A 72,089-nucleotide genomic window follows, 5' to 3' on the forward strand; every position below is an offset into this window, starting at 1 on the left:
GGAGCTTATCTATCAAGTCAGATTACCCCAAAATATCCTCCAAATTTGACAAAAATCCACCTAGCTTTTTTTTTCTTACTTTATAAGGCAGTAATAGAGAAAAAGTCAATTCCATTTACATCTATATTAAGCATATAATACATATTTTGCATATATTGCCCCAAACCTTCATTTTTAGAGTAAAGAAAAAACTAAGGTCTTAAGGGGTGACTAAGATGTCTAGGGTCATAGAGTTGGACAACAGTGCAGTAGGAACCAGAAATGAGGCTTGCTGGCCTGAGTATCTTATATTGTATGGCTTGTGATTGCCAATTTATATCAAGCATGTGAATGCTTTTTCTTTCTTTCACTTTTTCTTTAAAAGTATGTATATACTGTGTTTGTTGTAGTTGGCTTCAAATAATAGGTTCATCTTCTTATTACTGTGGATCATCTATTTGAAAGTTTTGCTACTTTCATGTATGAAAGGATCTGGCTGCCAAATAAATGAAATACTGTTTCCACTTGCCTCAGCTGTGATCTTATAAAGCAGCTATAATTGGTTTATTACCTTTGTCAAGAGAATGAGTTTGTAGGACTTCTTCAGCTTTAACATTTGTATGGCTCCATGTACCATCTCTGGAGTAATGTATAAGTCACAAAAAATAAAAATAAAATGAAACAAACCTATCTTAGAACTTGTATATTATTGATTTCAGAAGTTGGTTCATTCTAGTTTTATAGATTTAAATGTAAAACATATGAAAATCTTCTTTCGAAATTGAGCCTTTAAAGTTTTCTTAGAAGAGGAGATTCTGTACGTGTCAATTGAATTAAACATGACATGGGATTCCCAGGATGGAAATCTGAGCTCTTTAGAGAGTGTTAGGTGGTTGGACTGAAGGGACAAATAACTCAGAGACTTGGAAAGCTTATAGGTCTTACCAAATCTTATTTACCCTCTTGAGGGTGGCAGCTTGTAAATCAAATTAAGATGTATCACTGTTGGTATCTAAATTCCATGATAATTTCTCAATTATTTTCTGTGGCCGTAATACTACATGTTTAGTTTGGGTTGATTCCACTTTGTTTTGGAACTGGCAGTTCTTTTGTATATCATGGACCTTTTCTGTTTCGTTTGAATGATATTTTTTGATGACAGACTGCAACTAAACAAAACAAACAAATACACATTGCCAGCTCTGTTATGTTTAAGGGTATTTCTTCAAAAACAACATAAAGTATATCAACAAATAGGAATGAGTTGGTCTGACTTTAACAATTATGTGGGCAGGAGTAGGCTTAAATTATAGCTCAACAGTTGGGGAAACCCTTCTTATTCTAAGAAGCTGAAGTCAGTGACTTGGAAATAACATCAGTGTGTTAGCGTTCAGTGTGTGACACGTGTTACTTATTTGCTGTGGACATCACTGTAGTGCATACATTTATGAGGCATTTTGAGGGTTGAAAATTGTCATAGTGACTGTTTGTCATGTTTATAACTGGTGATTTTCTTTTTCATTGATTTTTAAAAGCCTAGTCTGCATTTATAAAAAACTTAAATAGAAACACAGCCATATTAAACTTACCATGTAGAGGTAATTACTGTAAACATTTGGGTCTTCTTCTCTCCTGGATTTTAAATATATTAATAATAATAGTAATACCAATAATAACAAAACAATAGCATAATTATAATACCAGCTAACATTTATTGAGAACTATGAACTTGACACTTCTCTATGTGATTTATATACATATCTTCATTTGATTCTAACAAAAATATTATGGGGTAGGTGATATTACCATTCCAATATTACAGGGTACTAAGACACAGAGAGGTTAAATAACTTGGCCAAACTCACACAGAATAAAGCGCAGAGTGTTTGAATGTAAATTCAAGCAGTCTAAACTATTACCTTCTGTTGCCACAAATATAAGCTCATTTATATTTAATTTAAATTATACTTTACAAACAATGTAATTTTCTGCCTTTACTAAAAACTTATTTTCCTAAGTATTTCTCATGTTCCTAATTCTTCATAAATGTGAAGTCATCTAATTTTTCATTATATGACTGTACCGTATTATATGTAATTATTCCATTTAAGTCAGGCATTTAGATTGTTTACAGTTGTTTAATATAAATAATGCTATGATGAACTATTTTTATATAAATCATAGCACATCTGATAATTTTTTTAGGATAGATTTCTAGAAGTAGAATTATTTCTTGCTATGAAGACATTTTAATGTCACACTTTTCTAAATTACATGGCCATCTGGAAAAAAATACCACATCTACCCATAAACTTTAAATCTTCTTTGAAAGTTAATTAATGGGACTACTTACATTTTAGAAGCTTTTATGATGTGATGAGAGAAGGCAGCAGGCTAAGCAACGGGGAAACCATTCTCTAAGTCAAGCCTGACCTTTGCTCATTAATAGGCCACTGCCTTATCTTTGTATGAAACTCCTGGAGCTAATCCATACACAGAGTGCCCATTGGTTTTGAATATGCTGTGTTCTCAGAGCAGCATTTTAGGAGAACACAGCAAGAAGAGAAATTAGGCCAAAGACTGCAAAGCATGTGCAGATGCTTCAAAGGCACAGCACAGAATGTTGGTTTTAATCACAATTCTTATAGACTTCTTTGGAACAAAAATAAAAGAACGTAAAATAAAATTCTGTCCCACAGGAGCAGTAAGCATGAATATAGGAATTCCAAGGTACGTTATGAAATAAAGACAGAATGAGACCTCGGCAAACATCTTTATTCTTGAAGCAGAAGCCAGTCCCAGTGATGTGAGTACACCTAAAGTACTGCTGGTAGTGGTAGAACTCAGTTCCCCAAAATATTTTTGCTTCTGTTAGGAACCCACTGGCTTTTCCCTATTTTCTTACTTAGTTCTTCACTCCTGTCTTTCAGCCTGGCCTTATCAATCCCACCCCCCCAAAAAACATTTATTTGGCTTCATCTTAGTTTACATATGTATATGTATGTGCACACGCACGTGCATGTATGTGTGAATGCATATACATTTAAATATTCTTAAAATATGTATGGTCTTCATTAGCCAATAGTCCTGGCCCTTAAGTGAAAATGTAAATCATTATGTAATGTCCCCTCTTTATTCTTTGTCTTCAATGAGTGCTTTCATGCTGTCCCCTGTTCCAGGCAGATTTTTCCACCTGGGACCAAATTTGTCATGGCTATTTTCTGGAAAATGATGGCTAACTAATCGAGTGAGCAAACTGATGCTAAATGAAAGGGCATGTTCCTGGCTCTAGTGAACTGAAAAATGGAAGCAAGAGGCTTAAATACAAAGTGATTACAATGAGAATACATAAATATATAATAGCATTTAGGATTGTCTAGGAGATTAAGTTTCTGCAGTTTTACCTTTCCTTAAATAACATACAAATGCCCCCTTTTCAGTGCTCCCTCAGGGAAGGTAAAACTATGTATAATGTTACCTATTATATAGGATCTATTGGTTCTTTATTCAGAGGCTTAGGTTTAAATTCTTGACTTTCAAGGAACACTATAGAAAAAACTCTCCCTTGGTGAGTCTCTAAATACCAAACAACCACGTGGCTCCCAAATTTGGCTGCACATCTGAGTCCCCTGGAGAGATTTATAAAAATGCAATGAGGCCTAGGAATTTATATTTTTCAAAAGCTCCCCAATTGATTTTGCTGCTCAGCTAGGTTTGGGGACTGCTGTTAAAGTGGCTGCTTGGACATTAGCTAAGTCATTTTCTGTGCCTTCAGTGGATGTTCAGTAGGTGGCTAACAGTTATTGAACATGTATATTGTGCCAATCACCATGACATTTTACAGACAAGGAAATTTGTTTAGGTTTGTGAGTGGCAGAAACTGTGTTCAAGAGTCCAAACCCTCATTTTTATGCAGCTTCTCAACAAAACTTGATAATTTAGTTACCAAAAAAGGTAAGGGACAGGCTGAAGTTAAAAATTCACTCATTAACTCTCACATCTTAGTCAATCAGTTTCTTCACCATAAAATGGAGGTAATAGCTCTATAAGATACTTTTTTTTTTTTTTTGAGACAGAGCCTTACTATATCGCCCAGGCTGGAGTACAGTGACAGGATCGAACCACTGCAATTTCCACCTCCTGGGTTCAAGTGATTCTCCTGCCTCAGCCTCTCTAGTAACTGGGACTTACAGGTGCGTGCCACAATGCCTGGCTACTTTTTGTATGTTTAGTAGAGATGGGGTTTCGCCATTTTGGCCGGGCTGGTCTCGAATACTTGGTCTCATGTGATCCTCCTGCCTTGGCCTCCCAAAGTGCAGGGATTACAGGAGTGAGCCACTGTGCCCAGCCAAGATACTTTTTACTTTATTTTGAAATAATTTTATACTTCCAATTAGTATACAAATAATTGTATATTAAGAGTTACAAAGCTAGTACAGAAAGTTTCTGTATATCCTTCACCCAGCTTCCTCTAATGCTAACTTCTTATGTAATTTATATCTAATATAAACATTTTACGTAACCATAGTATATTTATCAAAATAAGAAATTAACCTCTGAGCTTCTCCAGTTTTTATACTGTCTCAGTTCATTAAGATTGCTATAAGAAATATCATATATCTGTTAATTTACAGATAACAGAATCTTATTACTCACAGTTCTGAAGTCTGGGCAGTTCAAGATCAAAACACTGGCAGCTATTTTGTAGAGCTTCCTTCATTCTGAGTTTGTCTGATATATTCTTATTCATACATTGATGTTGTGAATTTTGAGATTTCCCACAGAGGTGATATCTCCTTTGTGTTAAAAAAAATACATGTATTCTCTCATTAGAGATATTTAAATAACAGGTAGATGACAATCTGCAATGCTGAATGAATCTTTGTGTTGTGTGTGGCTGCATCTTCAAGATCCCTTTCAACTCTAAAAGTCTAAAACTAATAATTGAACATTACAAATAAAAAGTCACCCATGAAAGATGAATATGAGATTTGAATAGAGCTCAAAGGCTAGAGAGAATTAATTTCCCAAAGAGTGATCCCTACATTAAAGAGTAGTAGTGGGGCTGGGCACGGTGGCTCATGCCTGTAATCCCAGCACTTTGGGAGGCTGAGGCGGGTGGATCACGAGGTCAAGAGATCGAGACCATCCTGGTCAACATGGTGAAACCCCGTCTCTACTAAAAATACAAAAAATTAGCTGGGCATGGTGGCGTGTGCTTGTAATCCCAGCTACTCAGGAGGCTGAGGCAGGAGAATTGCCTGAACCCAGGAGGCAGAGGTTGCGGTGAGCCGAGATCGCACCATTATTGCACTCCAGCCTGGGTAACAAGAGCGAAACTCTACCTCAAAAAAAAAAAAAAAAGAGTAGTAGGTTTTCCTACCTGGGGGTGAATTTAGAATATGTTCTCTCTTTTGTACTGGGGGCTTTTTCCCAATGTAGAGCCCTTGTAGCCCCTGAAGTGGAATCTGTAAATGAATGTTTGCTATGGGTAATTGAAGCCACCAGGTTGCTCTTGTGCTTTTTCCTCCATGTTGCGAAAAATTAAATTGATATGCAGTTGAGTGGAAAGTCATCTAATTTGAAAGACAGCAATGACCTAACTCTAACTATGACTGTGGTTTGGATATGTTAAGTAACACTTTGTCTTAATTTTTCCAGCTGTGAAGCGTAATTCCTACTAAAATATACTGACTTCTACAAGTATTGGACTCAAAACATATCTCTAGAAATATAATGCTTACTCCTGGCAAAATCTGATGTAACACGGTTAACCTAGAAGAGTTAATGCTGTATGTCAACATATGTGTTGTACAGGTGCTACATTGTATAATTTTAAAAATAGAAATATTAAACAAAAGAGTTTATTTGAAATCTACTGAAGTCCCTCTGGTGAAAAGGAAAAACAACTGTAACAGTATAAATGCATGTTGGCATGTTGGCTGCATATCTTGGAGAGACCATGGTGCTATGGAAAATGGTCTCAGAAATTAGGATGTCTGATTTAGCCAAAAGTCTTCAGCCGCCTACCAGATATATGACCCCTTAACAAATCATCTAATCGCACAAATTGGCTTCTTCATCTGTTGCATTAGACAATCAGACATGATTTCTAAGATTCCACCTTCTAAAACCTGTAGTTCTTTGATTTTTCCAGACCATAGCCTTCATGTTCATTAAGTCATTGATTCTGTATCGCTAATACTGATCATAAGTACATATTTCTGATATACCTTTGACCGTTTAGAAAATGTGTGGCTATCCATTTTTTCCAGGCTGAAAAAGCAGCTTATAAAAATGGGTAATCATTTGTTTGAAAAAATCGGAACTTTTTTGTTGTATATAAAATGACTTCTTCAGTCTCAACAGAGAATATGGGATCTGGTCATATTTGAAATAGAAAATGATGTCATAAGTAAATACATATAAAATTTAATGATTGAACTATCTACCCTAGATGTTCCAAGTTATTTTATTGGCATGAAAACTGTAAGGTGTTTAAAAAACAGTTTATTTGTGACAAGTATAATCAACACATTTTCTATAGTTGCAGACCTGTTCATAAACAATGTTAAAAGAAAAATAAAGTGACATAATGTCTGGGAAAGAATTCCCTGAGAGAAACAGACCCAAGTCCATGGTTTGTGATTTCACAAGTATACAATTCTTTCTGGGAGGACTTCTTGACAGATTTGCATCTATCCTAAAAGGAGTATCTATATTTAACTGCACAAAGGTGATATCTCTTCCATGTGGTCTGGTCTCTTCTGTTATTTTTGCTAACTGAAGAGAAAGAAGCATATTACCCAATCAAACTCCAAACTACACTTTACCAACATCTACTTCCTTCTGTAACCTTTGCCAACTCTAGCTCACCCTTAAAGGTACAGGACAAGATACCTTTTGAGGATCTTTAATGACACCTTCAGTCCATCTCTCATCATGCTGAAAGGCAAATGGAGCTTTGTGAGAGGCCACATGTGTTGTGAATAAGCAAACATACCAATTCATGTTGAATTCTAGTGTGGGATCAATCCCATTTGAGAGTTATTTGTTTTTAAAAATAATAAGGAATCAAACTCTTTATTCATGATTTTTTGTAATAGTTTCAATGGTTTGCGATAGATCCCTTTCAAATAAACATATTGGCTGCTTTGGTGATCACTTTCAAAATCAGAATTTTCAAATTTACATAGCAAATGGCAAAATCAAATACACTCTTCAGCAATGCCTATAAAACTTGTCATTATGCTATAAATATGAATATCATATTCAATCTCAGTTGTGTAGTAAATGTTTAAAAGCTCTGATATTTGTAGTGTTTGCCCATGTTCATGGTGTAAATAATCCCATTATGGCCAATTTCAAGCAACCCAAGTTATTGAATATGGAATTGGGAAGAAGTGTGTACAGTCAGCTCTAGTACACCACTGATCATACCCATTAAATGAATGAAGAAAGATGAAGACCAGGTGGCAGATTCTGGGCCACAGAGTCATACACAGCAAAAGGCCTGTTCCCCAGGTTCAATCATGTAAGCCCAGCAATTTCAGACAAGCTTGCCTACTTGAAAACATTAAGAATATGTTTCTGGTCAGGTACAGTGGTTTGAGCCTGGGATCCCAGCTACTCAGGAGGCTGAGGTGGGAGGAAGGCTTGAGACCAGTAGTTCAAGACCAACCTGGGCAATGTGGTGAGACTCCTTTCTAAAAACATTAATTAATTTAAAAAATAGTAATTTTCTGTACAAAAGTAGATTAAAATCAAGGTGTAATTTCTTTTTGATAAGACTTGTGTAACTTTCATTCAAAATTACATATGTAAGAGACTCCGCATGAAATTAGAGTGCTCTTAGGCTGTTCAGCCATACGAAGCAGACAAATAAGTGAATAGTGAGTGTCCTGTTGCTCAGCCACTGAATAAAGACAGCCCTGGAGATCTTAGCCATTGCAGCTTCCTATAACTTTGAAGAAAAGAAATTTGAGAGCTAGGAGGACTCTGCTCCTCTGGGCTGTGCAATGTGGTCTGGTTGCATCCTTTTGCCATGTCACAGAAGAGTCAAATCCCCTTCCTTACTTTTGGTTCCTAATTAAGCCTTATTTTAAAAGAAAAGCTAAAACTAAAATTCTGACATTTGACAGGAAAAACTGAAGACAAACTTGGCAAATGGTTACTTAATGTTCTTAGCTAATGAAAGTATTTGTTTTATGGTGTTTGCTGTAATCAAAACACATATGTTCTCACCTCTTTTGAATGCTTATATTGCTTAAATGTCTGCTTTAAATACCTCTTCCTCAGGATAAGGACTACCCCCAGACCCCTGCCACCACCCCATTTCTGGAGGGAATGGTCATTTAAATGTTATCGCCATAGATTTTTTGAAAATAAATATTGTACATATTTAAGGTATACAACATAACCTTATCAGATACATATATAAGGTGAAGTGATTACAGTGAAACCAGTTAACATATCCATCATCCCATCTAGCTACTCAATTCCCCCAAATCCCCCCACCCCCCCACAAGAGCAGCTATAATCTCCTGAACACTTTTTCTGTTTCTCCTCTTTCTCTCTTTTCTTTCTTTCCTTCTGCCCTCTCTTCCCACTCCCCCCAGCTCTTTTCATGAGGAATGTGAAGAAATAAACCCAGAAATTGAAACACAAATACAGGAAATTCCAGGGTAAACTTCATATGGCAGAGTTAATATGGCCATCAGAATGTTGCAATTTAGACTCTTCTGATGTACTGACTATACTAGCATAGGGTAACCAGATGTCCTGTGTTAGGCAAGACAGTGTCTGAGATTTCAGCTTTTTTTCTCTTAAAAATATTTCTCCTCAAATGCTGCTACTAGAGCCACCCTGTTTCCTGGCTTATATTGATTACAGAAATGCTGAAAGCCTCCCTGACAAGCCTACTTGTCTTCTGGGGTCCTTGAAAGCAGGCATTTGGCTGCATGTTCTCACTTATATAGGTGGGAGCTAAACAATGGCTACACGTGGCTATTAAGATGGAAAGAATAGGCACTGGGGACTCCAGAAGGAGAAAGTGAGGGAAGGAGGCCAGGGTGAAAAACTATCTACTGGGTACTATGTTCATTATTTGGGTGATGGGTTCACTAGAAGCTCAAGCCCCTATATTATCCAACATACCATGTAACAAACCTGCACATGTATGCTCTGAATCAAAAAAATAAAAAAGACAGAGGACACCACATATTTCCATTAAATATTTGAACTTTTCTGTGGGCTAAAATTTTTCATTAAAAACTTTTTTAAAAAGAATAGGAAGAAAAAGAAAGTGGGCATTTGATCTGAGATGAGCTACGATAGTACTCAAAAGGCAGCAGCAGAGAACTCAGTCATTCACTAGCTGGACTACTCATTGCCATCTACCAGAGAACGAGTCCATAGCCATGGGCCTTCCTTTCTAGTGGGAGAAGTAAAGAAAGGTGCTTTGCTTGAGCATCATGAGGATTCTTTACTTGGCCAAACTTCAGTCAGGTTCCTGGACCTTCTCCTAGGCCCATCTGTGAACCTCGTTGTAAAATCCAGTTTTAGAAAGTCCCTGCTAAGTTTGGTTAGCAGGGATCCCCTATCCTCAATATCAGATCCAGATCATTCTTTTTTTTTTTTTTTTTTTTTTTTGAGATGGAGTGTTGCTCTGTCACCCAGGCTGGAGTGCAGTGGGGGGATCTCAGCTCATTGTGACCTCTGCCTTCTGGGCATCAAGTGATTCTCCTGCCTCGGCCTCCTGAATAGCTGGGATATAGGCAGGCACCACCATGCCCAGCTAATTTTTGTATATATATTTTAATAGAGATGGGGCTTCATTTTGGCCAGGCTGGTCTCGAACTGCTGACCTCAAGTGATCTGCCTGCCTCAGTCCCCCAGAGTATTGGGATTACAGGTGTGAGCCACTGCACCTTGCCAATATCAGATCATTCTTGATATCTGATCAGGTTCTTCCTCCTCCACCAGTCCCCAAGTGATGTCTAATCTCCCTAGTCTTTAAGAATCCATTTATGTTGATTTAGCAAGAAACCCCCATACCCACAATATTTTCTGCATCCACTGACCCTCATCCCGCTTCTTGGCTATAAAGTTCCACTTGCCTATGCTGTATTTGGAATTTTATCCAGTTTTGTACTGTGGTCTCTTTTCACCTATTGCAATAGTCCTGCAAAAAATTGGCTTTACTGTTTTAACTGCTGTCCAGCTATGGTTTTCCTTTTAACAAGCATTGAGGCAAGCAGCACTTGGAGGCAGGAGAAGAGAGAGGCTAATACGGAGGAAGTAATTATCTTAAGGAGGAAAGAAGTAGGAAAAGCCAGCCGAAGGCTATCTGGACACACCTGACATTTTCCTGCCCCGTTGTTCTCAGAAAACTCTGCTCCTAGCTTCATTTTCTGGTCTTACTTTCACCACCCCCCTTTTAAATATACATATATATATATTTGAGAGGGAATGTCCTCTGTGGCCCAGGCTGGAGTGCAGTGGCACACCAGTAACATCAGTAGGGATGGAACCAGGTTCAGGAGGCTGAAAAAGAGACGCAGACCCAGCAAACAGGACACAGGGGCCTTCTTGAGGGAAACTTACATACAGGGCTGGTCCAGTGGCAGTGGGCTGGACAGGAGAACCGCAACCACTTTCAAAAAGCATGCAGTTTACATGGTATTTCACTTACATGGTATTTCCTCCTCCTAACAACCTCCACCTGGCAACCTTCATCTAACCCAAAACAAAGGGCCTCGATTCCTTGAGTTTCCCATGTTCCAAAGGAACAGGCCAGAAACCCAGGTGTTCCTCATAGATGAGGGATGAATCTCAGTGTTGGCTATTCCTGGGTTCCTCAGCTTGGAACTCAGAACGTACTATCAGGTGCATCTGCCAAACAGTCATTCTCAGGATATGATTAAGGTTTTGCTGTCAGGTACATCTACCGTATGTGATCATAGCTCACTGCAGCCTCTAACTCCTGGGGTCAACAGATCTTCCTACCTCAGCCTCCCTAGTAGCTGGAACAACAGGCAAGTGCTACCACACCCAGCTGATTGATAAAAAAAAAAAAATTTGTTTTGTTTTAGAAGTGGAATCTCACTATGTTGCCCAGACAGGTCTTGAACTCATGGTAGGAAGTAATCCTCCTGCTACAGTCTTCTAAGTAGCTGGGATTATAGTCTCCAACCACTGTACCAGGCATCCAACACCTCTACAAAAATTAATTGACTTTTGCTGCTCAAGATAATACTTATTTGTGAATCCATTGGGCTTTTAATCCTCTAACTTCCACAACCAGGGGAAAACATACAAATACAGTTACGATATATCATTGAGTGAGAAGAGTACACTTGAGTGAGAATAAATAATATACTATAATATTTGCTTAAACTGAATATATATTTTCTGTGGTTTTATATTTATATGCAAATGTTTAAGGAAAAGTTTGGAAGCATCTACACCAAACTGGTTAACAGTGGCTATCCTTGGGGACGAGTCTTGGATGAGAAGTTAGGTGGTAAAGGGGGAGTTCAGCTTCATCAAAATCAGTCCTCTCTTCCTTTCCTTTTCTTCCCTCCCTCCCTTCCTTCCTTCTTCGTTTTCATGTATTACTTAATTAAAAATTACATTAGGCTGGGCCTGGTGGCTCAAACCTGCAATCCCAGCACTTTGGGAGGCTCAGTCGGGCAGATCACTTGACCAGGAGTTCAAGACCAGCTTGATCAACATGGTGAAAACCCATCTCTACTGAAAAAAAAAATACAAAAAAATTAGCTAGGCATGGTATCGGGTGCCTGTAATCCTGGGGCATGAGAATAACTTCAACCTGGGGAGGAGGAGGCTGCAGTGAGCTGAATCTCACCACTGCATTCCAGCCTGGGCAATAAAGCAAAACTCTGTCCTAAAAAAAATAATAATAATTCTTATCTATTTTGCTCTAACAAATTCTTTTTTGAGTAATAAATATTATGGAAATAATCAGAAGTATATGCATTTCTAAGCAAACATGTTCATCAAAGCACTATTGATTAAAACACAAAGTCGGAAACAATCTAAATGTATAACAATATGGATACCACCTCATGTGCATCTTCACTGAAGGTCTCATTTCCTAATACATTTCATTGTCAAGGACTAGGAATCTATGCCATAAGGGACTAGCTGAAGGCCCACGGTATGTCTAGTTTAGAAATGAAACATTGGAGTAGACTGGGTAGCTGTCTTGAAATGTATGAGGGTTGACATAGAAGGTGGATGTATTCATGTTGCTTCATATAGTCAATACTGGTATCAATGAGTAAAAATTAGAGGAGGCATTTTATAACTTTTGTAGGCAGAATTTCCCTAATAGTACTGATAATACAATGGATCCCTTGGAGAAGCAGCATTACTCCTGTCTTTTGAACTATTAGTAGATTTTGGATGAAGATTCACTAGGTATGAAGTAGACTGGATTTCTGAATTGTGTGAGTAGTGGGAGTGGACATCTCTGTAGCTGTTTTTGAATATTTGCATTATGAAAACATACAGTGAGCACTTACTATGTGCTTAGCACTGTGCTCAGTACTAAGAAAATACTTAGTATTTTGTAATTGTTTTTGAATATTTGCATTATGAAAACGTGCAGTGAGCACTTACTATGTACTTAGCACTGTGCTCAGTACTAAGAAAATACTTAGTATTTTGTAATTGTTTTTGAATATTTGCATTATGAAAACATACAGTGAGCACTTACTATGTGCTTAGCACTGTGCTCAGTACTAAGAAAATACACAGATAAAGCAAAACAAGGGGTGAGAGGAAGACACCTTTTATTGGAAGTGTCCATTAAAGAAAAGAAGAGCTGGATGGAGACTGGCTTTTTTCCCTTTTTATTTATTTTTATTTTTATTTTTTGAGACAGAGTCTCATGTTGCCCAGGCTGCATGATGACAGCTCACTCCGTTGCCCAAGCTGTGCGTGATCACGGCTCACTGTAACCTTAAACTGCTGGGCTCCAGCAATCCTCCCACTTCAGCCTTCAGAGTAGCTAGGACCACAGTCACACACAACTATGCCAAGCTAAGTTTTTTCACTTATTTTTTGTAAAGATGGGGTCTCCCTATGTTGCCCAGGCTTCCTTTTAGGACCTCGGTGGAGAAGCCAAATCACTCATTGGCTTTGATTTTATCAAGATAGTGGGCTCTGACTGTAAGGCTTAGGGTCCTCAGTGAAGGGAACTGAGCTACCCATTGACCTTGACTTCATTAAGGTGGTGGACTTTGACCATAAGGCTCTATTGAGTTTGCTTCTTGGTCATGGGCTTCAGCAGGGATTATTTCCTACTCTGTTCTCATTGTGTGTCCCTGATTCTCACGTTTCTGCAGCACTGCCTCTGGCACTAGGTTATGATGCATTTGTGATGGTTTATCTTTACATTTTTTACTTACTCTTGCTACCCATTCCAAGGGGACAAAACTGTCTCTTTTGGCGAAGCGGTGTTTTATGTTTTCCTTGATATTAGTACTTATGTGTATTGGCAAGTCAACTTGGTAGAAGCCCCAGAGAATTACAAAGTCCTTTCAGGATCCATCTGTGACTGGGACTTCTCTATAGCCCTGCCCTGGCAGGAGATGCCAGTAAAGAACCTTATACAGTTTGTCCATTAGGAAATCTTCCTGTGAGATTATGGTGGCTGCCATGCTCCATGTCCTCACAGGAAGCTTTTGATTTAAGAAAAATTAACACTAACATGAAAACTAGATATTTTGAAGAAATTTGGACGTGAGATATTGCCACATGGTTGAGGTCATGCCACATATTTTCTGTTAAGATTATTGGTACATCTCTGAGGGGAATTTATGCTTTTAAAAGTGAGTTTTTGGAAATGAAAATGTGGAAAATCAGTTTTTTCCCTTCTTTTGTCTTACAGTTCTTTATGGCCAAATTAGTGCTTTTGGAAGCATTTGGTGTAGCTCATATAAACATACACATGTAAACATGTATATGCGTGTATATATATTTATATATGTACATAAATGCATGTACATAAACATCACCCCAGAAAGGCCTGCAAAGTACAATAATTTATATATGTATATACATGAATTCTATACATTTACATATATGTATGTCTATAATTTATGTATATATACATAAATTATACATATATAAATGAATTACATAAATATATGTATATAATAGACTTATACATATATTGAATTTTTATATGCATATAATTAAATTTATATATATAAATTAAATTCATATGTATAAATTATATATGTGTTATATATACATAATTTATACATATATATGTTGTATATGTATACAATTCACTTATATATATATAAATTATTATACTTTGTAGACCTTTCTGGGGGGATAAATATTTAGAGCTTTAGTCTTAGGGAATTCAAACACCTATGGTCTTGTGGTCTTAGAAGATTATTCTCAGACTTCTTACATGTCCTCCTTTTTATCTTGTTCTTAATCAGGTGGTTGCAATTATTTGGAGAGTATACGTAGCTAGTTGTTCATTTGGAATCATTGTTGTTGACCGGGCAAGTGGCCACATAGGGATTTCTTCATTGTGAATCTATGTGAACCCTGAAGGCCTTGAGTGTCTGAGCTATGTATGTAAACGACTGGGATGGGTTTGAACTTTGTCTCTATGACATATTCTGCCCCAGGCTCTCAGTTCTTGCCATAGTTGAGCACCCTGAATTTTCCAGATAATTGCTTCAATTTCTAACATTTCTGTTAGCTGACTTGATTTTTTTTGTAAGAAGTGTTAGGTCTTCTCTCGTTTATTTGTGGGCCTTATTTAAAATATCAAAAAAGATGCTGCTTAAATTTGGAGTCGTCAGCTCACCTATGAGAGAGATGAATTACATTGTATTCACTGGAATAGTATTTTAGCATACAAAATAACATCACATGTATATCAATTATATCTAATTTATATCAGGCTCAAGTTATATATTATGCCAGAGATGCTTAATTATAGTGAAATTTCAAATGATTTAAATTATTAAGAATGGGTCAGTGATTGACAACACAATTGTGAGGGGCCAGCTTATGTTCAGTGTAAATTGGAATGCCTGAGATGAGAATAGCTTCCTTCTTGTTTCTTTCTTGGAAGTTTTACGACTGATTTGGTGAAAGTTACAACTTGGCTATGAAAAGATTTTATTGTGTTTTGGTTTATCATAAACATCCATTACTCCCTCATTTTTACATCAACTGCAGCTTGTTTCTGTTTTATTTGTCTTTTTTTCCTCCTATAATTCCATCTCACTTTGCTTGGGCTTTTATAATATATGGTATCTATTACTGGAAGTTGTGTGAAAAGAACATAGACTTTGGCATTAGGGAGATAGAACTTCAAAACCTAGCCCTGCCACTCAATAGGTGACTTGTTGTGTGACCTTTGACAAGTTTCTTAACCTCATTTAAAAATCGTACGTGTATTGCAAGGAATTTATGATAATTACAGAAAATTTAATAAATGCACTAGAGCACGCACATGTGCATGTGTAAATGTCCTTGGGCGTACAGTACAGTAGTGCTCTGTAAAAGATAAATTTATTCAGTGTAGTGTATCACATTTTTTAATGTGTTCATTTGTCTTCACCACTGAGTTGCAATCTTAAATGGGCATTAACCATGTATTATTTATTTTGCATTCTCTTCACAGTATTCAAGGTAATTGGTGCAAATTAGGTACTCTTTAAATGTTTGTTTAATTGAAATTTTGAATCCTTATTTATAAGAACAGTGTTTTTTGTTGTTATTGTTGTTTGGTTGTTTTTTTTTTAGATGTGAAGTCTGAGGTTTACACATGCTGATGCATGTGAACAAATTTTCAAAAAGAAAATACTTTGAGGTAATAATATTTTTTCCTTTTCTAAAGGAAGAAAAATCAATTTTTAACCTTAAGGTCCCTAGCTTCCTTTTGTGTCTTTTGAGCCAGATCATGGACTAGAAATCAAATGGGTGACAAGAAAATAAAATGTGCAGAGCTACTCTGGAGGAAAACTCAGCCATCTTAGTACCAGAATGTTTTCAGTTTTTTGGCCTTGCTTCATCTGTAAGTAATTTTATTTAGCGACCAGGAAGAAAGAAGTTAAAGGTCAAGGAAATTCAGCTCACTGGGGTGGTTTGTACCAATCAGAAGAACACAGAAAGCTGAGGAAAGCTGAAGGTCTTCCTGTCCTGGCTAAGTGCCCCATAAGGAAATCGATTTGTCCTACAAAAAAAGGGATTTAGGATGGGAGTGCTTGGAAGATCCCAAGGAGAAATAAATTCAGTTTGAAGTTTTAACAAGGAAAAAGAAAGCTGAAATACAAAGGTGACAATTGCCAATAATATTCCACATCTGCCCCATCGTGGTGTTTGGAACTTTTCAACCATGATAAAGGATGATCTAAGCAAGGGTGTTTTTACACCATTCTTCTAATACTCTTTATTTCTTGCTGGTGTCAAGACCTCACTGATGTAAACATTTACCCACCAAAGGTAATTTCTGGAAGTCTCAGAAGCTCCATTTGCCTAAGCTGCTGAGATTTCCTGATACCATATGAAGGTTACAGCGCTGTGCCACGTTCACGAGACCACAATGACCAGGATGGGGAAGGTCTGATTCCATAGTACGTACAAATGGCAAAATCTCAGCAATCCTGAGCTTTTCTAAGTATAATGTATGTAAATGTTGACATATAATACAATATATAATCTACGTTATATATAAATGTGAAAGAAAATAGTTTTAAAAATACTGTTTTTTAATTTTCCAGGGCAAATACTCCTCTTCCAAAATATAACTCTGTAAGACAGAAATGAACAATAGTAGCTAAGAGTAATAGATTTCCTTCATTTATTATTCATTCAACAACTATTTTTGAGTGCTGGCTATCTGATAGACACTGTACTAAGCAAGTAGCATGGAGCAAGCAGTGCCTTTATAGATCATTTAGTAGAGGAAGGTGGAAAATAATAAGCATGACAATAATACTTAATGTAACAACAGCAATAAGATTACACTGTAATCAGTAATATGATAAGGGAGTCAGGGTTATGCCCAGCATACCTAAGGCAATCTAACAAGGCAAGGTTGGAGGCTTTGACTAGGAAAATAAAGTTTTTTTTTTTTCTTTGAAATCTTCCAAACAGCAGAACATGATCAAATTTGCATTTTGTAAGATCACCCTGTAGAGAATAAATTGGTTAGGCATGAGGTCACATACAACAAAGATAGAACTGTCTCCAGGAGTTTGGTAGGGGTCTTCTAGAAATTCAAATACTTCTAAGCAGAGTGAAAACATATCAGGGCACTCTGGCAATGCATTCCAGGACTGAATCTGCATGTAGAGGTCCACATGTGGAAGTAAAGGAATCAGGATGGTTGTCAAGGCCTTGCTAAACGAAGATCCTGGAAGGACATGGGTTCATTGCTAGGCAGGTAGGATGGAGGAGGCTGATCTCACTGGGTGCAAAGTAGTCAGGTGTTAGGAGTTCCCCAATGTTCTCCTCCCTGCAGCCAGTGTGCCTCTTCTGCACTTGTCCATGTTTTGACTTGTAATCATTTTAGACCATGACTCAGCAAATATAATTCTGTTCTCTCATAGGAGACATTGCCTTCTGTTTGCTGCTTGGCCTCCTAATTTCCCATTATCTGAGCAGATGTACAAGCCATTTGCCAGTCATAGAAATTTCCCTTTCTAAAATCAATACCACTTTCAAAATGAAACTGTAGATTTATTAAGATAATTGCAAATGACAACATATCTCAGAGAAAATCTGAATAGAAAGTTATTTAAAATACAAACCAGAACAAAACAATCTGTTTATTGAGGTAGACATTAGTCTAGACATTAATACCATTAACAAAATAGTCTCACTAGTTATTTCCACTTCAACCCTATTTTCAAATTTTGGCATACCTTTTAAACTCTTCATCATGTTGTCATTGAACCTGGTTAGATGCTTTGTGTCCCCATACAAATTTCCTCTTGACTTGTAATCCCCAGATATTGAGAGATAGACCAGATGGAAGGTGATTGATAAAAGGGAAAGTTTCCCTCATGCTGTTCTTGTGATAGTGAGTGAATTCCCATGAGATCCGATGGTTTTATAAATGGCAGTTTTTCCTGTGCTGACCCATGCTCTCCCTTGCCTGCCACCATGTAAGATGTGCTTCTTCCCCTTCCGTGCCTCTTCATACTTCATGCATGACCAGACAGCTGTTGCATGATATCACACCTCATCCTCTGTATGCAAATGGTTGATAAATAATATAAAGGGAGCAGAAGGGTACTTCTTTCCAAGAATGTTCTAGTCCTTTAAATTGAAAGTGATTATTGAATTAAATGAGTTACTTCTAGTATTTAAATGGAACAAAATTTAGATATTATGAAATGCACTCTAAATATTAAGGCAGACTTTGGATTCATCATGGAGAATATTCCAAATGCTTGAAAGGTTTCTTGCTTTGCTTATAGTTTTGGATGATCTTTTGATACTCAGAATCACAAAGAATTATACTCTAAGTAATCACAGATGTACTGTGAAAGAATGGTTTCTCATGCACACTGATACGGTTAGATTTGACTTCTAATTTTTCTTTTGGCACAATATATGCCATAGTAATGTAATCTGATTCTAAACTAATTTTAGTTGCTAAGTTTCCATATTTATGTTGTTGATAACTGATGCATGATTTATAAACATGTGTGCTTTTCTGTTATGTGTTCATATTTCCCTTCCTTAGAGTTTTACTGTTATTTCCTTCAGTAAGAGAGCTACTTTAAAAAAAAAAAAAAACTAAATTAATATTTCATATATTTAAGATAAAGTTTATTCCCTTTGATAATTGTTTATAATTAATGAAGTAAGGTTTAAAGTTTTTAATGGAATAACATTTGAAATTAACAGAGTTTTGAAAACTAGAGGTATAAAAATATTTGGCAAGAGTTTTTATCTCATATAGGCTGAATGATTTCATTAAAAGCAAACTTCTACCTAAATCTAAATCTTATTTTCTTCATATATTGATTTTCTTGTTCTATGAAAACCTATCAAGTTTTCTGGAACGCTTATTGTAATTTTTTGTATTCTATAGTTTTATTTTCATACGATACATGTAATTATAGATTTTTTGGCATAATCTTCAATAGTCTTTCTAGATTACAAAATGAATAGCCATGGAAACATAAATGAATGTAATTTTTGAATATAAAACCATTTGTAGAATGTATTAGGAACACATTCAAAGCAAAGCTGCATCACAATCTTTTGCAACGTAGAGAATATTCATACCACAAATCCAGGCAATCTATTATATATCTCTGGACTCTTCTACTTTATGATTTTCTTAAACAAGACTATTTTTATCCACATGAGGATTAAAGAAAAAATGCCTCTCTCCCTGATCAAACTTCTTCAGACTGTTCTCCAGTAGCATCTTTTCCCACTTCAACATCTGGTAAAGCATCCTAAAGACAAGAAAATATCTCCTGCAGGGAATGCAATTTTTGGCCTTCTTGGTAAAGAGAACTTCAAATGAAACCAGACCTGGTTATGAGCTACCCATCCATTTTAATGTTGCCTGTACTGAATTCACTTGGGGTAATCCTTACTTTCATTTGCAAAGGAATTGTAATCTGCTGTACTTTATTTGTGGTTTTGAGAATAGCTTTTCTGTCTTCTATACTCTTCCTTAATATTATTTCCTCTGAGCCAGCCTGTCTAGCCTGGTTCGGAGTATAAATAGCTCCAAGTGTGGAGCGCTAATGCCCTGCCATTGCTGAGTTATGTGAAACCCTTTTTTGTGTTAAACACAAGAAGCCCATGATTATTCCTACCACAGATTCTCACATTCTTAATCAGTTCCACCTGGCCAATAAACAGTAAAGCCAGGACAGCTTCTCTTCTGTGTGGATTTTCTACTTTATGAGTAATAAAACTGTCCTTGGTGTTATTTAGGAATCCCTTTGATGCCTACTAGTTTACTGTATTGATATTTCAAGGGTGTTGGCAGTTGCTGGTGAGCCTTCACCACTGGCATCCCTGGACTGTGACAATGAAGTAGTTTGGGCGGGCAACACAACTGGTAAAGCTATTTTTTTTTTTTTTTTTTTTTACTTACATGTATCAAGGAAAAATTTAGAAGCGTCCTTACTGAAACAAGCAAGGCTAAAGATGGTTAGAGTTCTTTCAGCCCTAGAGGAAGGAAATAGGGAAGGAAAGAAAGAGAGAAAAAGGAGAGAGAAGATGCATTGTAATATTTTTTAACTTGTAAACGTTTCACATTGTTTATTTGCAATGGTATATTGTTAAAATCATTGCTAGATACCAAGCTCCTAGTCTGCAAATTAAAGAGATGAAGCTGGGCTAGTTCTCAGCTTCTTTGTATTCAAGTAGCTAGTAAGAATGCTCTGCAGATTTCAGGGAAGAGAGAAGTATTAAGAGCATTCTTTGTCATCACTTTCTCAGTTCCAAGTTTGAGTTCTATTTTCAGTGCATGGTTTTAGTAATGTGTAAATATTTCTTGAGAGGTGGTTCGTATTTTTATTTTTATTATTAAAAAATTTGTAAACCAACTGGTGTAGGGTATTTCAAATGGGAACAACTACATGGTAATGGGAAATGAACCCATATTAGATCAAAATAACTGATACATTGAACTCAGAGACAAATAACTGATGCATCTACAAAAAGTAAATGTTTTGTGAACTTGAAGAGCCCTTGTTGGATGGCACTATTTATTTTGAATAATTTCTTTTAACGACATTAACTGTTAAAATGGGGACTCCTTTGGACTTTAAAACAGCTTCTTATATAGTGGCCTTCTTTGTATTAGTTTTATTTAATCTTGCCTTAATTAATTATTGGGGTCACTTCTTGAATGGAATAAATATCTTCAGCCTTATCATTACTATCACCATCATATTTTAATCATAAACAATATTAATTGGCTACAGTGTAAAGAGCTGAGAGTGTATTTTATAATATACAAGAGAGACCTTGCGTGTCAGTACCTAGTACCCAAATGTTATTTATCAAATTCGTGATTACTGTTGGCATCATTATATATATCTTTAGAGATTCAAGTTTTCCTCTAAAGTACCTTTCCCCCTTCTTTTAAAAAATATTTATATAGGCAAACAGCAATCTTGGGCCAGGGGCCATTTTGGAAGCATCTGGCCAAGTTCCGCTTCCTGTCCGAATATGGAGAAGGTAAAAGGCAAGGAGTGGACCTCCACAGAGAAGGCGAGGGAAGAGGATCAGCGGGCTTCTAATCAACCAAACACGATTGCTTTGCCGGGAACATCAGCGAAGGGGGGAAACAAAGGAAAAGTATCTGTCAAAGGTGACAAAGTGCTCTGCTCTAAGCAGAAGGCAGACTATGATAACCCCAGACCTCAGAAGAAGATATCAATCCCTCCCTTACTCTCTAAACTGCCACCTGATAATCTGATTCACCAGGACATCGTGCGGGCCTGGTGTCAGCAATTAAAGCTGAGCACCAGAGGCCAGAAACTGGATGCATATAAGCGCCTGTGTGCCTTTGCTTACCCAAACCAAAAGGATTTCCCTAGCACAGCAAAAGAGGCCAAAATCCAGAAGCCATTGCAAAATAAATTAAAGGTGGAAAAAGGGAAAGCATGCCTACAGAGTTCTGGAACACAGCCTCCTCAAGTGGCCCTTCCCCCTGCTGAGGGGCTGCCTGCTCTGGAAGGGCCCACTGCTCTCCTTGAGGGAGTTAATACAGTTGTAGTGACAACTTCTTTTTTTTTTTTTTTTTTTTTTTTTTTTTTTTAGAAAGAGAGAGAGAGAATAGGAAGGAGAAAAAAGGAAGAGAAAGAGAGAGAGAGAATGGGGAGGAGGGAGAAGGAAAAGAAAGAGGGAGAGAGAATGGGAGTATTGCTTTCTTGCCCAGGCTGGAATGCAATTTAGTAATGGGTATTGAAAACCTCTTTTATACTGATAATTATACTTAATGATGTAATCAGGAAGGAGTAAGGGAAGAAGATAACAAACAAACAGCCAACCAATATTTAATTTAAACCTATGAAATGCTATGCGATTACTGAGGAGTGATTTACTTCCAATTATATAGTCACCTTTGGAATAGGTGTGAGGTGGTAATGTATGTTTTGTGTATTTGAAGTGGAGAGTACTATAAATATTTATTAAGTTTACTTGTTCCGGGTCTGAGTTCAAGTTCTGAATATCCTTGTTAATTTTCTATCTCGTTGATCTATAGAATCGTTAGCTCTTCTTGTTGCATTGATCCTTTTGCCATTATGTAATGTCATTCCTCGCCTCTTTTGATCTTTGTTGCTTTAAAGTCTACTTTATCAGAGGTGAGAATTGCATCTGCTGCTTTTTGTTTATTAGTTTATTTTTACTCTCTGTTCAATTGGTAAATCTTCCTCCTTCTCTCTGAGTCTTTGTGTATTGTTTCATGTAAGATGGGCCCGGATGCAGCATACCGATGGGTTTTGGCTTTTTATCCAATTAAAATATATGTAAGTTTAATACCAGCATTTGATGCTAGCTGGCTGTTTTGCCCATTAGTTGATGTGAATTTTTTATTGTGTTAAAGTTCTTTGCTTTTTGATATATTTTTGGAAAGGCTGATATTGGTTGTTCCTTTATATGTATAGTGCTTCTTTCAGAAGCTCTTGTAAAGCAGGCCTGGTGGTGGTGAACTCTCTAAGTACTTGTTTGTTCGCAAAAGATTTAATTTTTCCTTCGCACATAAAGCTTAGTTTGGCTGGATAGGAAATTCTGGGTTGAAAGTTCTTTTCTTTAAGGATGTTAAATATTGGTCCCCACTCTTTTCTGGCTTGTAGGGTTTCTGCTGAGAGATCTGCTGTGAGTCTGATAGGTTTCCCTTTATGGGTAACCTGAACTTTCTCTCTAGCTGCCCTTAGTATTTTCTCCTTCATTTCAACCCTAATAAATCTGGCAATTATGTGCCTTGGGGTTGGTCTTCTTGAAGAATATCTTTGTGGTGTTCTCTGTATTACCTGGAGTTGAATATTACCCTGCCTTGCCAGGTTGGGAAAATTTTCCTGAATGATATCCTGAAGAGTATTTTCCAACTTGGATTCATTCTCTTCATCACATTCAGGTACACCTATCAAACGTAAATTAGGTCTTTTCACATAGTCCCATATTTCCTGGAGACTTTGCTCATTCCTTTTCATCCTTTTTTCTGCATTCTTGTCTTCTCGTTTCATTTCACTGAGCTGGTCCTCGACTTCTGATATCCTTCCTTCCGCTTGATCAATTCGACTGTTTAAACTTGTGCATGCTTCGCGAAGTTCTCGTGTTGTGTTTTTCAGCTCCATCAATTCACTTATATTCTTCTCTAAATTGTCCATTCTCGTTAACATTTCGTTAAACCTTTTTTCAAGGTTCTTAGTTTCTTTGCATTGGGTTAGAATAAGTTCTTTTAATTCACAGAAGTTTCTTATCACCCACGTTTGGAAACCTGCTTCTGTTATTGGAATACCGGTGTAATCTATTAAGCCTTGTTCCGTTACTGATGAGGAATTGCAATCCCCTGTAGAGGGAGAGGCATTCTGATTTTGAGTATTCTCTACCTTTTTACGCTGGTTTCTTCCCTTCATTATATATTTGTCCGTCTGTCGTCTTTATAATTACCGACTTTCTAACTGGGTCTCTGACGTCCAACTTGTTGATTCCCTGCGCCGAAATCTGAGCAATCCACTGAGCCGGCCAAAAGAGCGGTGTTAAGATTGATGGTGCTTTTCTGCCCGGGAATATCCGGACTCTGCACCAAGAACTGGCGTGCTAAGGCACCAGCAAAACCGCCACGCCGGCCACAAGAGTCGCCCTGGCGACCCGTGGAGCTCCTCCACTGGGAATCTCGTGGTCCGTGAGCAACTAATATTCGTCTGAAAGTGTGGCGTCCTCTCGTTCTTTGCGCTTTCACTGGGAGGTACGTGCCCGAGCTGCTAATCATCAGCCATCTTCTGTAGTGACAACTTCTGCCCCAGAGACTGTGCTGGCCTCCTGGGCAAGAATTTCAGCCAGGGCAAGGATACCAGAGGCAGTGGAATTTCCACAAGAAGCCAGTGGTGTCAGGTGGTGTGTGGTCCATGGGAAAAGTCTCCCTGCAGACACAGATGGTTGGGTGCACCTGCAGTTTCATGCTGGTCAAGCCTGGGTTCCAGAAAAGCAAGATGGGAGAGTGAGTGCACTCTTCCTGCTTCCTGCCTCCAGTTTTCCACCCGTGCACCTTGAAGACAATATGTTGTGCCCCAAATGTGTTCACAGGAACAAGGTCTTAATAAAAAGCCTAATTCTATTCCTAATGGAAATAGAATATCAGGAAAAAGGCCATATCTATGGTAATTAATGGCAGAAAGGCTGGGAGTCGGATTCTGTGATGCTGCTGACAGGTGAACTTGGTCCTCTCCACACCTGCTTACGGGCCATGCAGCCTGCTGAGGTGGCAGATCTTAGCCTAAGACCCCTAGCAGTGCCTGTTGCTTTGTGAGTAGAGATATGATAGACTCTTAACATTTAAAAATGGAAAAACATTTCACAAATTACCATAAATTGTAGTTAATATGTAGAAAAACTTACTCATACTACTTTTATAAAATAGAAAAGACTTCAGCAGCTGTTTTGCTTTGTTCTGTTTTGTTTTATTTATTTATTTTTTGAGACAGTATCTCGCTCTGTTGTCAGGCTGGTGTGCAGTGGTGTAATCTCAGTTTGGTGCAAACTCCGCCTCCTGGGCTCAAGTGATTCTCCTGCCTCAGCCTCCCGGGTAGCTGGGGTTACAGGCGCCTGCCACCATACCCGCCTATTTTTTTATTTTTAGTAGAGATGGGGTTTCACCTTGTTGGCCAGGCTGGTTTCAAACTCCTGGCCTCTAGTGATCCACCCACCTCAGCCTGCCAAAATGCTGGGATTACGCGCATGAGCCACTGTGCCTGCTTTCAGCAGCTCTTTTAAGTGAGAACTTCTTTAGCTAAGCATTGGAAGGAGTTGAGTAAAACAGTAGTTTGCTCCTGTGCTCAATTTTTCCTCCTCTGAACACTGACGACTTTAGGAGCTGCTTCATTCCAATTGCAATTTCATAAAACATTTCATAAAAAGTATTTTAATGCAAAGAAAGGCTGCTAATTCTCTCCCTCCCCCAAAACATGGTTCTTAATATTCAAAACAATGTTTTTCAGAGTTCTCTTAATCTGAGACTTTTACGGTGTGACTACAGAATCAAAACATAAGGCACATTGTATTATTTCACTTAAAGTTTTGTATATTTCTGGTGTTTAAAATGTTTAAGATTGCTTCCCCACTCAGAAATACATAATATATTGAACTTAAAATGTGTTTATTAACCAATTCTCCATAAATAAATATGTATAGAAAATAATTCATCTGTTGTATTTAGGGAACCATATTCACTGCATGCAAATTATTATTAGTGTTCTTAACTCAAAGTAGGAGTGAAACGAAACGTGTGATTTTTCTTTTGCATTACTCATTTGTTTTTTCTTTATTAGTTGGTGGTGTGGGTTGGAACATACTTTTTTTAAAACTACTTACTTAGGTGTAATTGACATACAAAAAGCTGTACATATTTAATGTATCTTATTGAGTATAATTAATTTTTATTTTTTTGTGTGTGTACTTCCTAAATTTATAATCCTGTGAGTCTGGGAGCAGATCTGTTTTTCACTTGTCCTGATTTAAAGACAGTTTCCAACATTGTTTTGTTACTACAAGTAGGGATTTATTTTTTTTTCCACCTTTAATGAAGATAATAAAAATAATGCACTGGAAGGAGTGGCAGAGTTGGAAAATTTGTAACCATTATAATATAGATGTAATAGGTTGGGAAAGAATCCTCAAAAATGTTAAAACAAGGAAGGAGAGTTTATTGAGAAGCAAGATGTTCTTCTCTCCCGCCCCCATTCGTCTCTGGTGGTCAGAGTTGTTCAGTGTAATAAATAATAGACATTTTTTCTTAAAAAAAAATTTGTATAGTTTTTTAAAAATGCTATTCAGAAGAGATTAAGCCCTTTTGCAGATGCTGAAATAAACTACTGGAGATAGCACAGTATATTATTAATATGAGCAGAACATATATGTGGATGTGCATGTGGTGTGTGTGTTTAAGCTCATTCATTCAACAAATATGAATCCAGCATTGATTATGCATGTGCTCGGTTCTGTAATAGTTGCTGGACTACAAAAACGAATAATACACAGTTACTGCCCTTGAGAATCATTAGTATCATGGGGTGATAGATTTTCAAAACAAATAATTACAATGCAAATGATAGGACTGTAATAGAGGTTAATTGTGCCTGGAGGAACTGAGAAAGGCTCTCTGAAGAGGTAACTTTTGAATGGAGCTTTGAGTGGTGAACTTTGGCAAGAGAAGAGCAGAGAAGAATATTGCAGTTAAATGGAGAAGTTGAAAGGTTTTGAGGATCAAGAGCACATGATCTGTCTGGAAATAACTGGAATACAGACAACAAAAACAAGAGATAAGTTCTTGTATTCTATTTCACAGCAGCATGACAATGATTAACAATATTGTATTGTATATTTTAAAATAGCTAGAAGAGATGATTTTGAATGTTTTCATTGCAAAGAAATGATAAATGTCTGAGGTGATGGATATGCTACATGCCCTGATGGGATTATTACGCAACGTATGCAGGTTTCAAAACATCATACTTTGCCCCATACTTATGTGCAAATATTAGGTGACAATTAAAAAATATTTAAAAAGAAAAAAGAGGAAGTAAATTTGACAAAATGTTAAAAAAAATTTTTACAACCCTACCTCCAGCAAATTTTCTGCAGTTATGATTCTGGTACTTATTTTTGGTTGATTTTCTCCTAAGACTAGTTCAGAGAACCATAGGGTCTAACTAATTTTTAGTTCAATCTCTTTTTTGCATATGAACACCAAGTTTCATCTGTCAGCTACTTTTTGAAGCTAAACACATTGTATACAAACATAAATTTAGTGTGTTTTTCCACTTCTTGTTTCAAAATGAGAATATTATCAGTGTTCTTTAGGAAATTTCCCATACCTCTTCATCACTCTACTTCAGACCTTAAAATACGGAGTATTATCAGTCCTTCCCACCTGCAATATTTCTGTTTTAGAATTTCACTTGTCCTTTATTTATACTGGTAGTGTTCAAAGGAATTTATTTTTTATGGCATTCTTATATGAAACTCCAGTATTGAAATCAGATTAAAGTTTTTTATACAAAGGTGAATTTTTAGTTCAAATTCATATAATATGCTTATTATAAATCGGTTAATAAGAACAATGTAATTACTTTGATTAACACAAAAATTTTAAAGGTATATTAGAGAAGGTAGTTGTAACCATATATCAACTGTAGCATCAAAATGATTTCTGTATTATTTGGTTTCACAATATTGAGAAAATCCTGATTCGTACATTAAAGTGGTTACAAATGGTAGCTGTATTTTTTGTTTGCTAATTTGTTTTTATTTTATTTTTAATTTTCATCTGTACCTAGTAGGTATATATACTTATGGGATACACAAGCTGTTTTGATACAGGCATACAATGTGATATCAGGGTGAATTGGATATCAGTCACCTCAAGCATTTATCATTTGTTTGTCTTAGAAACATTCCAATTCTATTCTTTTATTAATTTAAAATGTACAATAAATTACTGCTGACTCTAGTCCACCCTGTTGTGCTATCAAATACTAGATTATATTCATTCATCTAACTATATTTTTGCACTCATTAACCATCTTCACAACACACCCCAACCCTTTTTAAAACAACCTGCCTTGAAGTTTCAAAATACTCTTCATTTAAAATGATCCAGAAGCTCAGGAAAGTTGCTGGAATTTTTTATCCAAGGTGATGCAGCAAAATCTAATATGTGAACCTATTTTCATTGTTAAATATTCAACTCAGAGGAGGTTAATGTATTCCTTTTCTTTTCTTTTGAGACAGAGTCTCACTCCATCACCTAGGCTGGAGTGCAGTGGTAGGATCTTGAGTCACCACAACCTCCACCTCCCAGCTCAAGTGATTCTCCTGCCTCAGTCTCCTGAGTAGCTGGGACTACAGGTGTGTGCCACCACACCTCGCTAATTTTTTTATTTTTAGTAAAGATGGGGTTTCACCATGTTAGTCAGGCTGGTCTCGTACACCTTACCTCAGGTGATCCGCCTGCCTCTGCCTCCCAAAGTGCTGGGATTACAGGTGTGAGCCACTGTGCCCAGCCGGGTTAATATATTTCTTAGCCAGTCTAAATGGTCATTGTTTCCTGGAGAAATATTCTTTTGAATGAATTTCTTGTAATGGGAGGTTTGACAATAAAATAATATGTATGAACTAAAAAATAAATGTAATTTCTTCTTCTCTTGGACTAATTTTTACTTACTGGTGTCTCTGATAACAGGGCTTATGTGGGAGCAAGTTGGTTGACACTTGTCATCAGTCTGCCACAGCTTGTAGATAATTGAAGGTATGTCAGAATAGAGGAGAGAAAAAATACAGCAATTCTAAACCAGAATGACAGGGTCTCCATGTAGGGCCTCATGATCACATACCTCATTCTTCCAGAATTATTACATCTGCTCATATGAATTCTCTGTGCATCCATGCATTTATTAATAATGTATACTTAGTCTTTTTAATAAGTACTTGAAATCATGAAGATTTTGACAGCTTGACATTATTTGATCACAAGAACACAGGGAATTTCTTACAACTATATAAAGTCAACATTTCTAGCTGGCTTTAAATAAGAAAATAACTTAGGCATTGATAAAATTGACTTTCAGTGAATCTTAAGTGTGGGGGGAAATATTTTATCACGGTGTTTGTCTCTATGAGTTTATATTTATAATACTTTCTCTCATGTATTTCCCAATGGAGATAAAATTTATTCAAATACTAATAAATCAGTGTCATCCTAATTGAAACGTGGCAAGTGAGAGACACTCGGCTACCTGTCCTATGTTATGCACGTCCACCTCTTTCATACTTGGGGCAGGCAAAAAGGGAAATGTCAAAATATCACTTTAAAAATGCATTTTTAAAAATTAAAGTAACAAAAAGTAAGACTTACGATTTAGGAAATGGTGTGGGATACCACTGATGAATACTTTTCTGCACTGTATTCCAGCAATACAGTCCAGCATCGAAGGTCTCTCTTTTTTTTCTGTTAATAAGTATACTTTTCTGTAGAAAATTTAAATATTTTAACCTGCAATATATTAAAGGAAAAATATTTATGAAACAACAAAAACAAAAAGTATTTATTCTACCATGAAAATTCACATTTAAAAAGTGTCCATCTATAGTTATTTCAATACTTTAATGTAGTATGGACATATTTTTGAGGCTATGTCTGGACACACAAACTTTTAGTGCAACTCAGTTAAAAGTAAATGTATTAAAGATGTAATTTGTGGGATTATGTATGCTGTGAAACCTGGTCTGCTTTAATTACCACAATTTCTTTATCCATCGATGGGCACTTGGGTTGATTCGGTATTTTGGCTATTGTGAATAGTGCGGCAATAAACATGAGACTGCAGACATCTCTTTGATATATTGATTTCCTTTCTTCTGGGTTCATACCCAGTAGTGAAATTGCCAGATCATAAGGAACTTCTTTTAGATTTTGAGGAACCTTAATACTGTTCTCTAGAATGACTATACTAATTTGCATTCCCACCAATGATGTATGAGGCTTCCCTTTTCACAGTGATTTCTAAGGACTTCACCTTTACATATGGGACCAGAGTTTGAAACCTTTGAATGCCATATGAGCTGATATGGAGAATCAAGGCTGCAGTCCCTGAGTAGCACTCAGTTGTCCCTCAGAGCTGCCAACACCGGAAAGAACTATTCAACATGTTTGTGGAAGTGACTCCCTTGGTGCTGCCAGTAGCTGCTAAATGATCTTGGGCAAGCCATTTCTCCTTTTTCACTTATGTGATTTTTAGTGTCCTTTCAAGCTAAAAGATGCCATTCTAAGGAGGTAATGTTTGCTGTCATTTTGAAAACTCAGTACTTCCAGAGGATGATCATTAATATGCAGTGATTTTCATCTTAAACAGTACAACAAAGTGTATCTTTCATAAACCCTCATTTATAGATAAATAAGATGAAATGGGTAAGTGGTGTTTATTAAACTATGATGACATTTGTTAAACTCCCCATTTCAAGTCTGAGAGAGCCTGGGAATCAACGAATAAGAATTCCAAAAAAATCACATCACATTATGCCATTTTCTCCAAGTTTTCTCTATTTCACAGAATCCTATGTATTATAACTCTGGTTTCACGCTATTCTTTCTCAGTTGTTCACCATTTTAGATTCATTGTATTAATTAGGCATGACAGACACAGAGCTTAGGTCCTAGTAGCTTTTTAAAGGTCCTTTGAAAATATTTGAACACTGAAAACAAATGATATCTTCCAAAGCCCAAAAAGCAAAACCATAAAACTAGCATTGATAAATGTTTAATGAAATGCCTACAAAATATAATATTAAGTCAACTTCATTAATTGTTAAATTAGTATTCATAAAATTTTCATGATATCTGGAAATAAACTGTAATTTAGACTTCTCTTTTTGTAAGAATTTCTGAGTATGCAAAATGATTATCATAAAATTATAACCAAATGTAATTTCAGTGAGATGATCAGCCAAAGAATTTCAGGAACAAAGTTACAGGAAATCCTTTCATAATTTTGTACTAAAAAGTTGAATTTATATGTAATTTGTGTATATTTTAACACATTGTATATTAAATATGAAAATCAAATAATAATCCCTAACATCTATTGGATGTTCATTATGTGCCAAATCTTATTCTAAGCTCTTGCTCATTATGAATGTGCTACTGATTTTTTTTTCTCCCTCTACTCCATGTCTAATCAATCTCCAGTCAGACATTTTGCTTCCAACTTTTCCTTAAATCCATCCAATCATTTTTCTCTCCATTGACACCTGCCCTTCCTCCAACTCAGAATCTCACTATCTTTTGACTAAACTACTTTAAAAGTCCTTCCTCCTGCATCCCCTCCTGTCTCCGGTGGTAGAGTAAACCTTTAAAAGGGAAATTCTGCTTTAAGCCCTTTGATGGCTCCAATTACTATTATGATAAAGTACGAAATCCTAAACATGACCTTGAATCTCAGTCTGTTTTCAGGGGACCCTCTTTATGTTCTACCCAGAGAAATTGAACATCCTCCATAGCCTCCTGCCCCAGGGACCGGACAGGAGGCACTTGGTTTGCTCAGGAGGGTCTGATACAGGGAGGAACCAGGAGTAGAGTAAGAACTATATGAATCTGAGGCTACTGTCAAAAGGAGGGCATGAGTTCCACTGGGAGAAAAAGGAAGGAAGAAGCACTTATTGAGGCATGACAGCACTTGCAGGGCCTACTAGCTGCGGGACATGCACTGTCTTATTGAATACTCCTAACAGCCTGTGAGGTTTATTATTTATTTGTTTGTTTGTTTGTTTATTTATTTATTGAGATGTAGTTTCGCTCTTGTTGCCCAGGCCAGAGTGCAATGGCATGATCTCGGCTCACTGCAACCTCTGCCCCCAGGTTCAAGCAGTTCTCTTACCTCAGCCTCCCAAGTAGCTGGAATTGCAGGCGCCCACCACCATGCCAGACTAATTTTTGTATTTTTATATAGATGTGGGTTTCATCATGTTGGTCCAGCTGGTCTTGAACTCCTGACTTCAGGCGATCCATCCACCTTATCCTCCGAAAGTGCTGGGATTATAGGCGTGAGATATCACACCCGGCCTGAGGTTGATCTCTTGATTGCGTGCACAAATGAGATGCTCAGGGCAGCACAGCTAGTGAACATTAGACTTGGGATTTGAAACTTACTCTCAAGCCAGCATTGTTTCCACTCACCAAGCTGTTCTGTCTTGTTTCATCACTGTTAAAGCCCCAGTCTACTACAGAGCCTCAAAACAAGGAGTATCTACCCAATAAATATGGGTGAAATTGGAATATCAGAGGAAGTCACCTCTAGTCTAGGGGCTTTTCCTTTGAAGAAAAACACTGCTTCACTGCTTTCATCCTGGGAGTTGAGACAGGTTTTGCAGAGGCTTTGTGGCCTTCTCCATATATATCTTTATCTCTCTCTCTTTATCTGTCTATCTATCTATCTATCGATCTATCTATGTATGGGTAACTATATTCTAGAGGTTTGAGACTGTACTAGTAAGATACTGTTATGGATACAGCTGATATATATATATATACACACACACACATGATATATATATACAATATATATCATATATCTATGATATATATATGATATACATCTAATATATGTGATGTCTCAGATATATATATATCTGATATATGATATATATATCTGATATAAAATCATATACATCATATAATACATATGATATCTGATATATATCATATATAGATGTATCCATGACAGTATCCTAGTAGTATATATATGACATATTCTACTGATATACAGACACACACACATACATATATTTTTCCAGCATATCTGTTGTGAAATGTTTACTCAGAAGTAATATTTTGCAATTTTCCAAATACAATGACATAGTATTGCAGTGGCTTTTAAAAAGTACTTGGGTACATTGTTTGGTTTAGTTTTTATTAGCATGTATATATAAATACTTTTCAATGTTCTCTCGAGCAAGGCAGGTAAGAATTTGGAGGCTTGCCTGGCAGCAGCTTACCAGCAGCCAATGGATTTCTCATGCCAAAAGCTCCTTCTCTCAGCAAAGGAGCAGATGAGTATCCAGATGATAGCCAGATGTGTGTGAGGTGGAATGTCAGCTTCCATCAAAATTCCTCAGAAGCTCACCCACAATTTTAGCTTTCTTAGTTGCTTTCTGTATATGTGGTTTAAAAAATCTTGTTAAAACATAACAAAGGCTTATGACACTTTTATATCAGTTCTTTGACTAAAATAGAAACCACTGATGGCTTCAAATGATCATCTCCAGCATTGTTTCCTGATGGTTAAAGTTAACAACTAAGAATATTTATTTGTACCAACTAGTATTTTCTCTCTATAGAAAGTCTTCAATACAAACATTTTGATTATATTTTATTCCCAATAAGTCATAACTTAGAACATAAAATATTTCAGATGAGACATGGGACTGGGGGAGGAGTGTGGCTACCCAGGGGGTGAGTACAGGCATTTACCTGGACTACAGAGAAGCCATCGCGGATCTGCACTTTGGTTCTGGTTCCTGGACCCTACCTTTCCCACCTAAATCAGGTTCTGCTAGAACCTCTGGTTCACTAGAGATGGTGGCTTAAAACTGTGCTTATCCTGAGATGTGTGAGAGTAGTCGAATGGAAACTGTGATGTTCTCTAAGTGAATGCATGTTTGTTGGAGGTAACATGGAGCAAGCAATGGGATCCCAAGAAATACAGACCTGGATGGAGGCATCTTATTCTGTTGTTTTCTAGCATGTGACCTTGACCCAGTTTTTTAACATCTTAGATCTTAGTTTTTTAATCTATCAATGGAGAGCATAATGTTAATACTTTCCTTTTGTGTTGCTGTAAGAAACAAATTAAATAAAGCATGTGTGTTAGACTCTTAGGGATGCCATAACAAATTATGATAAGTGAAGTGTCATAAAATAACAGAAGTGTATTTACTCTCAGAGTAAAGGCTACTCTGGAAGTAGTATGACCTCATTTTACCTTGATTTTATCTGTAAAGATTCTAATCTCCAAATAAGATCTGGAGGTTAGGACTTTAACATATCATTTTGGAAACAGAATCCAATACACAACAGTATGTAAAATGCTTAGTACAGTGACAACATGTATGTATATTTAATAGTCTATTGTGTTTTCATTCTGTTTATGTGAAAAATGCATCTTGAGAATGGAAAGCTTTCTTAGAAATTACTTTTGTGAGCTTCAGTTTATTCATGTTTTCCTTATATTTCATAGTTTTGTAGAGCCATAGATTCCTGCTTTTCAGACTTCAAAGGTCACTCAGTCAAGCTACCTATCCAGCTGGTTTGGAATATTCTATACCACATCTCTAACAAGTTGTTCTCTAGCCACTGCTTCCCTCTCCAGCTCCAGAATAAGGAACACAGAACCGTACAGATAACCTATTTTACCTTCTAGTGTCAGTAAGTCTTCTGTCTCTTAAGTCCAAATCTATCTCCTTAAATTTTAGTCACTAGTTACAGGTCTCCAGCTGGAAGTAACATAAGAGCCAGTACAATTCTTGTTCCCTGTCTCTGCCTCTCTCCTAGTCCAAGTCCCTTATCACGACTGTGAAAACCATAACCCTCATGATTTTCCTGCTGATTGGCCCAGTTTCCTTAGCTGGGCTTTTTTTTATACTGTCACAAGTTCCCTCAGCATTTTGGTTACGATTTTATTAATAGATTTTAATTTGTCTATAACAAATAGTATGATTTTCCTTGTCAGGTAAATTGCAGAGTGGAATCTTTTGGAGGCTTCAGTTCTGAGGCAGGGTGAGGAAATGGGCGGCGGGAATAGTTCAGCTAGACCTGAGAGTGTATCCGAGGCTGACCTGCTTGGGTTGAGCAGTGGTCTGGGAAGCGGGCTCTGGGGCCCAATAACTCCAGAAGAATTTGTGGTATTTCAAAAAATGCAAAGAAATGATACACAGATACTTAATATAAATGAACATTGAGAATTGTGATGAACTTATTTTCATTCTTTCAAATGGATGATCATTAATAGACAAACCACTTAGATTTGGAAGGTCTGCATTTCCTCAGCTGCTAAATAATAGTACAGGTAGAATCTGTGCTTTCCTATCTGAATGCCTTACCTCTAAATTTTTTATTTGCTAATGTTGTCTAGTAAAGAATTATATTTCTGACCGTTATCTTTTTATTCACTTATTTGCAAGTTCTTATCAATGGCTAACAAATTGATGCATAAACCCAGCGTCATTTTTATCAGTATTCTACCATGACATTCTTTAAAAAATTTCTCTAAAGTGATATATAATAACTGTACATATTTATGGGACACACAATGATATTGTGATACGTGTATAATGTTCAGATCAGGGTAATTACCATATCCATCTCAAACATGTACCATGCTCTTAATTAGAGACTACAGTATGCATGGCAGTGTGAAAAATACAATCAGGATACAAGGCATGTGTGCAGGATTTTATCTCATTTACACATACACATTCACTCATGAAACAAAAAATACAGTTGATGGGATTTAGTGCATTAAAAAAAAAAAAAAACAAAGATGGCTTGTTTCTGTCCTACTTAAATATCTTGGTTAATTTGAAGATTAAATGATGTAATGTATGAAAACAACATTAGTAAGTGTTAGCAGATACTGCAACTCACTGTGCTCCAGATTGTTCCACAAGCTTTACATGTGGAAAGCGTTCACTTATTTAATCTTTATAACAAGTCTATGTGGTACATACTAATAATATAACTAATTTTCAAAAGGGGGAACTGAGGCATACGATGGCTGAATGGCGTAGTCATATGGCTAGTCACTGGAGGCGCTAGGATTCAGACACAGCCAGTTTACCTTGAGAATTTCTTCTTATAACCACTATACTATATTACTACTCTTAAAAACATGTAAAGATATAAATTGATCTAGTCATGCAGTATATTACAAAATGATGTATTTTGCATGAAAATGGAACTGCTGGAATTAGGCAAGTTATGTTCATTCTGGGGCTTTATATTTGCTTGATTATTTTAGTCTAAAATCAGCTAATTAGGTATGAGATGGCCATATTCGGATAGTCTAATTATGTTAGTTACTAAGAAGTCCAGATTATATTCCAGGTGTTTTGTACAATATTAAGAGAATTTTTGTACTTGGCTTTAGAAAAATACTTGGCTATAAAAAAATGTTTTTCTTACACTGTTTTGGTTAGTAAGGAATCTTTTTTTTTTTTTTTAGAACATAGAAATTATATTCCTTGAGATCATGTCCTTTGCAGGGACGTGGATGAATCCAGAAGCTATCATCCTCAGCAAACTAACACAGGAACAGAAAACCAAACACTGCATGTTCTCATTCAAACATGGGAGTTGAACATGAGAACACATGGACACAGGGGACACAGGGAGGGGAACAACACACAGCAGGGCCTGTGTGGGGTGGGGGGGGCGAGGGGAGGGAACTTAGAGGATGGGTGAATAGGTGCAGCAAACCACCATGGCACACATATACCTATGTAACAAACCTGTACCTTCTGCACATGTATCCCATTTTTTTAAGAAGAAATGAAGAAAAACAATTTTTTTAAAAAGAAATTATATTCTTTTAGTTTGAAAGATTGGTTTCATCCTTTGATTGTTAGAGGGTTTACTTCCCAAATAAAACCATAATATATATAATTTGCCTTATATTCCCTTCTTATTTCTGAAATTTCTTTACTCACAGTCAGGGGATACTCCTGCTGTGAATGAATAAGAATTTCTATTACTTTGTACCAATTTGAAAAGGAAAACTATTGGTAGAACTAGGCATCCCCAAATTCTTTCAGTATTTACTCTCCTGACCTTGCTCTTTAAGGTCACCAATATTTTAGGTGACATTGATAGATGAAGTAGCAGATGATTCCAGGGATAGATATCTTGTTCCACATCTAATTGATTGTGGCACAAAAGCCTTTTATGTTTCTGTCCCATGACCAAGGGAGAGGTAAAGAGATTATACTCTTTGCTCTCACAACATGTGGGAAATCAGTATTGAGGAACCATGCACACCGGAGGTGGCTGGATAGATAGGGATTGAAAGCTGGATTGTTTGTGTCTCCTTCTTAGCTTTCTTCTTGGTAAAGAACATTAATTAGGTGTGAAGCTAGTAGAATACAGTATATGCTATAGGGAAAGAGTATGACCTATCATGAACATGGGTTCTTGAATTAGATTATTTCGGTTCAAATAATAATTTATTGCTTCATAGGTATGTGTCTGTAGGCAAGTTACTTAATCAAGAGTATCCATTTCATGGCTTATTATAAGGATTATCAGTTAATTCTTATAAAACAGAATAGTAACGGACACATGGCAAGCTTTCAATGAATATTAGTGATTACTATTATTATCAACAAAGAATACTATTATTTCTTTTTTTTATGCCTGGCAAACTACTACTTATTCTTAAATATTCCATCGTCTCTTCTATGAAGTCTTCTCTGACAGTCATTTGCTCCTTTTTGTAACTTCCATACTAAATCATCTGCAGCAATTATAAAAATTCTTCCAACAACAATATAAATTCATGGTCCACAGCAAGAATAAAAGTTATTCCAAGAATATGCTTGTATATTTGTCATCTCCACTACTTGCAAACCTTTAGATGTCAGAAATTATTTAATTATGTAATTATTTTAGAGAGCAATGCCTAGCATAGCACTCACTGTATTAAGCATCTGTGATTGGTAAATAAATAAAAATTGAGAGGATGCTGAGATATAGCATGGTCTTTGCTATATTCATTGTCTACTCTTAGTTCTAAGTATAAGGCCAAGTTAAAGTTCATTGCCAGAATCCATTACTGGCAAGAGCAAGGCAACTGAATTTCCCTAAACTAGGTTATCAGATAAAATCGAAGATATGATTTTGGAATTATACTTACTTTTGGCAGAATGATACAAAACCATACAAATAATAAAAATTATAACTAGTTTTCCTGTCTCTAAGCTCAATGCCTTTGAGTCATTTCTATTTTGTTCTAACAGATTATACTTTCTAAAGCACTACTTTCAACATTTTTTTCTGCTCCTAAACCTACAATGCTTTGTAATACCTAGTGAAAATTATACTAGCTAAAAATTTTGAGTGGTTATTTGGTACCAGGTACTCTGCTAAGCATTTCCATCATCTCATGTAATCAACACAGGTATTCTCTTAGAAAGGAAACTCATTGAGAATGGACCCTTATCTTTTTAAGTCAATACTCTTCCCAGATTAATGCCTGATTAATGCTCTCAGTGGTGCTGAGTGAATAAGTTAGGCACTATTATTTTATTTATTATTATTATTTTTTGGGACAGAGTCTCACTCACTCGGCCGGGGTGGACTGCAGTGGCACGATCTTGGCTCACTTCGACCTCTGTCTCCCGGGCTCAAGCAGTTCTCCTGGTTAGGCACTATTATTATTTCTGTTTTATAAATAAGAAATATAAGAAACAGAAATTAACCCAGAGAATAAAAGGCAGAGTCAGGCTTTTAACACATGTAGTTTGTCTTCCTCTTCTACAGATAGGTATTAATATCTTAAAGGTTACAATTCACCTTTTTCAGCCTAGCATTCGAGTAAGGAGCAGCAAACTCTGGTCTGCAAAAGGCTTCAGACAGGTTGCTGACACTTTTAAACTTGCCAGGTTTATTTCCAGTGACAAGTGTTTGCCCTCCCTGGACCGTCTCTGCAGTTTTACTAATTGTGTTCTATGTATTGACCTTGTCATTCCAAATAGATTGCAGCTCTTGGAAGGCAGTGTTTTCCTAGTCTTTATTGTTTCTCATTGGCCTATTATTTCTCATTGGCCACTTTCTCAAGTGGCTGAACTTTACATTTCAGAAACAATAAGCATTTATTCATTCAGTGAATATTTACTGAGCACCAATTACGTGTGATTTTGGATCTGGAGATGCAGCTATAATCATGAGAGGCAATGTTCTTATTTTTAAGATATTTATCTTTGAAGGCAGAAGATAAGTAATAAATATAATAAGGCAGTGATGAGGAGAGTGGAAAAAATAAAACTGAGGAAAGAGCTGGCAAGTGATGGCAGGTGGTAGTGTTAGTTTGATGGTAGTGGGGACAAGTGTAGCAAGGGAAGGCATTTCTGAGAAGATAGCACTGGAGGTGGATCAGTGAGACCTGAGAGAGGAAGGATGCAGCCGTGAGACAATACACTGTCTAGTGGCAAAGGCAAGTCAAAATACAGAAATCGGCATGTCTGCAGAAACAGACGGATGGCCAGTGTGGGTGGGTCATTGGAATTGGTGGAACAGACATAGGCAGTGACCAGACTGTGTGGCACCTTCTTAGCCATGAACCATGGACCATGGACCTTGGCTTTTAATCCATTAAAGTGCAATGGAATACCACAAGAAGATGTTAAGCAGCATAGAGAAATATCTGCTTTATATTTTGAAGGATCATTCTATTAAAAGGTAATTGTAGTAGGATAAGAGTGGATGAATAGACAACCTTATTTTTTATTTGAGATGGAGTCTCGCTCTGTTGCCCAGGCTGGAGTGCAGTGGCAGGATCTCGGCTCGCTGCAACCTCCACCTCCCAGATTCAAGCAATTCTCCTGCTTCAGCCCCCTAGTAGCTGGAATTATAGGCATGCACCATCATGCCCAGCTAAGTTTTGTATTTTTAGTAGAGATGGGGTTTCATCATGTTGGCCAGGCTGGTTTCGAACTCCTAACCTCAGGTGATCCACCCGCCTCAGCCTCCCAAAGTGCTGGGATTATAGGTGTGAGCAACCAGGCCCAACCATAGGCAACTGTTAGTAAGCAGTTGTAGTAATCCAGAAGTGAGATGGTACAACGTATTTCAGGACAGAAGAGATAGAGAAGAAGGGAAAAAAAAAAACCAAAAAACCTCCAAAATGAAACAGGATATAATTAGAGGAAGAGCCAATAGGCTAATGAGTGCATGTGAAAGGTGACAAAAAGAGAATTACAGATGATTTGTAGGTTTTTGGCATGAAGTCTGAGTAGACAGTGGAGCTGTTCACTGAAGAGGGGATGCCTTGGGAAGGGACAGAGAATAAAACAATTAATAGGTGGATCAAGGTATTAAAGAGATAGATCACAAGAACCTATTTAGTTCCTTATTTATTTACCATCTCAATCTATAAATGATTTGAAACATTTTATAATGGAAATATTTGTTATAAATAATGGTAAAATATACAGAATAAGGAAGAAGAGAAATATAAGCAGAAGTCAAAGTCACATACTGGGTAGAAAAAATGTATGCAGGTGGTTAGATTCTAAGTAGTTACTATTATTCAGACTCAGATTTGGCTCTGAGAAAAAACCGAGTCTTGGTTAGTTACTTAATTTTTATTTTCAGATCAGAGGAAGGAAGCATAACTATCCTTCAGAAGAGGCAAACTTTTTCAGGCCTTAGGTTTTAAAAGAAATTCTTCACAATGAGGCTCAGAGCAAGATGTGCTGGAGAACGCAATGAGAATTCTGATTCAGTTTCAGTCAAGAGCCTTCTTAGGAAAGGACTATGTTAAATAGACATAAAATGCCTATACAGCAATTCAAAGAATTCAAATTTTCAATAGCACCTACACCTGAGGATTTCTTTTCTAAGCTCAAATTCTTCTTAAGGACTTTTCTGAATGATACTGACAGTCTTCAGTCAAAAGCCCAAGCTACCAGTCTCTTAGGTGGATTTGGCCACCATTATTAACATTAAGGCCAATGGTCTACACTAATTGCCTACTTAATGTATAGTGATAAAGATCTTAGTTTTTTTCTAAAAGCTCAGAATAGATTTTGGGTTCAAATTTCAAAACCAGACTACTTTGTTTTTTTTCTATCCTCTCTTTCAATATTTTATTTCTTAAAAAATTCTTCCCATGTACCCCAGAGACAAGTTCTTTGCAGGAACATGTGCTGTGGCATTTATGATGAAGAATATACACTCCTACAATTCTACATAGACCAGGTTATCTTGAACTTTGGGCCATGTTTCAAGACACACATGTTTATTTAGACATCTGGCTTATCTAGTAATTTTTTTGAAAATTGGAGAGCAGATTTTTATTTCTCTAAGATAGATCTACGATCTGTGATTAAAGATGGAGTTAATAATTTGAACATGGAATCTTTTCTTAAAATATATTACAAATGTAGGAAGACAATATTACAATGAAGAGCTCTGCTTAAAGTTCAAAGGAAATTTCTTCTTATAATAAAATATTCAGGATTATACTAGGTATTGTAAGTTTTCTTCTAGAGTTATTATAGTTTTAGGTTTTACATTTAAGTCTTTAGTCCATCTTGAGTTGATTTTGTTGCATGTGGTGAAAGGAAAAGGTCCAGTTTTGATCATCTGCATATGGCTATGCAGTTATTCCAGCACCATTTATTGAATAGGGAGTCCTTCCCCATTGCTTGTTATTGTCGACATTGTCAAAGATCAGATGGTTGTAGATGTACTACAGCTTTATTTCTGGGGTACCCTAAGCTGTTCCATTGGTCTATGTATCTATTTTTGTTCTAGTACCATGTTGCTTTCATTACTGTAGCCTAGAACTGTAGTTTAAATCCAGGTGGTGTGCTATTTCTGGCTTTGTTCTTTTTGCTTAGGATTACTTTGGGTATTTGGGCTCTTTTTTTGGTTCTATGTGAAGTTTAGAATAGTTTATTTTCTAATTCTGTGAAAAATGTTGTTGGTACTTTGATAGACATAACATTAAATCTGTAAATTGCTACAGGCAGTATGGTCATTTTAACTTTAGAGGAAAATTTAAGAAATATTAGTTTGGACATAGGCCCTGGCAAATTTTTTATGATGAAAACTATAAAAGCAATTTCAACAAAACCAAAAATTAACAAATGGGACCCAATTAAATTAAAGAGCTTCTGCACAGCAAAATAAATTAACAGAGTAAACAGAAAACCTATGGAATGGAGGAAACTATTTGCAAACTATGTATCTAGTAAAGGTCTAATATCTAGAATCTATAAGAAACTTAAATTAACAAGCAAAAACAACTCCACTGAAACATGGGCAAAGGGCATGAATAGACACTTCTCAAAAGAAGACACACATGCAGCCAACAAGCATACGAAAAAATGTTCAGCATCACTAATTATTAGAGAAATGCAAATCAAAAACACAACTGAGATACTATTTTACACCAGTCAGAATGGCTATTACTAAAAAGTCAAGAAATAACAGATACTGGCAAGTTTGCAGAGAAAAGAGAATGGCTATACATTATTGGTCAGGATGTAAATTAGTTTAGCCACTATGAAAAGCAGTTTGGTGATTTCTCAAGGAATTTAAAACAGGACTACCATTTGACTGAGCAATCTCATTATTGGATATAGACCTAAAGGAATATAAATTGTTCTGCCATAAAAACACATGCACACTTGTGTTCATTGCAGCACTATTCATAATATTAAAGACATGGAATCGCTTAAATTCCCATCATTGGTGGACTGGACAAAGAAAACATATATACCATGGAATACTACATAGCCATCAAAAAGATTGAGATCATGTCATTTGCAAAAATGTGGATAGAGCTGAAAGTCATTATCCTAAGTGAAGTAATAATACATGTTCTCACAAGTGGGAGCTAAACATTGAGTACACAGGGACATAAAGAAGGGAACAATAGAACCATGGCCTACTTTGAGAGTGACAAGAGGACAATGATATAGGAAGAGACTCATTTCTATTACGAACTTAAAAAAAGGTCTTATGAAGCTGAGATTTTGAGGGAAGAAATTAGGTATTCTTTTGATAAATGGAGATAAAGAGATTGAAATATTATTGGATATGTGTTTTAGCACACTTCCATTTCTGCTCATTACCTACTCTTTCTCCCAATAAATTTCAAAGATTAAAAAGCAACATGAAACGCTACAAAGAAAGGTCTCCTGATTTGACCTATTTTACATATTTATTTATTTTTTTACCAGATTGCTTCATCATTATTGTCCCTGTCTGATATGGTTTGAATGTGTCCCCACTCAAATCTCATCTTGAATTGTAACTTCCACAATTCCCATATGTCATAGGAAGAACCCAGTGGGAAGTGATTGGATTACAGGGTTGGGTCTTTTCCTGTGCTTTTCTCATGATAGTTAATGAGTCTCACAAGATTCGATGGTTTTCAAAATGGGAGTTTCCATGCACAAGCTCTCTCTTTGCTTGCTCCCATCCATGTAAAACATGACTTGCTCTTCCTTGCCTTCTGCCATGATTGTGAGGCCTCTCCAACCATGTGGAACTGTAAGTCCATTAGCCTCTTTCTTTCTTAAATTGCCAGTCTTGGGTATGTCTTTATCAGCAGCATGAAAACAGACTAATACAGTGTCTATCCAGGCAATAGGATGAAAAGTCCCTGATCATAAAGTCACCTGTATTTGTCAGACAGAACATCAGAAAGTGAGTGTTTGGTGCTTGTTGTCAGAGGACCCATGTTTCAATTATTGCCTTGGATAAGTTAGGAAACTTCTAAGTTTCCTTACTTTTAGGAATAGAAGAGAAGATGATCTCATCCTCCTCTTTGGGCTGTTTTCAGGCTTAAGTGAGTTAATATGAGGGAAGGGGCCTATCCTTTACATAGATGTTTGGAAAGAGCCACTAAGACAGAAGGGAGAAATTACAGCATTCTTATAGAAAACAATATGGCATATTCTAGTTTCAAGTATTTTTATTTTTGAAACTGGCAGAACCACTGTATATTATACGTTATCTTCACAAAGTTTAAGTTACACTCTTCTTTTAATAATACAATTGCATTCATTCACTCATTAATTCCTTTATTTACTCAAATATTTCTTGGTACCTAATTTGGGTCATGACACAATTTTAGGTACTGAGTGTGAGAATATGAGCAGTATGTAGAATGCTGAATTTTATATATGACTGAATTATTATATAAATGTGAATGGTTATGTGTCTCAGAAAATTTACTATACAGAGACCAGCTCTGAAAGAATTCTTAGAGGATATAGCCCAAGAAGATGATAAATGAATTGAGGGGGAGAGATAAAATATATCAAGTTAGGTTGTTTAAAAATTCAGTACGATGGGCAGACATGGTGGCTCACACTTGTAATCCCAGTACTATGGTGGCACATGCTTGGATTCCTAGATTAGCTGAATATGGTGGCATATGCTTGGATACCTAGCAATTTGGGAGGCTGAGGCAGGAGGGTTGTTTGAGCCCAAGAATTTGAGGCTATAGTGAGCTATAATCATCCCACTGTGCTTCAGCCAGGGCAACAAGCAAGACTCTGTCTCTAAAATAAATAAATAAATAAATAAATAAATATAATGTATTTTTATATAAATGAGGAAAGATTAGAAGGGAAATCTGTATATCCACAGAAATCTGGCAGGAAAATTTCAGATAAAACCCATATGGGAGTGAGAAGGATGGTTGTGGAACAGATGAAGTAAGAGTATATTGAGCTTCTCATTGTATTCAAGGGAACATATGGATATTGAAAACCTCAGATACTAATACAAAAAGATTAATATTAGTCTTGACCTCAAAAAGAGAAGAATAAAAATGGATTTTATTACATTTAACTAAAAAGAAGTATCCTACCTATCTAATGGAGCCTAGAAAGACAAAAAAAAGGGGAAACAAAAACATGGAGTGTTTCATAGATAATACAAAACATGCCATTGGGGGGGAGTGGAGTGGGGGACAGCGGAGGGTGGGGAGTTGGGGAGAGATAGCATGGGGAGAAATGTCACATATAGGTGAAGGGGAGGAAAGCAGCAAATCACACTGTCACGTATGCACCTATACAACAATCTTGCATGCTTTTCACATGTACCCCAAAACCTAAAATGCTATAAAAGAAATATGCCAGTAGAAATCAGTTTTAGTATAACTAAGGTAAATATGATCTATTAAATTCAAAGATCAGAATTTAATCAGACTGGATTTAAGTATAATATTCAGTAATATTTTGGATAATGAAGACACACTTAAAATGATGCAGAAAAGTTGAAAATAATGGAATAGAAAATGATTTTCCAGGCAACTAGGAACCATGTGCTTAAAGTAAAACAAAATAAAAAGTTTCAAAAAAGACAAAGAGTAACATTAGATCAAAATTTACAGAGGCCAAGAATATAATAATTTAGAAGGTAGATTAAAAGAAAAGAGTAAATAAATGAGAGCCAGTGATGCTCTTGTAGAAGCGAAGGAATGAAATTGAGATTTGTATCTATTGGAAAAAATGGCATAAATCAGATGGATGTACATGAACTAACGGTGATACACGCCATGGTCAATTCTGTCTACTTATGTTCAAAAGAAGCAAAATAAAGGAAGGGGATAGGAATGGGGGATATGTCCTTAGAAGGCTACGGGGCTAATTACGAAGTCCTTGGATTGTTAGGAAACTTGCTGTATTATTTGTTTAACATACTGATGCAAAGATATCTTAATAACTACATAGGGGAGTTATATAAACGAGTGAGTAAGAGCAAGGACATTGGTGTCAATGAGACATGGGTTGAAGTCCTTACTACACTTTGCATTTGTGATCTTGGGGAACTGCTTCATTCAAGCTTTTGTTCTTCCTGTTTAAATGTCACATTATAGGGATGATATGAGGATGAAATGAAATAATGCATGTAAACTGTTTAGCATAGTGCTTGCCATGTGATTCTGTCAAGAAAAGAGCATGTTTGGAACATTTTCAGGTCTCTTTCATTTCTCTGACAATGTCTATTATCATTATATCCACTTCATTGCATATGTAATTCTGGGTCATACTTTATTCCTCAAAACTGTCTTGCTGTTTTCCCATTGTTTTAGAAATTTACAGTTGCAGAAAGGGATGAAAGATGCCAGATTTATTTTTAGGACACCTCTTTCCTCAATTTGGATTAAAAAAAATATTTTTTCTATGTCTTTGCATTCCAAAAATTTTGCTGAAATTTATGTAAATATGGGTGCTTTTGTCAGTAGCTTAATCTAGAAAACGCATGGCCTTTCAATTTACATATGGAATTCTTTCTTCAGCTCAGAAAAAAGTTTATTATATTTTTGATTACTGCTTTGTTTGGTTCTATTTTTATCCAAGTTTTCTAGCATAGTATTATTCTTTGCAAATATTTGATGAGCAATATAGAACACAGTTTCATCTTTGTGTGTGCATGTGTATGAAACCAGACTTTTTAATTATATTATATTCTATGTTAATGTTTGTTTTTGATCATTTGACATTTGGCTTTCAAAATTTTATTAGATCTAAATTTGATGACTTGTTTCTTCACTAAGAAACAATTTTTCTGTCTTTTTTCAATACTTGAATTATTAAGTAAATGTTGATTTCACAAAGACATATTGAAAGATAAATAAACCTAATGCTTTTAAATTTTGATCTACTTAAGAATGTGTACATATTAAGTTTTCTATACTATTATGATTTTGCCCATTTCGCCTATTAACAATATTTAATGAAATATGACTTAGGGCATAAAAGTATATGCTATCTTAATGAATTTATCCTTTATCATGTTAAAATGTCACTCTATTTGATATTTATTTTTAAGTTTTCTTGTATTGAGTTTCAAATACCTAAACCTATTATGTTTGAATTTGTCTAAAATGTGTTTGTCTATCATTTTTTTATTTTTGTGATATTGTTTTAGGTATGTTCTTTGTAGTTCATATTGTAATGTAAACACTGAATTTTGTCTTTTGATTCAGTTCACAGGTCTTTTAACATTGGATAATTATCCATTTCATACTTGCAAACTTTTAAATAGTGCATATTCCTGTCATATTGTCCTTTTCTTTTTTATTTCTCTATACTTCTGTCTGTGTTACCCCTTTTAAATTTTTATTTGCTTTGAAAAATTTTTTTTTGGTTACAGAGCTACAGTATGGTATATGGTTTATTAGCTTTTATGTCTTCCACTCTTTTGGAAAGTATAATTTTTACAAAGTGGTTTTCTTTAAATTTTCAAAAGTTATGTTTAATCTCGATTCAGCTCATTTTCAAAGTTGAGTAAAATATTATATTTGAGTGGCTTTATTTGAGATGTGGTGTTGAACATGCTATACCTTTGTTCTATCTCTTCCTTCTACCTCCTTTTCAACATAACATGGAATTTTAACTGTGAATATTTTGTAGAATATTGCATATTTTACACTATACTTTTTTCATAAATAGACTTATATTACTTCTTTAAATATTAGCTCAGGTGTTGCCTCCCCCACTTATGTCCCCTACTTCATAAAGTCTCTCATTTTTCTGTCTTGACTTAATCATGTCTTCCTCTTTGAATCTTTTACATGTGTTCTTTCCAGCATGTTCCCTATTGGCATCATAATTATTAGTGTAGATCTATGTTTTCCCCAGTCTTGGGATTTGCCCAATAAAAGAATGTCATTCTCATATGTACCCCAAAACCTAAAAAGCAATAAAATATGTATTTAAAGAAAAAGGGAAAAAAAAGAATGTCATGTACAGTTTGTACATCTATTTTGTATAAAATCAATTGATCATGCATCCTAGGTACAAGACATATTGCTAGGCATTGGAGAGGAGTCCTGTATATTTAAGCTACTATCAGAAGTTTTATATTGTTGAATAGAGGTCACATAACCCTGCTTTTTGGCTAATATTGATTTAATCTCGTAGTTTAAATAAATTCTTAGTATACGTTTATTCTGATTGAAACCTTTCCTTTCATCATAGATGGGAGGTGAGGTGGGGTATGGATAGAAGGAATTTCAAATGATTTGGATTTGGGTTTGATGTGTTAAGCTCACTTTCTGATTGAGCTGCTCCACAAGTGAGATGTTTTCTAAGCAAATCAAGCATAACTCTTGTGTCTTTTGATACCCTGTGCTCCAATTTTAAACATGATGTAGCTGATGCTGATGCCCCTATCACTAAGAACAAGAATTCCCTCCCTGAGGTTGTTAGAGTTACTGGTACTACTCATGACTTTAGGCAAAATGCTCATTGATAATGTCATATTTTTACTCTTAAGAAAACTAAACTCATTGAATTCTAGAATGTATCCAAATGATGGTACAAAGTTTCAAAACTTATGTTTGTCAAAATTGATAGGAACATTTCAGTAGAACAATCTCATTTCAAATGTAAATAATATATCTGAGCAATGCAACTCCAAGTATTAAATTCAAATATTAGCAAAAATGTATACATGTGTATACACTACACGTTTTGTAGATAATAAAGAAAAATAGACTAGCTCCTGCTCACATTGTATTTATTATGCAAGTTACTTGTAATATATTTAAGTACAAAAATGAAGCTTTGTGATAAAAATTTAAATAAATAAATAAATACAGGGAAAAGTAGTAGAAAATGAGCTTTTCTCATCCACATTTTCCAAAATGCCCATTAACTTCAGAGGTATCAGTTAACTCCTCTTTCTTTCCCCACTGCTCCCTACCAAATTTAAAGCTTTCAAATTCTACTCTCCGGAAAGAAAGAGGTGATACCTTTTGCTTACCTGCTTCCTTAGCTAGGTGAGACAGGTTTTTCTTTATCTCTTTTGTTCATATACTAAATCTTGACTATATGGAGAGTCATTAGAGTTTTCACAGACTTGCTTGCCTTAAAATTTTTTAACTTATGCCTTCTTTTGAAACTTTTCTTTTTTATAATAAAAGTGTCTGAGGCAACTTCAAATTATGTGGCTAATGATATATTAAATGTGTAAAGTTTCTATACTCACTTTATCTTCTCCCTAAGAAGATACTGTGGGGGCTATAAGGAAATATCTTATTGAAAGGAAATAGTTAAAGCTTTACTTTAACATATTTTTAGCAAGAGCAAGCCATTTGTTCTCTAAAACTCAAAGTATAATGTCCCATGGGGATGGGGCCAGTTGGGTTTCCTCTCCAATCCAGTTCTTAGTGAAAGGATTAGACTGAGAGGAGTGAGTAAATGTTGAAGAAATAATTTTTGCACAGCTTCATTGAAGAATGAAATGGTTGGGAGAGAGGATTGAGTAATTTTATAATGGTTTCTTATTTGTTATTGAATTACATTTTCCTATAAAAATATTTTCACGCTTAAAGATAGTATACCTCTCTGTGGATAAAATATTTAAGTTTCTAAGTTCATATATTTGATTTGAAAACCAATTTGGGAAGCATTGAAAAATTAAATATAAATATTAAACTTCCACTTTCAACCTAGATGGAGTAAGAGGGACTACATTTACCCTCCCCCACACCCATGTGAACTAGAAAACAAGGTGACATGAATGAGAAACACTGAGGCTCTGGCTCAGTGTTTGGGTATTGATGGACAATGAACATTGAGAGATGAGAAAATAATGATGTGAGTCCTCTGATTGCCTCTGGTTACTGCCTTGATAGAGTTTGGTATAGGTAGAAAGAACCTAGGCAGAGCTTGGTGGACTGCCTGAGTTGGGGAGATGGAACTGGGAATATGGAGGGATAAAAATACCTGGAGTTTAGGGGACAGATGCAAGAGGACAGCAGATTACATGGGGAGAAAAAAGTTTAAAGATCGAAGGAGTCCCATTTGAGTATTTGTCAGTGTATTGATAGGCATATGTGTGTGAGAAAAATACCTGAGGCTGACAGAGAACCATTTGAGAGAGTATTAGTGGGTAGAGTGCCTAGCAATTACACAGGGTTGTGGATAATACCTACCGGTCAACTCAAAAACCTTATAGTTCACAGGGCACTGGGCAGAGAACTCAGAATGGTCTTGCCTCATTTGAAGGGACCAATTAACCTTAGGCTAAGTGCTGTTCTGATCTTACTTAGCACATCTTAAAAGAAAGACATGAAAGAATCAAACTATTTTTAAGTAACTTAACTGTATCCCAGAACAAAGTTTTAAAATACTTGTAGTAAAACAAAAATATCTAGTACCTGATATGGTAAAATTTATAATGTTGGCATCAATCAAATATTACCAGGTATGCAAAAAAGCACAAATAATATGCTATCATATTACTGATTATCATAGTTCTCTTCATAATACATATTATCATTTCTCTTCTTAATACTGAAGGGAAAAATCAATTAGGCAAAAGCAACCCAGAATTATCTGGCAATGGCATTATGACAGTTATCATTGTATTACATATATTTAAAAAGTTTGGCAGAGAACAGAGAGATACAGAATTATAAAAACTGGACTCTAAGAAAGTAAAACTACAATTTTTAAGATGAAAAATACACTATATAGAGTTGACCGATTAGACATGACAGAGGAAAGATTAGTAAACTTGAGGACATAGGAATAGAAACTATCCAAAATGAAACATGGGGATAAGAAAGGATAAAATAAAGAAAACATCATTGAACAATGGGTCAACTTAAAGAGACTGATAGATGAGTAATGGAAGTTACTGAAATGGGAGAAACAGAACAGATATTTGAAGATACAACGCCTGAAAAGTTTCCAAATTGGATGAAAAGTGTAACTATATGCATGTACAAAACACAATGAATCCTAAGTACAGAAGTATGAAGAAAACTAAACCTGGACATACTATAATGAAATTGCTCAACACCAGTGATAAAGAGAAAATTCTAAAAGCAGCCATAGGAAAAAAGATGTTACATAGAGAAGAAAATTGTAAGAATGACAGCAGATTTCTCTCAAAACAGTGCAAGTCAGTGGATCAATTGAAAGAATTGCAAGGAAAAAATACACAAATCCACAATGATATATCAAGATTTCAATACACTGCCTCAATGTTTGATGCAGAAATCAGAAAGAATATGGAAACCTTGAAAAATACTACCAACCAATTTGACCTGGTTGACATTTATGGAATACCCCACTACTAAACAACAGAATAAACATTTTTCACAAGTGCACACCAAACATTTACCAAAATAGACCATATTCATGACCACAAAATAAGTCTCAATAGATATAGAAAGCTATCTGGAAAACTCATGCCTGTAATCCTTGCACTTTGGGAGGCCAGGGTAGATGGATCACCTGAGGTCAAAAATGCAAGACCAGTCTGGCCAACATGATGAAACCTCATCTATACTAAAAACATAAAAATTAGCTGGGCATGGCAGCATGTGCCTGTAACCCTAGCTACTCTGGAGGCTGAGGTAGGAGAATCACTTTAACTCGGGAGGCAGAGGTTGCAGTGAGCCAAGACTGAGATTGCACCATTGCATTACAGCCTGGACAACAGGGTGAGAGTACATCTCAAAACAATAACAACAACAACAAAAAGTTATTTGAAAAATTCCCAAATATTTTGAAATCAAATAATAGACTTCTAATTAATTCAGGAGTCAAGGAAGGAATAAAAAGTGAAGTTACAAATTATGTGAATTCAATGAAAATGAAAATAGAACATATAACAATTAAATGCTACCACCTTAAGAAACTAGACAAAAAATCTAATGAAACCCAAAGTAAGAAGAAGAAAGAACATAATAAAAGTTATATTGAAATAGGAAGCTTAAAAACAATAGAGAAAAAATAAGTGAAAGCAAAAACTGGTTCTTTGAGAAGACAAAGAAAATTGATAAACCTGTGGTCCAAGTGATTAAGAAAAAGGGAAGAAGACACAAATTATCTATATCAAGAATAAGAGAGATAACATGACTCCAGATTTTACAAATACCAAAAAGATAACTTTATATGAATAAAGTCAATATCTTAGATGAAATGGACAAATTCCATGTAAACCATACACTGTTAAAGCTCTCTCAAAAAGAATTAGATAATTTGAATTGTCATATATGTAGTAAAGAAATTGAAGTTGTAATTAAAAATCTCTCCACAAAGGAAACTCAGGTAAGATACCTTAACTAGTGAATTCTACCAAACATTTAAGAATGACATAAAACAATTTTAAACAAGCTTTTCCAGAAAATTTAAGAGGAGAGAATACTTTCCAACTTATTCTATGAGGCTGTTATCATCCTGATTTCAAAATGAAACACATCACAAGGAAAGAAAACTACACATCATTATTTCCCGTGAGCATAGACACAATTTTTTTAAAAAAAGTTAAACAAATGTAATCTAACAATTTATAAAAAGAATGACACATTGTCACTAAGTGGAGTTTATCCAGGGAATGCAGTGTTTGTTTAACATCTCAAACTCAATCACGGTAAATTATTTTGACCTTCTGGTCTCAAGGGTTTTTCCTGCCTCAGCCTCCTGAGTAGCTGGTACTGCAGATGCATGTCACCACATCTAGCTAATTTTTTAAAAAGTTAATTTTTTGTAGAGATGCAGTCTATCAATGTTGCCTAATGTATTAATTAAAACTATACAATTATCTGAATAGATACAGAAAAACTTTTAACAAAGTTCACCATTGATTCCTGATAAAAACTGTTAGCAAAGTAGGAATAGAAGGCGGTTCCTCAATCTGCTAAACATCATCTACAAGAAACTTTCCCCTGATGTCATAATTGTGAAAAGCTGAATGATTTCCTCCCTAAAACCAGAAACAATACACACATTTCCACTCCTACTATTCCTACTTAGTACTGTCCTATATGTTCTAGCCAAAGTAATGAAGGAAGAGAAAGAAATAAAGAGAGCTAGATTGTAAAGGAGGAGGTAAAACTGTCTTTATTCGCATTGACATAATTGTCTATGTACAGATTTTGATGGGATCTACAAAAAAATTTACTAGAAGTAATATATAAGTTTAGCAAGTTTGTAGGATATAAGATTAATATACAAAAATAAATTGTATTTCAGTGTACTGTAAACTAATGACTAAGTACTACAATTAAGAAAACATTGCCATTTATAGTAGCATCAAAATATAGAATACTTAGACATAAATCTAAAAATCATGTACAAAATTTATACATTAAAAATGGCATACTAATGATGAAATAAAGGAAAAAGAGACCTAAATAAATGGTGAATTATACCATGTTAATGGGCTAGAAAACTCACCATTTTTAAGATATTAATACTTTTCAAATTGACCTATAAATATAGTGTAATCCCCATTAAAACTTCAGTGTAGATTATCTTTTTAGTGTTTGACAAACTGATTTTAAAAGTGATTTGAAAACGGAAAAGACCTAGAATTGCTCAACAACTATTAAAGAGAACACAGTTGGTGATGGACTTAAACTCTTCCTGATTTCAAGACTTAATATAAAGCTACAGAAATCGACAGTGTGGTGAAAGTGTCAAGGTAGACATAGATTAATGGAAAAGAATAGAGAGCCCAAAAATAAATCTGCACACATATGAAGAACTAATTTTCAATAAAAATGCAAAGGCAATCCAGTGAAAAGGGATAATATTTTAAACAATGGTGCTAAAGCAATTGATATACATCTACAAAAAGATAAAAACAAAAACAACTTTAATACATACCAGACACCAAAAAAATAAATTAAAAATGTATTATAGTTTTAAATGTAAAACCTACAACTATAAACGTGCCGAAAGAAAAGCATAGGAGAAAATTTTTGTAGCTTTCAATTAAGCAAACATTTCTTAGGTAAAACATTTAAAGCAAAATCTATACAAAAAATGTTAAGAAATTGGACTTCATAAAAATTTAAAACTTCTGGTCTTTGACACTGTTAAAAAATGAATGAAAAGGCAAGCTACAGCCTGGAGAACATGTTTACCAAGCATATTTTTCATAAAGGTCTTGTATTCAGAATATATTTTAAAACTCTCAAAATTTAGTAGCAAGAAAGAAAAATTCAATACAAAGGGGAAAACATTTAAACAGACACTTCACCAAAGAAGATAATACAGATGGCAAATAAACACATTAAAGGACTCTGGATATTATTAGTCCTTAGTGAAATATAAATAAGTGTCACAATAAGATTACAGTATGAGTCTATTAGAATGGCTAAAGTTAAGAAGACTGAACTTAATAAATACTGGCCAGGATACAGTAGGAAGTCACTTTGGAAAACAATTTGGCAGTTTCATAGAAAGTTAAAGTATATAGCTACCATACAATGCAGCCATTCCACTCCTCAGAATTTACCTCACAGAAAAGAAAACATATGTCCAAATGTCTACATGAGGGCTTTTTTTTTTTTTTTAACTAGCTTTATCCATAATAAGAACAAACTAGAAACAACCTGAATGTTCATCAACAGGTAAATGGATAAACAAATTGTAGTATATTTATATAATGCTACTCAGCAATATAAAAAGATGAACTAGTGAAGAATACAAGAACATTTATGAACATGGGTGATTTTGAGTTAATTGTACTAAGGCAATAAAACTAGGCAAGGTAGAGTAGATACTACCTTGGAGTACTGTACCATATGATTTCATTTAGATAAAGCTTTAGAATTAAAGTCAGCAAGTTAAATGTTGTTTTGATACAATAGTAAATTTCTGTTTAATAAAATAAATTAGATATGGGGAATCTCAGTAACTCCTTTGTAAAGAAATGCATAATGCAGCAAACCACCATGGCATGTGTATACCTATGTAACAATCCTGCACAGTCTGCACATGTATCCCAGAACTTAAAATATAATAAATAAATAAATAAATATAAATAAAACAACTCTCTTGTAAACAGTAAAAAAAAAAAAAAAAGAAAGAAAGAGAAATGCAGAATGCTTATCTCAATTCTTAATATTATAAGAACTAACTATTTGGGATTTTAGATCATTTTTAAAGTGGCTTGCAAAAGTATTAAGTCTTTTGGGAATCTTTGACCAAAATTAAGGAATGTGAAGTTCAAAATAGATTTTTCTTTTTAGCTTTCTCACAAAGACAGTTTATTCTTCTGACTTAAATTGGATGTTCGGCATAAAAGTATCAAGTAAGTTTTATACAACAAATTTCATAGAAAATGATGACTTCGGAGAGCTACAGACATCTACATTTTTTATTTTTTTCTTTTCTGATTTTGTTTTCTAAAGGAAACACATGAGGCAAATGTGATCTGCATTGCTCCACCCTTTGGGAACAACCTTGAGTTGGAAATGTTCTGTGAGAGGCACGTGTCAATCTTCAGAAGCTATAGTGACTTATCTAGGTAGGGAGCACATTCTGACAATGGAAAGCTCCCCTGGGGATGTTTGCAAAGTGAAAGTTCATTTTGACTCAGCCTCTGTATAATTTCTAAAACATTTTAAACCAGATTTTATGGTATTTTGATTTTCAAATGAAGAATAGATTCAAACTTTTACAAGGAGTAAACTCATTCCTGAATTTCTCAATATATCCCAATATGTGATTTCTTAGAGATCATCAAAGTGCCTCATACTTGAAACCTCCAAGAGGTCATCTTGGAATGCATTCTATACTAGCAACCGTGTTTTCTGGTGAGGCCACTGCACACATGGATTCTTTTTGAAGAAGTTTTTTTTTTTTTTTTTTTTTTAGGGAAAGAGAGAGAGAGAATAGGGAGGAGGAAAAAGGAAGAGAAAGAGAGAGAGAGAATGGGGAGGAAGAAAAAGGAAAAGAAAGAGGGAGAGAGAATGGGAGTATTGCTTTCTTGCCCAGGTTAGAATGCAATTTAGTAATGGGTATTGAAAACCTCTTGTATACTGATAATTATACTTAATGATGTAGTCAGGAAGGAATAAGGGAAGAAGATAACAAACAAACAGCCAACCAATATTTCATTTAAACCTATGAAATGCTATGCGATTACTGAGGAGTGATTTACTTCCAATTATATAGTCACTTTTGGAATAGGTGTGAGGTGGTAATGTGTTTTGTGTATTTGAAGTGGAGAGTTCTATAAATGTTTATTAAGTTTACTTGTTCCGGGTCTGAGTTCAAGTCCTGAATATCCTTGTTAATTTTCTATCTCGTTGATCTATAGAATCATTAGCTATTCTTGTTACATTGATCCTTTTACCATTATATAATGTCCTTCTTTGCCTCTTTTGATCTTTATTGCTTTAAAGTCTACTTTATCAGAGGCGAGAATTGCATCTCCTGCTTTTTGTTTATTTGTTTATTTGTACTCTCTGGTCTTTGTGTATTGTTGCATGTAAGATGGGTCTGGATGCAGCATACCGATGGGTTTTGGCTTTTTATCCAATTGTAATATATATAAGTTTAAGACTGGCGTTTGATGCTAGCTGGCTGTTTTGCCCATTAGTTGATGTAAATTTTTCATTGTATTAATGTTCTTTGCTTTTTGATATATTTTTGGAAAGGCTGATATTGGTTGTTCCTTTATATGTATAGTGCTTCTTTCAGAAGCTCTTGTAAAGCAGGCCTGGTGGTGGTGAACTCTCTAAGTACTTGTTTGTTCGCAAAAGATTTAATTTTTCCTTCGCTCATAAAGCTTAGTTTGGCTGGATAGGAAATTCTGGGTTGAAAGTTCTTTTCTTTAAGGATGTTAAATATTGGTCCCCACTCTTTTCTGGCTTGTAGGGTTTCTGCTGAGAGATCTGCTGTGAGTCTGATAGATTTCCCTTTGTGGGTAACCTGACCTTTCTCTCTGGCTGCCCTTAGTATTTTCTCCTTCATTTCAACCCTAATAAATCTGGCAATTATGTGCCTTGGGGTTGGTCTTCTTGAAGAATATCTTTGTGGTGTTCTCTGTATTACCTGGAGTTGAATATTACCTTGCCTTGCCAGGTTGGGAAAATTTTCCTGAATGATATCCTGAAGAGTATTTTCCAACTTGGATTCATTCTCTTCATCATATTCAGGTACACCTATCAAACGTAGATTAGGTCTTTTCACATAGTCCCATATTTCCTGGAGACTTTGCTCATTCCTTTTTATCCTTTTTTCTCCAATCTTGTCTTCTCGTTTCATTTCACTGAGCTGGTCCTCGACTTCTGATATCCTTTCTTCTGCTTGATCAATTCAACTGTTTAAGCTTGTGCATGCTTCGCGAAGTTCTTGTGTTGTGCTTTTCAGCTCCATCAATTCACTTATATTCCTCTCTAAATTGTCCATTCTCGTTAGCATTTCGTCAAACCTTTTTTCAAGGTTCTTAGTTTGTTTGCATTGGATTAGAACAAGTTCTTTTAATTCACAGAAGTTTCTCATCACCCACATTTTGAAACCTGCTTCTGTTATTGGAACACACTCGTTCTCCATTAAGCCTTGTTCCGTTACTGATGAGGAATTGCGATCCCCTGTAGAGGGAGAGGCATTCTGATTTTGAGTATTCTCTGCCTTTTTAGGCTGCTTTCTTCCCTTGATTATATTTTTATCCATCTGTCGTCTTTGTAATTACCGACTTTCTAACTAAGTCTCTGAGCGGACGTCCAACTTTTTGATTCCCAGCGCCGAAATCTGAGCAATCCACTGCGCCGGCCAAGACAGCGGTGTTAAGGTTGATGGTGCTTTTCTGCCCAAGAATCTCTGGACTCTGCACCAAGCACTGCCGCTTTAAGGCGCCAGCAAAACCGCCGCGCCGGCCACAAGAGTCGCTCTGGCGACCCGTGGAGCTCCTCCGCTGGGAATCTCCTGGTCCGTGAGCTACAAATATTCGTCTGAAAGTGTGACGTCCTCTCGTTCTCTGCGCTTTCACTGGGAGCTACGTGCCCGAGCTGCTAGTGATCAGCCATCTTGGATCTCTCCCCTTGAAGAAGTTTGAGATCAGTAAGGTGGACTCACTATGATCCGTATCCTCTTACTCATCTCGTGAAAATTTCAAATTTTATTTATCTAATGTCAATTATTTTAGAGACAATCTCACTATGTTGTCTAGGCTAGTATAGAACTCCTGACCTCAAACAATCCTCCTGCCTCAGCCTCCTGAGTAGTTGGGATTACAAGTGCAAGTCACCACAACTAGCTTAGTTTTTCAGATTTTTGAATTTGTCAATAAATTTTCCATCGACATACCTTGACTTTATGTATTTATTTGTTTTAGGCCTAAAATTGGTTCAAAAAACATCTGGGTAAGGAGCAAGAATGAAGAAAGATGTGTAAGAATTGGCAGTAAAGATGAACACAATGCGAAACTGTTCTTTAAAAATATCTGTACCTGGGCCAGGTGCAGTGGCTCACGCCTGTAATCCCAGCACTTTGGGAGGCCGAGGCAGGCATATCATGAGGTCAAGAGATCAAGACCATCCTGGCCAACACGGTGAAACCTCGTCTCTACTAAAAATACAAAAAAATTAGCCGTGTATGGTGACATGCGCCTGTGGTCCCAGCTACTTGGGATGCTGAGGCAGAAGAATCGCTTGAACCTAGAAGGTGGAGGTTGCAGTGAGCCGAGATTGAGCCACTGCACTCCAGCCTGGGGACAGAGCAAGACTCCATCTCAAAAAAAAAAAAAAAAAAAAAAAACTGTACGTGTATCTGTCCTCCTCACCTTCTTGAATAAAATAATTTAAGGGGGAAAAATATCTATAATGTTGGGCTGCATTTAGGAAAAATGTATCCAGTTAATACAGATAGATGGTTTTTCCACATACCCAAATATTCATGCTCCATCCTTGATATCTGACTTGTGGAGGCAGTAGCCAATTCAAAAGGGTGATCATTACAGTATTTAAATTCCAAACATCATTACAAATGAAAGGACAAATCTGACAAGAGATAAGCTGGTGTTGGGCAAAAAGAAAAGACTCTCAATATGGCTTTGTGGATCATGTTGTTAACAACACAAAAATTTCCTTAGTTCGTGTTTAAGAAACAAATGATCAACAGTTCTTTCTGGCGAGTTAGCAAAATGTCACTTCTAAATTGAAGCTGCTAACACGATATTTAATTGGATAGATTTGGTTAAATAATCTTCATAACAAGTTAGTCTTGAGCCAGCCCTGGTAGTGAAAGTCACTCTCACTCGCTAATTATTGTTACTGCTATCAGTGAGACCCTTTCTTCTAAAACTATTAAAGGGAAAGAAAGAAGATGGTTGATACTCACAGAAAGGGTGTTTTGCTCCACTTTATTTTTACAAATTTCAGTTTTGTAGAATTAGAGCAGCATGTGAAATTATGCTTTTTGCCATTCATCTGAGTAAACTTCCACAATTGTACAAATAGAGATCATAGAACACATCTTCAAAGCTAATTAAATCAACACGATGGACTCCTCCAGCTGCTTGCATTGTGTCTATTGCTTTCCAGTGCGTAAAGCAAATGTGTGGCCTTGGAATAATAAACTTCTTGATTTTCTACCACAGTAACTTCCCTCCTCAACAAATCTTTACTTATTTACCATCAAGCACATTTTCCTCTATTTTTGTTCTATATTATGGTCCATATTTTATGCATTTTAAAGAACATGTTTTTGTAAGGAAACTATTATTTTCCTGAATACTCTTTCATTTACTTTGATACAACAACAGCTTAATTATTGCATAGTAAGTGGAATGAGTATTTTCTGCTAAAACTGTGAGGTGAAGAAAGAATATGATTCCTATAATATTATTATTTGTTTCCATATCAGTTATCAATAGCCCAAGCACCAAAGTTTATTTCATGTTTATTATTTTATTATCACCACTATGACCCTATGAGGCATTATAATCTTCACTTATGAAAAGAGGAAGCTAAAGAAACAAAGGTGGAGTGATTCAGGGCAGGGAGAACTAAGATTAATGTCCAGTTCTTTTGCTATCCACCTTAGATTTCTTTGCATCCAAGTAGAATATTGGCTTTGGAAAATAATTGGGACCTTTTAATTGAGGGAATGGACTGTATTCTACCAGCTTTAAATAATTCCTTTTAATATTTATTGGCTAGATATCTGTGAGCAAATTTTGGTCATGTCCTTTTTTCTTTTTTACTGACAAGGAAGTTTCCTTCTTCACAACTAAAGAAGGAAATTTGGCTCATTTTGACTTATTTCTTTCAGAAATAAAAATCTCTCTCAATCAGGCACATGTTAACACTTGATTTCTTCACTCCTCTCTCAGAAAGTGGGGCAGTTAGGACACTTCATGTATTAAAGGCAGAACAATTTTCATGTGCTAGATAAAAGATAAGTTGTCACCCACTTTCGGTAAACTCTTTTTGTCCTTTTTAGGGTATTGTTCTGTAGCCATGCATACATCACACATTACATACACACGTGTGCTCACAGAAACTTGCCAGCTAGAGCTGGGGTGGAGCACAAACCTCAAGTTTCATGGACGTGTTTTCTGTTTTGGAGCAGAGAAGTCTCGTTCTTCTAAGCCATCTGGCTCCTATTAGTGCAGGTTCTGCTGTCAGCATTTACTTAAATAGGGAGAGGCTCTATCTATGTCACCCTCGGGAGGATCACTATTTCATGGCTAGATTGGTTTACGTTTTTATTTATCTACTAGAACAAAATGGTAATGGTAACACAAATAAATGCCTTATGAGATATTTTCAGAGTTTAGTCATAGTCTCAAATATAACTTCATTGTGCATTTCCACCATAGTCTATAAACTAAGGCAATCAGTAGACTGTTAAAGCAACATAGGACAAGTCATGACTATTGACATGACCACTGGAGAATGTAACTCTTTAAAATATTCTGTTCAGATTTTCCATTTGTTCTGTTAGAACTAGTGCATTTTTGCAGTTCCCTTACCATTATTATGAGAACTAGTGTGTATGGGAATTAAGAACCTGGACTTGGGAAACAGACAGTCTGGGTTTGAATCCTAGCTGTATCACTTACCTGCTGTGTGATCTTCAACATATCACTGTACCTCTCTGTGCCTTGATCTATAAAATGAATATCTTCATAATAGCTACCTCATATGTGCTTGTGAAGATTAAGTGAATTAATATATATTTACTGCTTAAATAGTGTCTAGTACATGAGTGCTCACTAATTGCAAACTGCTGTTTTATTATAGGAGAATATAGAAAAATAATCTTAATGTGCTCTTTGAAATGTATTTACTATCATTTCATCCAAGGAAATTTTAACATAATAATTATTAGAGTTACAAAGTATTTTCCATCTATGTATTAAAAAAAGACATGCAAATTCTTCTTAAGGCAACTCCAGTAATTGGATATTTCCAGACCAAGAAGGAAGTAAGGTTACTTTATAACTAGACCCATTGGGGTTAGATGTAAATTCATTTCAAATTCTTTCAGAAAATTCTACTTTTTCTCTTTTAGTTATCCTCTTTGTGCTTCTAAAACAATATTCCCTTAGCGGGTAGAGAGAAGAACTTTAATCGCCACCTTCTCCATTCCTCTACCCCAATTTGATTTGGCCGGCAAAGATCTCCCGGGAATCTCAGTCAATGCCAGCCTCTCTCCCTTTCTCTCTGTCTCTCTGTTTTTCATGTTTCTCGTGTTTCTCTGTCTGTCTCTCTAACTCTGTGTGTGTCTCTCTCTCCCCTCAGCCCAATTTTCACTTCCCACCAGAAAACCTTCCACTGATCTTCTGAAAAGTGTTGATTTTTCCCTTGTGTCATTACCAGATTTTGCTCATTGTGATTTATTATATTGCAATTTTTATTTAATATGTTTGTTTACGACACTTGATTGTGACTTTCTTGAGAATGCCAACCATATTGACATTTGTATTGTCAACATCTAGCACAGTGTCCATTATGCATATTTTAGATTCAGTACACATTTTTTGTATAGATAAATTATGTAGAAAATATACATTGGGATTTGGCTAATGTTTTCCTAGATATAACTGGAGAAGGTGTCTTTCAAATAAATATTGTTTGAAGAATACCAAGGAACCCAGTCTTCAACTTTGTCTTTTAATTGGCTTGCTGAAGTCATCTATAATTCCTTATTAGGGATTATTTTGTTAATGACTTTCTTTGTATTTTGAGGGGAGATTAGGTGCTTCACTAAGAATTAATGGTTTTATCACTTCCTGTGGCTCACATCAGCACAACAGCCCTTGTCTCCTATATTATACTGATTCTTTCTATGGCAGGTGTCATGCTGTTTGATTAAATTGATATGTTCTCGAAAAGCTGATGTAAATCAAAGTTTGGAAAACTGAAACACATTTTCCTTTCATTTATATTACAATGTGTGCAATATTTTATCTACTTGAAAGGACCCATAACTCTTTATAAAATGTTATGTGGCTGCTGTTTCATGATGCCTTCTTACGACTCCCCCCAAGTACTAGCGCTGATGTTTCTGTCCACTTGTCATTGTTCTATAGAAAGAGTTGAATCCCATTGTGCAAGTTACTATTTGAAAATAAAAAGTAGGTATAATGATTCATAAAATGATCTTTTTCTGATAGAAAAAACTGACCTATTGAAATTTAGTATTAACATTTTCTTAAACTGAGATACCCCTACTGTGAGCAACAATGAATATTTATGAATTATCTCTTTTATTTAAAACATTATATTAAATAGTATTGGTAATTTTTCATCCTTATTAAAAGATACCAACCAATGGCAATGCTAAAATAATTTTTAAAAACCTATTCTTGTTATAATTATTAAAAAATAGCAATAAATGACAGGAGGGCATTCTGCTAAGTGCTTAGCATGTATATGACTCAATTATCCTTTAAACTCTATGAATTCGGGTCTATTTTTGTCCTAATTTTGCAATGCATACTTTGCAGTGTCCACTTTATAATGTATATTTTATATTAATAGAGGAAAAAGAATCAATATAAGTGTTTGAAATTAAGCATATAAAAGAGAAAGTTAATTGATTTGGCTTCTTTAATATTCTAAGTGATTTTTAATGCTATATATCTAAGAGTATTATGATTTTTTAAAAAGCTTTAGTGATACATCTAAAAAACAAAGAGTTTTATGAATAAAGGATTACATTTGGGATACTAGAAGCTATCTTTTTAAGACCAGAAAAATTGAAAAATGTGAGATGAAATCTATATATTTGTGGGTTATCATTCTTTATTTGGCATTTATTTATTGAATATTTACTATAGCCTATTTTCTCACGAATCTTGTATTTGTAAGCAGGGATGTATTCAACAAGCAAGTAAACATATTAAATTGACAATTTTGAAAAGGACTTGAAGCAACATGAAAAGAATGGTGATATAAATAATAATAGAGATGATGATATAGGTTAGACACAGGAAACTCCTCTGAGAGGAAGAAACTTAGGCTTATAGCTTAAGAATGAAAAATATCCTACCATAGAGAAGGTATGGGAGCAGGTGGCACATGAAGGCAGAAGGAACAGCGTATTCTAAGGCTATCAGTTAGTTTTAGAGCTAACAAGGAAAGAGCTTGACCTTAAACTCATTGATCCATGGGCTTTTTTCCCCTCTCAGGAGATACTTCCGTGGCTGGTCCACCTGTGGGATTCTACAAGGAAAACTACAAAAGTTCATTACATGTTTCCATCATCAGAATAATTAGCAATTATTGTAGCTGTATTTAAAAATAACTATAATATTTATTGTAACTAATGTAGAAATGTCTTTTTTAAAATCTCAAACTTTTGTAATAATATGAATGCATCATATACCCATCAGTAGACTCCTGGAGGGCCAAATGTCAGGTCACCATGGAGCAGCTATTATCCTTGATCCTTAGGTCAATTCCCAGTTCAGCAGTCTGTCTGCTCTGTGTGTTTATGCAATTTACATAACCTCTCTGGGTTTTAGTTTACTTGTTAGCAAAACAGGGAGAAAGATGTGTACTTAAATATTACTGTGAAAATTGTTTAAAATATTTTGAAAGTAACTGACACTGCTTGGCAAGAAATAGGCATTCAAATATTAATCATGATAGATATTTTACATGTTAATAATAACAATGATTCATATTTATTGAGAACTTACTATGTACTAGGTGGTTTTCAAGAATTTTCATTGTTCTTAACTCATTTTATCCTCACAAGAATTCTATGAAATTATTCTACATGTTTCCTTATCTCACATCTAAGGTACCTAAAGCTGGGGAGATTATGTAACTTGCCCAAGATCACAGAGCCAGTAAATGGCAGAGCCAAGAATTCAACACAGGTGGTCTGGCTTTGGAGCCTGTGCCCTTAATGACTACCTTTTAAGCATGTTTTCTCATTTAAAAAGAAATTGTTGAAAACTGAATCTTGTCAATTTCTCAGGTAAACATCACAAAGCAGTGAGTACTTTGGGGTAAAATCTGAAGCTAAGAGATTGTGCTTACTTCACATAACCAATGCATGCAATTCATTCTGTTCACAAGTGACCTCTGCAGTAGATTAAGGCCAGTTTCCAAAAGAAAAAAAAAGACAAATTGGCCATCAAGATATACTGCTTGTTATTATAAAGAGTCCTGAATGTGTGTCACATAAGGGATTTCCATAGCAATTTATTGTCAAACAGATAGCAGCATGTAAATTTCCAAGAACCAACCTGGCATCACTGGAAAATCATACCCTCGAGGCCTGGGTATTGTAGACAGTTCCACAGCAGCTGACTCATAAAGACTTTTATAGATCAATAACCCTCAACCTTGCTGCATTACAAAGCATCTGCATCAACGAAGAGAGTTTCAGGGAGCCACAAAAGCACAGTGGGATTATTAGAACAGGTGGGGTTTGTGTGTATGTATGTATTTTATTTTTCACAAGGTTATTGCTGGATAGATACATCAAGACTTAATGTTGATATTCCAGAGTAATATAGAAAATGATACAATGTCTAAATACAGGTTACTGACTTTTTCCTCCTTTTTTGGAGAATAGAATGCTTTTCATACACATCCTTAAATCTAAATAAAGAATAAGTCATTGGAATGCATTTGGTTTCAAACAACAATGTGCCCTAAGTTTTTATTCTCAAACTTTTTGTGTCCTTGAGCATTGGTTGCTTCATTTGGAAACTTTAAAACAATAATAATAACTTTGTAAAGTTCTTAACCCCCAAAGTACCCACCTCATTGAGCTACTTACCTGAGAAAAATATGACTGAGAGGATTTATTTCATGGTAATTTGTTTCAAGTAAAGTTTAGATTGCTAGTTATCTTTCTTAATCGTGTTGCCTAACATAAGAGTAAATTCATACATCTATCTAATGAGAAGTAAAAAGAAATTCTATTTTTTTGAATGACAACTGTCTATTGTTGCTGATCATATGAGACAGTGTTTGAAATATTAGGCAAAATGTTTAAGAGACATATGAACTGAAAGTCATTTAGATTATGCAACTTGCCCGAGATCCTTGATTAAGGAATTTTTAAAGAAGAAATTTTGAGTACCTATCATGTGACAGATGTTTTGTAATTCGAGTAAGAATTTATATGTTTCACAATAGTTACAATGGCATTTTTATCCCTGTACTTCAGATATGGTTTTGAGACTCAGACTTTTAACTAGTTGAAGTTAACAAAGGCACTAAGTAGCAGAGTAGTGATTTGAACCTATATTTTTGTGAATTCCAAAGCTCTCTTTCCACTCCCTAACTGCCTCTCTGTTTTAATTGCTTTGGAGTAATCTCTGCATAATCTATTTGCTTTAATACTAATCAACTATTCTTATGATTACATAATGTGGCATCTGCAAAACTTGACTATGATGTGGTTAATTTGGCCCAGTGTGTATCACCCAGATGCTTATGTTTAAGATGGGGCCTGTAATCACAGATGGTTTAACTGATTGGACTGGTTAATATAGCAAAACCAAGCAAAACAACAACAAAAAATCCCTTTAACATAGTTTTTAACTGAATTCACCAGTTAACTTAATTAAAACACTAGACCTGGATGATATGTGTACAGCCAAACTAAATATTTACACTTACATCACAGTATAGAAATACTAAATTATATCTACTTTCTTTAGTAAAATATAACTAATGAATTTAATAGTAACTATAATCAAATATGACATCAAGGAATTGTTTTATAATGGCAATGAAGATTGTATAAAATCAATTAGATATGCACATTGAAAAATTTATGGATAAAATGACATTATGTCTGGAATTTGCTATGAAATATTTCAGCAAATAAAACAATAAAAGGAATAATATTGGTGAAAAATTGGTAAAGTTGAGTGATGAGTAGGTACATAGAGTTCATCTTTTTCATTTATTTGAAAACTTCCACTGTAAAGAGCTTAGAAAAACAATTCAACGAATTATATATACACTAGGTTGAGGCAAAGAAACAAGATAAATTTGATTGCTCTGATTGAATATGGGTTTAGATTTTTAGCTGCTTCATGTGTTGTTAAGTGGCATTCAGAATGGATATTCTCAGGATGCACTGATACTTTTCAATATTTTATTAAGATATGATTTAATGTTATGAAGGTATAACTTCAGAAAAACATAATAATGTATATTCGTGACCAAAAGAGACCTGGCTTTGGGATCATATTTAAATTCAAATTTTTATTTCCTCGAACATAGCTCTATAATATGACTTTAGTACAAATACCGTGTGTTTTCATTTAATTTTAATTAAAACTACGACTTTCTCTGGAATAATATTTATATCCTAAAGAATGATGGCATAATGCTTCATTCTATGTCATTAGCCCTTCATAATTTTTTTCTTTTGTTCATCATTTAAAATGTCATTAAACCAATTACAGCCTACACTCTGTTGAATCATATAATTGGAGATGTCTTATTAAGATGAGATTTACTATATTACTTTATTTTTAATATACAAGAAACCAACTTTTTTAGTTTTATGTTTTTAAAGTGTGCAAATGAATGAATTCTCTCTCCTTTTTTTGCGGAAAGAATAGTGTTTAATTGCCTGCCTTTTGAGAACAATTTTTTAAATCACCAAATTAAGTCACCACATTTTCTATTAAGCATCTTTCTTTGGCCTTAGGCAAATTGTGTGATAAATTTGATTTTGGTTCCCTGCCAGCCTTCCTTCTGCAGTTTATCTCTTTTTTGTGGCATTCCTTTCCTCCCAGGAGCATCAGAGAGAGCATCACTAGAGTTGAGACTCCCTTTCCTTCGCTAATGGCCTCTTCTCCAGTTTCTGATGCTCTGTTTTCACTCAATCTTTCAAAAAAAAAAAAAAAACCAATGAATCAATTGCAAGTAGCCAATGCATGTATTTGGTGTCTTGCTAATGAATATTAACAGTTTAAAGATAAACATGTCTTGATAGATCTTCAAGGGGGTGAAGGAGTTCCAAGCCACATTTTCTTCATCTGTCCATTTTAACCCAAATAAGCACCTTAATTTTCACATTAAATCCAAAAGATATATTAAGGAGAAGGAGGCACAGTTTGCATTCATTTTAAAGCAATATTACAAGACTTCAAAGAAATTTCAGATGGGAGGTGGGTTGCTTTGGGAGCAGCCCTCCAGCACCAGGGTGTATGTATTCACCCTTCAGTTTCTTCCTCAACAGTGAAGCCTCTGTGGGAAAATTTAAGAAGGACCAGAACGTGATCTCTTTCATATGCATTTATCTTCTCACTTGGCTTTAATAATATGACCTTTGTGGCATTCTAAAAAACAATGGAAATATAGATACTTTTGAAAAGGATGAGGCTCTTACTGCTTTCAAATTGCTCCCCTATAGTTACTTTCACTTAATAGAGATTCTGGGGTATTGACTGCATATGTATTTTGCTATTAATCTGACTTATTTAGAACTCTTATAGATGTCATATATCTAGAGTACATGAACAAATCTTGACTATAGAGAGACGTGATTATTGCCTTTTAGCAATGTACACCCTATCAGAGAAAATTATAGAACAAAACCAAAAATCTATGTGTGTAATACTGTGTAGAATTAGTTGGAATAGCTGACCCCAACAATTATCCAGTATTTTTCAGAAATTAGAGGAAAGGCATGCTTCAGAACTGGAATTTAAATAACACATTCCTACTTTTTCATGTCCTATATGAAATATATTAAAAAATACACCTGGTTCTAAAGTTCACTTTTCTTTTAATTATTTTTAAAAAATAATATTTGAAAGGAAAGAAAGTATCGAAAATAAAACAATACTTTCTCAACTGAAATTCCATTGTACTCTAAATGATTTTCTCATTAATACTGAGATCTTTATGAACCCAAAAATTTGACTTGGAAATTAATACAAAAATAAATGGAAATGTAAAATAAAGTATGCTACATGAACATTTCACTGGAACAGATGCCTGCTAGTGGTTAAAAACAAGAATCTCTGAGTTAGGGTTTTTATTTAGTCTTTCATATTATAGTTAATACGAAAATAAAATAGAGGGAGGCAGAAGGCTCTTTGCTGGCAAATTGAGTTCCTTGGGGAAAAGAAAACAACAGGAGAGAGACCAATTTTGTCAGGGGAAATTATAATACACCAATCATGATGATTGATCCTGCGCTAGCCGAAGGCACATGGAAACAATTTAAATGTTCTCCATGAAACTACTACTTTCAGACTTCATGAGGTTTTATTTATCAGGATCACTGATTTCAGAGGCTCTGTAAAGCCCTGTTATTTCAGGAAAGAATAAGAGGTTTGGAACATTGTTCCTTGGGATTCAAGGTGGAAAATGTACAAAAAGGAGGGAGGCAGTTCGAATCACTTCTTGTCTCTTTGTCTGCTGCTTCTGTAATAGAATTTTCCTCTGAATCTTCTATTCAGTGCTTAATTTGAACAGTCCATGTGGGTGCATTTTCAGAATTTGGATAAGGCATTTTAGTTAGCATCCCATCCTGCCCTTGTATTATTTTATTATTATTTTTTTAGCTAACTCCATTTCTGTCTGGCAGGTAGGAATTCATTTAGGTGGGCTGCTTTTAAAAAACTAAACAAAAAATAATCATTACTACTATTATGCAGGTTTTACACAGAAATACTCTGTTTTGAAAAAAACGACTCTTTCTTGGAGTCATTTGAAGGTAAGACAACCTATGTTTACACAACCACATTTTTCTCCCTTACATGTATGGAAGAAAAGTAAAATCACTGCAAAGTTATGACATTTTCAAGCAAATTTTTAATGATTAATTTCTTGTTTTTACTTAAGATAGATTTACTCCCAATGTTTGTATTTGAATTTTGAGGGAAAAAGTAACATTTTTGATGATGACATTTAGTAAAGGGATTATCTGATTCTCTAAGGTTCTTGGGGCCCATTGGGCTCAGACAGGAATTTTTCAGTATTATGCTAGACTGATTTTGATTGTGAAGATTGTCAGAAACCTGTGATTGATTGAAAGGAAGAAAAGCATTTCTCTCAGCTGCTAGTAGAATAAGATGTTTATTTTTAGTTGAATTTTTTTTTTTACAAAAAGGGCAAAATTGGTGATTTGACTAAATTGACTCCTTCAGAACATTATAGAGATAAGATATCCAGAGCACATGAACAAATCTTTTCTTTAGTTTTGCATTGGTATCTGAATTCTGGTTTTCCTGTTTACTGGATTAACATCACTAAACTTTAGCTTTGCCATCTAAAATGAGAATAATAAGACTACTTGCCTCATAGAGTTTTTGTGTTATTTAAATGAGATAATTTGGGAGGCTACCATCAGCAGCTTCAAGATGAAGCTGAACATCTTCCCAGCCGCTGACTGCCAGAAACTCATTTAAGTGATTGATGAATGCAAACTTCTTACTTTTTATGAGAAGCGTATGGCCACAGAAGTTGCTGCTCTGGGTGAAGAATGGAAGGATTATGTGGCTTGAATAAGTGGTGGGAACGACAAAGTTTCCCCATGAAGCAGGGTGTCTTGACCCATGACTGTGTCTGGCTGCTACTAAGGGGCATTCCTGTTACAGACGAAGGAGAACTAGAGAAAGAAAGTGAAATCTGTTCGTGGTTGTGTTGTGGATGCCAATGTGAGCGTTCTCAACTTGATTATTGTAAAAAAAAAAAAAAAAAAAAAGAGGTGGGGAAGAAGGATAAAGGATATTCCTGGACTAACTGATACTACAGTGCCTTGTTGCCTGAGGCCCAAAAGAGCTGTAGAATCCACAAACTTTCAATCTCTCTAAAGATGATGTCTGCCAGGCTGTTCTAAGAAAGCCCTTCAACAAGGAAGGTAAGAAACCTAGGACCAAAGCACCCTAGATTCAGCGTCTTATTACTCGTGTGTCCTGCAGCACAAATGGTGGCGTATTGCTCTGAAGCAGCAGCGCACTAAAAAAAATAAGGAAGAGGCTGCAGAATATGCTAAACTTTTGGCCAAGAGAATGAAAGAGGCTGAAGAGAAGCACCAGGAACAGATTGCCAAGAGACGCAGACTGTCCTCTCTGCGAGATTCTACTTCTAAGTCTGAATCTGGTCAAAAATAAGATTTTTTGAGTAATAAATAAATAAGATCAGAAGCAAATAAATAAATAAATAAATGAGATAATTTATTACCTTAATGCCTAGCACATAAACATTAGTTATTAGTCAGATTCATAAAAATATATCTAGATTTCTAGTCACCTTGTAGGAACAGAGTGAAAATGCCTAATTGCTTATGGGGAGAAAGAGAGGAAGGTATTTCTTCTTTTATCATAGAGATTGAGAAGCTTGCCCACAGGGAATTCATGAACACAGGTTATCTACTACATGGCCTTTTTTTCTGTGTTGTTTCTACCATCCACATTTCTCCACCCCCAACCTTACCAAGCTCTTCTCTTTTCCTGTGCCTGCTTTCTCCTTGCTTATTCTCCTCTTTCTCCTTGCTACTTAAAGTTCCATAAAACATTTTTCTTCCCTGGGCCTTTGGACTTGCTGTTCTCTCTGAGTAGAATGGTCTTTCTCGCCAATCCCTCTGTTCGTTGAATTTCAAGCTATTATTCAAAGCAACATGTCTTACTTCTATATTTTCTGATTCACTACTGGATATTCTTTGCCCTTCTGTGAGCACCACTTGTATTCTGAACCTCTCTTTAAACCATTTCTGAACTGTGGTATTAGTTATTTAGGTGCTTGATTTTATATACAGATCAAATTGTATATTATATCTGGGGACTGGCGTAGGAAAATGGCATATATAGATAGTACAAAGAGATCCCTCAAATAATCATTTCCACATCACTATATGGATATGAAAGGAATGCTGTATGAGGAAACTACAAGTGCATCAATGTGGTAATGTCAAAGGAAGTCTTAGAATGACAGGATTTTAGAGAGAATCTTAGGGGGATGATAGCAGGAAAACATTTAACTTCTCAGGGATTAAATTTCTCACAGCACCGGATTTCTATGAGGATGCTCTATCACATCTTCCCTAGCCATGAATTCTATACCTTCTCAAATCTTGACTTCCAGGGTCTTCCTCAATAATAGAGCTTACGTGGATTCTTCCTGGGGATAATTATCCACCAAAGATGGGAAGGTACCATGGATAGCCTAGAAATTTATGAATTTCCAGTCCATTTTGTTGCCCACCCTGGGCTCCACTGAGTGACATCAATGTCTGTGGGACGTACTCTGCCATGAGGCAGACAGCAAATTGACACTACATCCACTTTCCAGAGCATTTAAGTTATTCCTAGATATAAAATAATATATATTATATATATTATATATCCCTCCGACACACCCTAGCATAATTGGTGCATAACAGTCTCTCACTCAGCAACCAAGTTAGAAACTGTGCTCCTATTCTCACTCAACTCCTCCCACTCTCTGGTGCTACTCAGTGGAACTCCTGGCTATCTAATCTACCCCATACAGTTGTCAGCATCTCTGCCTACATCTATGCCTGCACTAGCTTTGTAACTAAATTGAATGATGCTTTCATTCTATTTTTCTCACTCAGACAGTTCCTTTTCTGGGATCCAATTGTTTTATGGCATTCCCCTATGTAAAAACTACCAAGAGCCTCCACCTTCTTATAGGATTATGTCATGAAACTCCCTTCCCAATCTGACCAGTTTGTGTTTTCCTATTATCATCCTCCTAAGATCCTTTCTGAGATCATGTCATTCTAAGTTTCCCTTTGATTTTCCACATTGATGTACTCGTAGTTTCCTCAAAACTGCATGTCATTTTGCATCTCTTAGCATTTCCATATCTTGTTACCTGCCAAGAATGCCTTACCCTGAACCCTACTCTCCTTTACCCAGCTAGTTCCTATTTATTGTCTAAGATCAGGTTCAAATGAAATCTTCCCTTTTATATTTCTGTGTTCCTACAGCATTAGGTGTTAATACATTACAGTATTTTTCACATTAAATTCTAGCCATTGTATCGTTCTCTCTCACTAGACTGTGAGCTATTCATTTATATAATCCCACCTTCCCACACATTTCAGTCATCCTTTCTTCAATCCCTAGCAGTAGCTCAGTTTACTCAAAAATTAAATTGAACTGCTAAATAAGAATGACCACAATTTAAATAAAATATTTAAATATTTTAAATGAATAATTCTAGAATAAAATACTGAAAATTCTATTAATTTTTACCCTAATTGATCAGTTTATTTCATAGAAGAGTTCTCAGTTATTTTCCTCAAATGCATTTCCTAAATAAGAGCAGCTAAATTATCTTTTCTTTTTAAGTTATAAACACTTGAAGTTCTCAAGTTGAAAAATTTGGATTATATTAATGATCATGTATAAAGTATAAAACGGTCATGTATAAAGTTAA

At 35.5% G+C, this 72,089-nt stretch overlaps 1 protein-coding gene and 1 pseudogene across 1 annotated transcript; both read left to right on the top strand.

The window, feature by feature from the left end:
• Nucleotides 1–21,195: 21,195 nt before the first annotated feature.
• On the top strand, nt 21,196–24,361 carry LOC105729126 (developmental pluripotency-associated protein 4-like). The gene is made up of 2 exons (XM_064376793.1): nt 21,196–21,741; nt 23,969–24,361. The coding sequence occupies exons 1-2, from the start codon at nt 21,196–21,198 to the stop codon at nt 24,359–24,361; spliced, it is 939 nt and encodes a 312-aa protein (XP_064232863.1).
• A 44,682-nt stretch (nt 24,362–69,043) lies between these two features.
• On the top strand, nt 69,044–69,796 carry LOC110569187 (small ribosomal subunit protein eS6-like; annotated as a pseudogene).
• The last annotated feature ends 2,293 nt before the right edge of the window (nt 69,797–72,089 follow it).

Source organism: Aotus nancymaae, unplaced genomic scaffold (genome assembly GCF_030222135.1).
Source record: "Aotus nancymaae isolate 86718 unplaced genomic scaffold, 86718_ANA_hifiasm-v0.15.2.pri h1tg000016l, whole genome shotgun sequence".
Lineage (NCBI taxonomy): Eukaryota > Metazoa > Chordata > Mammalia > Primates > Aotidae > Aotus > Aotus nancymaae.

Coding starts and splice junctions, on each gene's coding strand:
- LOC105729126 (XM_064376793.1), top strand. CDS start 21,196: ATGGAGAAGGTAAAAGGCAAGGAGTGGACCTCCACAGAGAAGGCGAGG. Junction 21,742..23,968: donor TTGAGGGAGTTAATACAGTT/GTAGTGACAACT, acceptor GCTAATCATCAG/CCATCTTCTGTAGTGACAAC.